We start from the raw sequence: 72,089 nt of genomic DNA on the forward strand, positions 1-72,089 counted from the left end.
ATAGTCCAAGTACTTGGTTTATTATTAATATACAAACTAAACATATTAGAAATATGTTTTTTATACTAGTATAATTAATGCAATGTTTTACTATATACTTACTATATTTACTTTATAATGCAATACTTTAGACAATACTATTTTATACTCATCTAATCCATAATATATATACTATTACATATATATATACTAGACACTTACAATATATATAAGTAACTAGTATAAAACTCTATACTATCGATATATAGTTATCTAATATATATTATTATATATACTAGTGAGAAAGTTTTTATTAGTACTAGTATACTCTGTATTATATACTATTATTACTAATACTTCTCAATTGTTTTACCTCTTGTACTTATATATATATATATATATATATATTTTTATGAAGTATTATATAATTCATTCGAACTTATACCCTTCTAGTTCGAACTTATACCCTTTGTGATGACCCGCTTTTGAGTGTATTTTCGCTGAAATAATTGTTTTTATTTTAATTAATATATTAGTTATTTATTTTAATTTATTTGCGTTTTAAAATTGGTTTTTAATTTAATTGATGTTGTGTTTTATTTCTTTTAGTTGTTTTTGTGGTTTTTAATCTTTTTCGGCGGTTTGTTTCGTTTTCCCGGAGTGAGGATTGGACCTCATTTCTTTTCACATCTTTTTCCTTTTTCTCTTTTTCCCTTTTTCTTTTTCCCTTCTTTTCTTTTTCCTTTCTTTTTCTTTTTTCTTCTTTTTCTTTTTTTTCTTTCTCTTTCCCGTGTCCGAACCCCCCCGAGCTCTCTCTCTCTCTTCCCTCTCCCTCACGCCGGACGTTTCTTCAGCCCAACCCAATGCCGTCCGGCCACCGTGTGGCCCACCACCGGTCCCATTCTCTTCCCCTCCCTCCGACGCACCACCCCGACGAAGGCCACCCCCAACTGGCCGGCCGTTTGGCCGGAAAAGCTCCAAGAAGGGCCACCACTTCTTCATCACCGACTCCTTGCCGTCCTAACCCACCCATTTCCGGCCTCCAACGACCACCGGAACAGCTCCTACGAGCTTAGTTTCCGATTTGGGTTTTTTGGCCATTTTCCGGCGATTCCGCCACCACCCACGGCCGTTCATCACTTCCAATAGCTTCACAACCATCCCTAGACCATTCCCTATCAATTTCGTGTCCTAGTTTGTCCCCGTTCAAAAGTGAGTTTTTCACAACCCACGGCACAGTGAATTTTCACTATGACGTTGCTTTTCCGGCGCCGTTTGCAACGCCGCGTGTTTTCTAAAATTGCCATATAGCGTTGTAAGTATTTTCCAAACCCTATTTTCAGATTTTAATATATATTGCTCATTCATTTATTTAATTGTTGTTGGATGTTGATTCCGGACTGACTCCGAGGAGTTTCGGGGGTCGGATGGATTGAGGACGGAGTGTTTTGTTTGGTTGATTGTGTTTGGTTGATTTGGTTGTGCCGTGAGGCGTGCATTGTATTTTATTTGCGTACGTTGCATATTGCATACATGTGCATTTTGTTTTATTTGAGTAAATCATGTTTATCGGCGTTTTTGGTTGTTGGGTGCGTGTGTCTCACGAGCCCAAGCTGGGATGAGTTATTATCACGGTGGAGCTCCTCTGGTCACTCGGGAGCAGATAATACTGAGTGACATCCCCTGGGTTGTCGCAGGGCGACGACCGGATCGCACGATATGGTAACGATATCATGTCGACTCCGTGGTCCTTCTAGTGGCGAGGACTAGAGGATGGCCCGGCCCGGTACGCGCTGGGCGCGAGTCTGGGCATCTCTCGTGTAGGTGCCACATGCGCAGTTGTTACCTGCGCTGTGGTACAGAGCCATGTATACGGATGATCCCTAGGGGAGATCATGGTGTATGCGTAATCGGAACTCCTCTGGTCACTCGGGAGTGGTTAATACTGAGTGACGTCCCCTGAGTTGTCGCTGGGCGATGACAGGAGCGGAATTAGAGGATGGGTCTAGCCCGGTACGCGCAGGGCGCGAGTCTAGGCATCGCTCTATTCACCAGCTCCGTGGCCCTTCGCTGGCGAGGGCTAGAGGATGGCCTGGCCCGGTACGCGCTGGGCACGAGTCTGGGCATCGCTCGTTTAGGTGTCACACGCGTAGCCGTTCTCTACGGTGTGGCACTGAGCCAGGGTGTGCGGGTGATCCCTAGGGGAGATCATGGTGCATACGGAGCGGGTTGTGTTATGGTTTTTCGGATATGGGCCATTTTCTGGGAAAATGGTGGTTTGGGCCATTATCTGGGATAATGGCGAGGTTTTGTTTTGTGGATATGTTCTTGTGGGCCAAATGGGTTTTGGCGTGCGTGGTAAAAATGTGTTTTTCGGGGCATGTGTTTTGGTTGTTCTTGCATTCATGTTGTTTGGATTATATGTGTTTTTATCTGGTAGTGTTTGCGTTATACTTACCTGCGGAACCATTTTTGGTTCCGTAGCTTTTGGTGCAGAGTTCGAGGACGAGGAGGAGGAGGCTGAGCCCGAGGATGCGGCTCCGCCGGGTTGCTGATGCTGTGTTTTATATTTGTTTTAAATCTGTATTTGTGGTTTTTGTAATATTTTATTTATGTATGTTTTAAACAGCTTGTATTACATTAAGAAAAATTCTGGTACTTAGTTATTGACTTTCTTTCGCTGCGTTATTCTTGTGCACTTTGTTGTCTTTGCACACACTTGGCACACGTCGTTAGGGTGGTGACCCGTGATGTCACCATCCGGACGTCTCGATTTCTCCGTGTCCGTGCGTGGGGATTTAGGGGCGTCACAGGTGGTATCAGAGCGGTTTGGCGCTGGGTAAAACCACATGTCCCGTAGGTAGTACCAGAATGTTTTTAATGTTGTGTTTTAAAATTTATGTTAAGTAAAGTTGTTATTTGATTTGTTTTATTTGTTTATCTGTTTGGGCTTATTTGCTTGTTTTTATTTATTTAGTTATGTTTTGGCATGTTGGTTTCTTTTATCTCTTGCTGTGTAGTGTTGTTTTCGTTTATGTTGGTTTTATGATGGTTTTATTTGTTTTCTTAAAGGAGAGTCAAGAGTGGTGTTGTGACCGGAAAATGGGGAGACCAGGGAGACCAAGGAAATCTACTCAGGAACCACAGGACAATACCTCCAGGGATGACTCCATAGCCGAAGCAATACGGCAGATGACGGAGTTTATGCAGCAGAACGTTAGGCCACAACAGACAGGGCCTTGGCCACCACAAGGACCTTGGCCACAACAAGGGGGTCCTTGGCCACCACAAGGAGGGCCTTGTCCACCACCAGGAGGGCCTTGTTCGCCACAAGGAGTGTATTGGCCACAACCAGGAGGTCCTTGGCCATATCAGGGAGGGCCTTGGATGTATCCAGGAGGGTCCAGTAGCATGGTGCAAGCCGGATGCACCTATGAGCGCTTCCTGGCGCATAGGACTCCACACTTCACTGGAAATGAGGATCCGCTTCAGGCTGAAAAATGGATCAAAGATCTGGAGAAAACTTTTGAGGTGTGTGGATGCACTGAGGCGCAGCAAGTACTCTACGCCAGCTATCCCTTGCAAGGTACCGCTTCTGATTGGTGGGATACCAAGAGGGTGTTGTTGGAATCTGAATTGGGATCTTTCGCTGCGGTGACCTGGCAGCGTTTCAAGAAGGAGTTCAATGACCGCTTCTTTCCCGCAACGGTAAGGAAGCAAAAGGCAAGAGAGTTCTCCAATCTGGTCCAAGGGGGCGCGACAGTGGAACTATACGCTCGGAGGTTCATAGAACTTGACCGGTTTGCTCCTCACCTTGTCGCCTCTGAGGAGATGCGAGCAGATCATTTCCAGGAGGGACTACGCCCTGATATACGCCGTATGGTGGTCAGCCATCGGATATCCACTTTTCAGGAGTTAGTGGATGTGGCCACCCTTATAGAGCGGGAAAGTAATCTGAGTATGGGCTCCCCTCCAAGGCAAAAGAGGCAGAGTTTTTCTAGTGAAGGAAGCAGCTCGGGTTCGCCTCAGAAGTTTGTTCAGCGGACCGGGACTCGACCGCAAGCATCCTCAAGTGTTCGCATGGGAGGACGTGTACCTGTTTGCGGAGTTTGTAATAGAGCCCATGTGGGTGAGTGCTCTTCTGGTGGGGCTCGATGTTATAATTGTGGCCAGCAGGGTCACTTTTCCCGAGAATGTCCAAGAGCAGCTCAAGGAAGCCGTGGAAGTGGGCGCGGTGGAAGGACAAACCCGAGACAAACAGTGCAAGCCCGGGTTTATGCTGTCACACCCGGAGAGGTGGATGACGAGGCACCAGCGACCCATGATGCTGGAGTAATCACAGGTATGGATTAATATAACTTTAAGTTGGATTTATTTCTTTTGGTGTTTTTGGTTTATTCTTTGCTTTTTGGATTTCATGGGTTGTGTGTTTGGTTCAGGAAGAGTCCGTTTGTATGAGTTTTATGCTTGTACTTTGTTTGATTCCGGTGCTTCACGATCGTTTGTGTCTTCCATGTTTGCACGGGTGTGTGATTTGGTCACGGAGCCGTTGCCGAAGTCTATGGTAGTGGCTCTACCCGATGGTGAGATGGTGTGGTGTTCCAAGGTTGCTTTGGGATGCCCGTTAAATTTTGAGGGAAGATTCCTGGATGCTGATTTGGTGGTGTTCAAGCTGTTGGGTTTTGATATCATCCTCGGGATGGATTGGCTATACCGATATTCTGCGAGTATTAATTGCAGAAGTCGGATAATTAGCTTTCAGCTTCCAGATGGTGATTGTCTGGAATTTGTGGGGAGTAAATTAAAAGAAAAGCCGATGATCATATCGGCGATTCAGGCAAAAAGAGAGATTGCATGGGGAGCAGATGCATTCTTGGTTCAGATGGTGTCCATGTCGTCTGAGAAGAAGTCTGTGGCAGCCATTCCAGTTGTAGAAGAATTTCCCGATGTATTTGTGGATGACTTGCCCGGACTACCCCCTGTACGGGAGATGGAGTTTGCTATAGACTTGGAACCTGGAGCGGCACCTGTGCATAAAGCTCCTTATCGCATGGCACCGGCTGAATTGAAAGAGTTGAAGACTCAGTTGCAAGAGTTGGTAGAGAATGGATTTATTCAGCCTAGTACGTCACCGTGGGGTGCACCAATTTTATTTGTTAAGAAGAAAGATGGAACCCTCCGTATGTGCATTGATTATCGTGAATTGAACAAGGTAACCATCAAAAATAAATATCCTCTCCCGCGGATAGATGATTTATTTGACCAGCTTCAAGGAGCAGCCGTGTTCTTTAAGATTGATCTGAGGTCGGGATACTACCAACTGAGAATCAGAGACCAGGATGTGCCTAAAACTGCTTTCAGGTCGAGGTATGGGCATTATGAATTTAAGGTGATGCCGTTTGGGTTAGCTAATGCCCCTGCAGCTTTCATGGATTTGATGAATCGAGTGTTTCGAGCTTATCTGGATTCCTTTGTGGTAGTATTTATTGATGATATACTGATTTATTCCCGAGATGTCGAAGAGCATGTGTATCATGTTCGTCTGGTACTTGGGAAATTGAGAGAACACCAACTGTACGCCAAGCTCAGTAAGTGTGAATTCTGGTTGGAAGAAGTTAAATTTCTTGGGCATGTAATTTCCCGAGACGGAGTGGCTGTTGATCCCAGTAAGGTAGAAGCCATTTTGTCATGGCCGCGCCCAACTACAGTGCGCGAGATCCGGAGTTTCTTGGGGCTCGCCGGATACTATCGAAGATTTGTAGAGGGTTTTGCTCACCTATCCGGACCTCTCACAGCCTTGACTCGGAAGAATACAGAATTTGTATGGTCAGATAAATGTGAGAGAAGCTTCCAGGAATTAAAGAACAAGTTGACGATGGCACCAGTGTTAGCACTCCCAGAACCGCATAAGCCTTTCGTAGTCTTCAGCGATGCGTCTAAGTTTGGTTTGGGTTGTGTCCTTATGCAGGAAGGACGGGTTGTAGCCTATGCATCTCGTCAGCTAAAGGACCACGAGAAGAATTATCCGACGCACGATCTAGAATTGGTTGCGATTGTTTTTGCCCTCAAGATCTGGCGGCATTTCTTGTATGGGGAAGCTTGCGAGGTATTTACTGATCACAAGAGTTTGAAGCATTTGTTTTCCCAGAAAAATCTGAATATGAGGCAGAGGCGATGGCTGGAGCTAATCAGTGACTATCAGTGTGAGATCAAGTACCATCCGGGGAAGGCTAATATAGTTGCTGATGCTTTGAGCCGGAAGTCTCATTTGGAAGATGAAGCCGAACCGTCAGAAATGGATTCGTTGCTTTATGGGATGAGAAGGCTCCTTATAGAGAGTTCACAGCAAGTGGAGATTTTATCTTCAATTCTTGATATTCGGGTAACTGATTTTGAAGAATTGAAGACTCTCCAAAGGAAGGATCCGAAGCTGCTGATCATCAGAAAAAGAGTCAGAAAATCTCGAGGGCCGTTGCATTATAGCATGGATAATGATGGGATACTTCAGTTCCGAGATCGCAGAGTGGTCCCTAAAGACTCAGAATTCAAAGAGCGGATCATGGCGGAAGCTCATGCGGCCCCTTATTCAGTTCATCCCGGCAGTACAAAGATGTATCGGGACTTGAAGAAAAATTACTGGTGGGATGGAATGAAGAAGGACATTGCCCTATATGTTGAGAAATGCCACACATGCCGTCAGGTAAAGGCCGAGCATCAGAGACCTGCAGGTATGCTCCAACCCCTCCCAATTCCTGAGTGGAAATGGGATGACATCACGATGGACTTTGTTGTGGGTTTGTCGAGAACGCCTAGTGGGAAGAATTCTGTTTGGGTGATTGTGGACCGGTTAACGAAGAGTGCTCATTTTCTACCTGTTAATAACACCGACTCCTTGGGTAAGTTGACCCGTTTGTATGTCAAGGAGATAGTGCGGCTACACGGCATACCAAAGAGTATAGTGTCGGATCGAGACCCGAGGTTCACATCGCAGTTTTGGAAGAGTTTGCAGGCAGCTTTGGGTACTAAGTTGAAGTTCAGTACTGCTTATCACCCGCAGACCAGACGGCCAGTCAGAGCGCACCATACAGACCCTGGAAGACATGCTGCGAGCATGTGTCATGGAATTCCAAGGGAGTTGGGAAAACCATCTGCCGCTCATTGAGTTTGCCTACAATAACAGCTTCCATGCGACCATTCAGATGGCTCCTTATGAAGCTCTCTATGGGAGAAAGTGCAGGTCTCCCTTGTGTTGGGATGAAGTTGGGGAGAGTAGGATAATTGGACCCGAAATAATTCAAGAAATGCAAAGCCAAGTCCGGATCATCAGAGACAAAATGACGGCAGCTCAGAGTCGCCAGAAAAGCTACGCTGACACCAGGAGGAGAGAGTTGTCTTTTGAAGTTGGTGATTGGGTTTACCTTAAAGTCTCTCCCATGAGAGGTGTTAAGCGTTTTGGTAAGAAGAGGAAGTTGGATCCGAGGTACGTCGGCCCTTTTCAGATTCTGGAGAGAGTAGGGTCCGTCGCCTACAGAGTTGCTTTGCCAGATTATTTTGGAGATGTTCATGATGTCTTCCACGTATCATCTCTGAAGAAGAGCTTTGGGCAGCAAGAGCCACGTTTCGTCGACCCAACGGGTATTCAGCTGCAACCGGATCTCACTTATGAAGTTGTTCCGTCGCAGATTTTGGATTGGAAGGAGCAACGGTTGAGGTCCAAGACGATACCGTTGGTTAAAGTGGCTTGGGGAGATCCGTTAGCACAAGACTTCTCTTGGGAACGAGCAGCGGACATGAGGGAGCAGTACCCGTACTTGTTCGAATAAGGAAGGTATGTGTCTTAATCTTGATCACAGATGGTTTATGTGCTTTCTTGTGGCTTGCTTTAAGTTGGTGGTTGATTTGCAATTTCGAGGACGAAATTGTTTTTAAGGAGGGGAGGATGTGATGACCCGCTTTTGAGTGTATTTTCGCTGAAATAATTATTTTTATTTTAATTAATATATTAGTTATTTATTTTAATTTATTTGCGTTTTAAAATTGGTTTTTAATTTAATTGATGTTGTGTTTTATTTCTTTTAGTTGTTTTTGTGGTTTTTAATCTTTTTCGGCGGTTTGTTTCGTTTTCCCGGAGTGAGGATTGGACCTCATTTATTTTCACATCTTTTTCCTTTTTCTCTTTTTCCCCTTTTCTTTTTCCCTTCTTTTCTTTTTCCTTTCTTTTTCTTTTTTCTTGTTTTTCTTTTTTTTCTTTCTCTTTCCCGCGTCCGAACCCCCCCGAGCTCTCTCTCTCTCTTCCCTCTCCCTCACGCCGGACGTTTCTTCAGCCTAACCCAGTGCCGTCCGGCCACCGTGTGGCCCACCACCGGTCCCATTCTCTTCCCCTCCCTCCGGCGCACCACCCCTCCGAAGGCCACCCCCAACCGGCCGGCCGTTTGGCCGGAAAAGCTCCAAGAAGGGCGCACGGATTTTGCTCCGATCCGCCGCCGTCGCTCCACCTCCGGCCACCACTTCATCACCGACTCCTTGCCGTCCTAACCCACCCATTTCCGGCCTCCAACGACCACCGGAACAGCTCCTACGAGCTTAGTTTCTGATTTGGGTTTTTTGGCCATTTTCCGGCGATTCCGCCGCCACCCGCGGCCGTTCATCACTTCCAATAGCTTCACAACCATCCCTAGACCATTCCCTATCAATTTCGTGTCCTATTTTGTCCCCGTTCAAAAGTGGGTTTTTCACAACCCACGGCCACAGTGAATTTTCACTGTGACATTGCTTTTCCGGTGCCGTTTGCAACGCCGCGTGTTTTCTAAAATTGCCATATAGCACTGTAAGTATTTTCCAAACCCTATTTCAGACTTTAATATATATTCCTCATTCATTTATTTAATTGTTGTTGGTTGTTGATTCCGGACTGAGTCCGAAGAGTTTCGGGGGTCGGATGGATTGAGGACGGAGTGTTTTGTTTGGTTGATTGTGTTTGGTTGATTTGGTTGTGCCGTGAGGCGTGCGTTGTATTTTATTTGCGTACATTGCATATTGCATACATATGCATTTTGTTTTATTTGAGTAAATCATGTTTATCGGCGTTTTTGGTTGTTGGGTGCGTGTGTCTCACGAGCCCAAGCCGGGATGGGTTATTATCACGGTGGAGCTCCTCTGGTCACTCGGGAGCGGATAATACTGAGTGACATCCCCTGCGACAACCGGATCGCACGATATGGTAACGATATCGTGTCGACTCCGTGGTCCTTCTAGTGGCGGGGACTAGAGGATGGCCCGGCCCGGTACGCGCTGGGCGCGAGTCTGGGCATCTCTCGTGTAGGTGCCACATGCGCAGTCGTTACCTGCGCTGTGGTACAGAGCCATGTATACGGATGATCCCTAGGGGAGATCATGGTGTATGCGTAATCGGAACTCCTCTGGTCACTCGGGAGTGGTTAATACTGAGTGACATCCCCTGAGTTGTCGCTGGGCGATGACAGGAGCGGAATTAGAGGATGGGTCTAGCCCGGTACGCGCAGGGCGCGAGTCTAGGCATCGCTCTATTCACAGGCTCCGTGGCCCTTCGCTGGCGAGGGCTAGAGGATGGCCCGGCCCGGTACGCGCTGGGCGCGAGTCTGGGCATCGCTCGTTTAGGTGTCACACGCGTAGCCGTTCTCTACGGTGTGGCACTGAGCCAGAGTGTGCGGGTGATCCCTAGGGGAGATCATGGTGCATACGGAGCGGGTTGTGTTATGGTTTTTCAGATATGGGCCATTTTCTGGGAAAATGGTGGTTTGGGCCATTATCTGGGATAATGGCGAGGTTTTGTTTTGTGGATATGTTCTTGTGGGCCAAATGGGTTTTGGCGTGCGTGGTAAAAATGTGTTTTTCGGGGCATGTGTTTTGGTTGTTCTTGCATTCATGTTGTTTGGATTATATGTGTTTTTATCTGGTAGTGTTTGGGTTATACTTACCTGCGGAACCATTTTTGGTTCCGTAGCTTTTGGTGCAGAGTTCGAGGACGAGGAGGAGGAGGCTGAGCCCGAGGATGCGGCTCCGCCGGGTTGCTGATGCTGTGTTTTATATTTGTTTTAAATCTGTATTTGTGGTTTTTGTAATATTTTATTTATGTATGTTTTAAACAGCTTGTATTACATTAAGAAAAATTCTGGTACTTAGTTATTGACTTTCTTTCGCTGCGTTATTCTTGTGCACTTTGTTGTCTTTGCACACACTTGGCACACGTCGTTAGGGTGGTGACCCGTGATGTCACCATCCGGACGTCTCGATTTCCCCGTGTCCGTGCGTGGGCATTTGGGGGCGTCACACCCTTTTAGTTCGAACTAATTATACTTCCGTTCGAACGAAATCACATTATTTAAGCCGTGAACCAGTTTCTTCTCCATTCATTTCGTGCCTCCTCTCATTCGAACTCTTCGATTTCCTCCGCCGTTAGCAGCCACAACGCCGCCACCAACTCCGACCAACTCCTCAAATCTCCTAGAACAAGAGGTATGGGTTAAATGTGCTTTATTTTTATAATTTTTTTAGTTAGTTTTGGGGGGGGTCGGATTTTGAATCAATCCGGCCCCATTTTGTTGTTTTGGGGGCAAATGACACAATTATAATCGGTAGAAATGATAGGGATTTACTCCTAAATCATTTCTACCGATTAAAATAATGGATTCCTTCATAAAAATGAATGTGTCGGTTCGGTTCTGAGTCGACTCAGCCATGTCTGTTTGGCTCAGGTCCGTTCGAATGAATACAAATTTCATTCGAATTGAAGTCAAGTCCATTCGAATTAAATTTATGTTCATTCGAATGGAATATAATTTTATTCGAATGGATTTTATGTGATGACCCGCTTTTGCGTGTATTTTCACTGAAGGGTTGTTTTTAATTTAACTAATATATTGGTTTATTTATTTTAAATTATTGTGTTTTAAATTGGTTTTTAATTTATTGGATGTTGTGTTTAATTTATTTAGTTTTACGATTTTAATCTAGTTTTCGGCGAATCTGTTTTGGTTTCTAGAGTGAGGACTGTACCTCATTTATTTTCCTACATCTTTTCTTTTCTCTTTTCCCTTTTCTCTTTTCCTCTTTTCTCTCTTTTTCTTTTTCTTTCTTTTTTTTCCTCCCTTTTCTTCCCGTGCGTCGACCCCCCCCCCGTGCGTCTTCTCTCTTTTATCCATTCCGTCGCCTCCCCTTTGACCGGCCAGTTTTCCGCCGTCCGGCCACCGTTTGATGCACCGTCACCACCATTCTCTTCCCCTTCCACCATAGATCATCCCCACCAATTTTCAGAGCCATCGGACCAGCCGTTAGCTTTCGAGAGCCGCCGGAAGTCGCTGCACCTGCTCTGTTTTTGCCCCTGTCGCCGGAATCTTCTTCAGCCCAGACCGCCGCCGTCCGGCCACCGTTTGGCTCGCCGCTGGTCTCGTTCGAACCCCCTCCCTCCGGCGCACCACCCCACCAAATATCTCCCCCATCCGGCCATTTCTTTCCCCACGGATTTTACTCCAATCCGCCGCCGTCGCTCCACCTCCGGCCACCATTTCTTCACCACTTCATCACCGGTCCCTTGCCGTCCTAACCCACCTATTTCCAGCCTCCAACGACCACCGGAACAGCTCCTACGAGCTTGCTTTCCGATTTGAGTTTTCCGGCCTGTTTCCGGCATTTTCGCCGCCACCCACGGCCAACCACCACTTCCAATAGCTTCATAATCATCCTTAGACCATTCTCTATCGATCCCAAGCCCTGGTTTGTCCCCATTCAAAAATGGGTAATTTATTACCCACGGCCACAGTGAATTTTCACTGTTACGTTGCTTTTTCTCCGCCGTTTGCAACGCTGCAAGCTTTCTAAAAATACCGTATAGCACTGTAAGTATTTTCCAAACCCTATTTTCAGATTTTAATATATATTGTTCATTCAATTATTTACTGTTGTTGGTTGTTGATTCCGGACTGAGTCCGAGGAGTTTCGGGGGTCGGATGGATGGAGGACGGAGTTGCCTATTTATTTGATTTATAATTGTTGGATTATTTTATTATGCATTGTTATGGCATTACATGGTGCATGCACGTGTGTTTGTGGATTTATGTGAAAAGCCTGTGTATTGGCGTAAGTGTATTGCGGGTGCGTGTGTATCACGAGCCCAAGCCGGGATGGGTTATTATCTCGGTGGAGCTCCTCTGGTCACTCAGGAGCGGAATAAACTGAGTGTTGTCCCCTGAGTTGTCGAGAGCGATGACGGGAGCGGGGCTAGGGGATGCTTGGCTACGAACGCGCCGGGCGCAGAACCGGGCATCGCCCTACTCACCGACTCCGTGGCCCTTCGCTGGCGAGGGCTAGAGGATGCTTGGCTACGAACGAGCGGGGCGCGGAACTGGGCATCGCTCGTTAGGTGTCACATGCGTGGTGGTACTTTACGGTGTGACATTGGAGCCAGGGTGTGCGGATGACCCCTATGGGAGGTCATGGTGCATACGATTAAAATTGGATAATGGTTTGTGAGGCCAAATGGGACTTTTGGCGTGGGTCAGATGGACTTCTGGCGAGATATTGGGCCAGATGGACTTCTGGCGAGATATTGGGCCAAATGGACTTTTGGCGGCCAAATGTGACTTTTGGCGTGTTTTTCGGAAAGGATATGTTTTTGGGTCAAATGGGATTTTTGGCGTGTGTGGAAAAAATTATGTTTTATGGGCTTTGTGCATTGGGCATGTTTCATGCATACTGTTTGAGTCCTATGTGTTTTTATCTGGGAGTGTTTGGGTTTTACTTACCTGCGGTACCATTTTTGGTGCCGTAGCTTCTGGTGCAGGTTTTGAGCATGAAGAGGAGGAGGCTGAGCCCGAGGATGCGGCTCCGCCGGGTTGCTGATGTTATGCTTTATATTTCGTTTTAAAACTGAATTTGTGTTTTTAATATTTTATTATGTATGCTTTAAACAGCTTGTATTACGTTAAGAAAAATTCTGGTACTTAGTTATTGACTTTCGTTATCCGCTGCATTTTTCTCGTGCACATTTGTTGCTTTTACACACACTTGGCACCCGTCGATAGGATGGTGACCCGGGTTGTCACCATCCAGACGTCTCGATTTCCCCGTGTTCGGGCATGGGGATTTGGGGGCGTCACATTTTAGGCTAATTCGAATGGAGTTATCTGAGGTCATTCGAATTAAAATTATGTTCATTCGAATGAATTTAAATTTCATTCGAATGAATATAATTTAATTCGAATGGAATTAAAGGCCATTCGAATAAGCAGTTGTCAACCATGATAGCACAATATCATCATTCCTCTAATTCACTTTAATTAGATCACATATATCTTTTATACATCAACAGTATACTAATGGCAAGCAGCAGCGGAAGAAAACGTTCCAGACCCCAGACAGTAGAAAGTACCTCCGCATCTCCTTCTCAGCCGGCCGTCAGGCCTATACTAGTTGAGCGGGAGATCATTTTAGGTGACTTCCGTGACCTCACTTGGGAGGGGCGGAGCATACATGACATCATCACCGATCGTGGATGGACCCCGATCTGTCAACAGAGGGGCACAACATATCCTGAGATGGTCGGTGAGTTTTACTGTGCCATGGGTGAGCAGCCTGGTGATGCTCTATGCTATAACTTAGTAGTCCGGGGAGTGAGTATTATATTCTCTCCCCGCGTTATTGCTGAGTTCCTAGATTTGCGGCGAGAGCCCGGTGCCTATCCTGCAGCAGCAGCAGCGAGAGCATCAGCGAGATCAGCGACTGCACCATCTGGAGAGGACACTACAGTTCCATCCTCATCGCCAGTGCCAGATAGACAGACCGCAGAGCTGGATGCTAGCTCGAATGATAGCGAGAGCGGTGATGAGGTACCTGATGATGGTCTCACAGACGATCAGGTTCGTGACCTAGTGCGAGACCCTGAGGCTCCTCCATATGATGGCGGTAAAGTGATCCGACAGGCCGACTGTATAGCATTTTTCAGAATGCTTAATTTGATTGTTGGGTATAACATTGATCCGAAAAAACACAAGACTGATTTCGGGATCGAGCGGCCCAGATTTTTGTTACAGTTAGCACAGGGGGAGTCGATTGATCTGGCATTATATTTCTTCCTCCGCATTCGCACAGAGTCACGCTATTCGGGTGGAGGTAGTCTACCATTTGCACTTTTGATATCTAACCTCTTACTCCATTCAGGGGTTGCAGTGACTTTGACTGAGCGGAGGTCGCCACAGATGGGGCCCGTTAACAAGATCACATTCAGTAAGAGCAAGGGTCACTTGTTGAAGACTCGTCCAGTCCTACAGGATCAGCCTCCGCCTACTGATCCAGCTTCTACTGCTGCTGCCTCTATTGAGAGACACCCTGCTGGGGCTACTCCAGATGAGGTACGAGCTATATTGGCGGACCACCGCGACATTTTATTGAGGGACTTCATTCAGCCCATGATGGAGAAGCTTAAGGACCTAGAAGGACGGTTGCAAACTTTACAGGAGGATTTTGATTTATATAATAAATAAATATTGTTAGTAATTTTTTTACTTTTTTATGTTGTATAGAACGTCTAACTCATTTTGGAATGTAATTAATGCAGTATAGTTTTTATTTTTAGTGTTTGCTAGCCTCTTTATTGTTAATAACACATTTCTTCTCATTATACTTAGTGTTCACGATAATTGAAAAAATGACACTATTTTTAAATTAATATTTAGTTAACTAAAATATTTTTAAATTAATTACATAAAATTAATTATTTATGAATTTGTAAATATTTTAATTCATTGTAAATCATAATATATAATATATAGAACTTTTTATTTACTTTGGAAATGATAAAAAATTAATAGAAAAAATATGTATTCTTACAATTTTAACAATATATCCTTTCAATTAAATAATACCGTTCGAACACGTTAATACTAATTCGAACAAATAATATTGCATTCGAATTAATTAATTTTCTGTTCGAATTAAATTTAATTAGTTCGAACAGTATAGATTTTTGGAGACGACCTAATTCGTCTCAGAATCTCAAGTTCAAACTAATTTTTTTTAGTTCGAACGGATTTATAACGTTTTCCATGTTTTGAGACGAAATAAAATTTCGTCTCAGAAAAGTACTTTTAGGGACGAAATTAATTTCGTCCCTAAGAAATTTCGTCCCTAAAAATTAAATTTCTTGTAGTGAGCATTCAAGCGGCAAGTTATATCGTTCAAACGTTAATTACTAAATGCTTAATTTTAGTTTTTTTTTACACTATACATTTTAATTTATTTAATAATATATTAATCTTTTTGATATATTTGGGGAGGGGGGTTCAAACCTAAGACCTCCATTTTGAAGACTTGGGGGTTATGCCAATCAGGCCACAGGACTTTGGCATATATTATGTTTTTTTAAAAACTATATAATTATTAGTTAATATAGTAAAAGTATACCATAATATATAATATAATAGTATTAAGGAATATATAGTATCATATATATATATATAGTAATATATAGTATCAAATATGTAGTATCATATATATAGTATTATATATATTATAGTATAGTAAAGTATAAAGGATATCATGTTTTACTTTAGAAAGTGATATTTATGAGCATAAACCTTATAAAAAGAAATTATAAAATGATTAGTTTGATTTGATGCAATATATTTATTTTATAATAAAAAGCGTTTTAGAATTTGATTTATCATATTAATTTATTGCGGTTTGTAAGTTTTGTTTTATAAGATCTCTATGTAGATTCATTATTTCTCTTTTATTTTTGTTAGTATTGGGTATTTGGAAATAAAATTTTGACCTATTTTGAAAATGCATAGATCTTATATAAGATATTTTTCCTAAATATACATATTCGCTTATTCAGGGACAAACTCCCCCGTCAATAGCCTCGAGTGTGAGTGCTATATTAGTGCTACAAAGAATAGGGGTGGAAAAATAAAACTGGTGAACTAGACTGAAATGGACTAAACCAGTGAGTTTGGTTCGGTTCTAAACCGGTACCTATTTCATTTTTTATATAAAAATAATATATATAATTATATATAAAATTATTTTATATTAAATGCTAAATTACTAATTAATATAATGTTAAATTTTAAAATCCTTTATAAATAACTATATATTATCCTTGTAGTCTATAATATTAGTAGTTATATTAATACTATATCACATAAGATTAGAATCACATACCCAAAACAAATATTAAAATCATATAATTAAAATATTAAAATCACATAATATTAACTAAAATCACAACATATGGCCAGGGGAGGCTTTCGAATGGTAAACAACGTTCGAATGGTCCTGTACATATAAGTTATTGGGAAAGACTTTTGAATGCCGTTGTCTCCATCACAAAAACATCTCTTCAACCGTGGAAGTATTTCGAACATCATCGCCGCCACTGTAATCACTACCAACGTCGAAGCCTCTTCCTTTCAAGTACTTGTACAGTCCCCATATACTTTTTATCATTTATTTTATGTATTTGTTGTATTATTCCTACAAATTAAAAAACTGTATTTTTCCGTCGATAGGCACCATAGGTGGCTTGAACCCCCCCCCCCCCCCCAATAGGTTATTTAGAAATGACTATTTATATATGATTTGTTGAAGAAAGAAAGGAATCCACTGATACCTTTCGTTTTCATGGCCACTGAGTTGACTCAACCATAGTTGAGTTTGATTTGGTTACCGTTTGAATGTTAATGTATCCGTGCGAATGGTAATGGATACGTTCGAACACTATTGTATCAGTTCGAACAGTATTGGATCCATTCAAACACGATTGTATCCGTTCAAATGGTATGAACCCAAACACAAATGTTTGATCGGTTCATTGATGATATATAATGCACATATAATATCAATGCACATTATATTCTATTTAAATTAATATTCATAATAAATATATTATAATTAAATTAATATTAATATTTACCACATTTATTAAATATTAAATGAATATTAAATTACTAATATAATTTCTAATTGATGTTAACTAATTAATTTATTTATATCACATTTTGTAGTTGTATCAATTAAATGTTAATAATAATTATATTCTAGTTAAATTAATAGTAATTTTTAACACATTTATTAAATATTAAATTATTATTAATAGTACTAATAATAATTTATCACATTTTGTAGTTCTATCAATTCAATGTTGATAATAATTATATTCTAATTAAATTAAAAATTTATATAGACATGCCTAATTCAATATGGGGTGTTTTAAGTGTCTTGTTAGCTAAATTTGGTTAAAGTTATATTTTAGCCATGCCAATGCGAGTGCTATTAGTGTATAATTTTGTGAATATTTATTTATTATATTTTATAACTAATGTTGCATATATATTTTATTCTTTTAATTTTAGGTTGATAATGTCTTATACGGGACGTAAGCATGGCAGACTAGGCGAACCTTCCATCCAAATAATTCGAGAGAGGACTACTTTATTATAGCATCAGTTGAAGATTTCTGACTTGCTAACTCTTGTCTAGGAGGGTCATTCCTTGCCATCAGTCTTCAACGATCGTGGTTAGGCACCATTTCTAGATCATAAGGACGAAGGATGGGAGCTTGTGTTTTATATTGACTTTGTCTCTAAGTTCTATAAAGAGCTTGGTGGTGCCAGCCTAGATGACAGAGGGACATACACGATCTTTGCTCGAGGAGCTTCAGTTATATTTTCAGCAGACGAACTTGCTGAATTTCTTCATATTCCTAGACTGTGCAATGCATATCCGAACATGGTGCCTAGAGAGTCTCTAGCTTTGGGTGATGTGGAGATGACTGAGGATAAGGGATTAGTTTATATAGATGAGCTCGATGACCTCGCTGATCATGAGGTGAGGGACATGGTTATTGGTCCAGATGCTCCTCTGTATGATGGGATGGAGAGCATTAGCAAGCAGATCTATTTACTTTCTTCAAGATCCTGAATTTGATCATTGCCAACAATATTGACCCTCAGCAGCACAGGACATAGGTTGGCATGGATTTAGCAAAGTTTATGATACATGTCACTCATGGCATTCCAACAGCCTAGTAAGGTATATAGTCGATAGGATTCGATCAAAGGCCTACAACATTATGATGGATATACTACAATTCGGGATCATGATCGCCCGATTTCTGCTATATGCCGAGGTCATGCCATATGTTGCTGAGCGTAAATAGGAGCCAATGGGATTGATCAACAATACCACCCTATCATGAAGCATAGGATACTTGAAACTTCATCTTCGTGGACCTGTTCCAAACCCAGTTTATACTCAGAGAGATGTACAGTTGGGAGATCGTGGAGTATCGGTTGGTGAGACATCCACGCATGCCAAGGTATCACGCACAACTACTCATGAGGAGATAGCCGATGTAGTGCGTGCAGAGATTAGCAAACAAATGTCAGTGGTAATCGATGCAATGCATACAAAGGTATGTACTGCCATGCCTAGTTACATACATCGATTAATGCTAGTATCTCAAACTTACATACAGAGATCAATGCTAGCATCTCTGACTTACGTACATAGATTAGTGCTAGCATCTCTGACTTACGTACGTAGATTGATGCCATGTATGTGGCTCAGGTCACGATCAATACTCGACTGACACAGATAGAGACATGCTTAGCTGTAATTAAGGTTGTGTGCAAAGAGTTGGGATATTAGTAGTTTCTATCTTTTATTTATATATATATTTTTTGTTTGTGGTATGGACAATATTTGGTGTTTTGTCAATTTGATTTAATTATGAATTAAAGTTTTTTGGTCATTTCTAAATTAATTATTGATTTATATTATTCCTACTATTTAATTGATAACTTTTATATAAATTAAATATTTATCCATAAGTATGTGGTGTATGGATGATAAGTAGAATTATTCAATTAGTTTAACAAGAATAAAATAAAATTAGAATTTAAACTAATAAAAAAAATTTTAAATATGTAAAGTATCATTCCTCTAATCACCGTTCGAACACTTTTTGTACATTCGAACATTAATTGACATACCATTCTCACGGTATAGTAAAATATTGAAATGGTAACTCAATTTCCCGCTAAATTTATTAACTTAACCCACCAATTTTCCGTTCAATCATAAATAATATATGTTCGAGCATTGTTTAGCCTTAGCATTCGAATGTTAATGCAATGTCTCGCTAAATTTTTTCACTTAACATGCCAAATTGTCATTCGACCATATATAATTTTTGTTCAAATTTTTATTTTATTTTTTCAAATGTTTTTTGTGGATGTTCGAATGGTTATCTTATTAGGGACAAAATCTTTCGTCCCTAAATAAACTTTCGTAAACACCTTCTGTCATTTTTTAGGAACAAAATTTAAAATTCGTTCCTACATCTCATTTTTTTGGACGATTTTCATTTTGTCCCAAACAAAAATCATCCCAATAACTATTTTTTGTTGTAGTGAGATAAAGTGGGCTTGCTAGCTACTTCAATGGCTCCTTTATAAATTTCTCATATATTGGTCTTCTGAGATGATCAACAGGTCCTTGAAGCCAATTAATTGAAGTTTTTAATCATATGGGCTCTCATGACTATTAAATCTATCGCTACCAATTAATTGATGCAAATTATGCATCAGCTGAAGCCAACGTGGGAGAACTAATTGATTGCAACACAAAGTGATGGGATGTAAGGAAAATGAAAGCTCTATTCAATCCAAATATAGGAGCTGATCAAATCTTCAAGATTAGTCCAAGTCCAAGTGATGTTGAAGATAAATGGATTTGGGACTAGGAAAAGGGTTCCAAATTTAGTTTCAAAGGTGCCTATCGATGTTTTAGGGCTAACAAAGGTGAGAGCATAGGGGAAACCTCGAAGGCTAGAATCCAAAACTCATATTGGTCTGCCCTATTGAAGTTCAAGATTCCCAACAAAGTTAAAGTATTTGCCTGGAGATCATGCAAGGATGGTCTTCCAACTTTTGATAATCTTAGAAGAAGATAGATTGATGTGGATGATAAATGTATTTTCTGCAAAGACAAATTAATAGAGGATCTACCGCATGCCCTTTGCACTATCCAAGTATTTATGATCATTGGGTTAGATATGTTCCTCTTATAAAAAATGTGGATCAGAATATGTCATTAAGGGAAGTGGCTCTGCGCATTAAGGAAGAAGGGACACTTGATGAGCTGACAAGTTTTGTACTGTTTGCATGGGGCTATTGGTTCATAAGAAATATATTGGTACATGAAAAAGCATGCATGGAACCACATCAGGTGATAGAGTTTGCTTTCTTAATGAAAATGCTCCTAATATCACGAGGCAAGTCCCAATTTCTCAGCAAAAGACAAGCTATAGATGGCAACCCCTACTAGCAAACTTTCTAAAATTGAATGTAGATGGTTTCGAATGTTTTATGATCAAAACAAGGGTGTAGTGGGTATTATTCTCAGAGATACAAAAGGGGATGTTGTGAGAGCAGTTAGTAAAGTGGAAGAGGAGGTTTCAGATCCTACTACTTTTGAAATTCTTGACATGTTTTTAGGCCTGCAGTTATGTGCAAATATGGGTATAGGAAAGTTTATACTTGAAAATGATTGCTTGATGATGATTTTTGAGCTTTAGGATGTTAGTGTTTCATATGCCCCACAAAGAGCTTTAGTGCAGGAAACAAAAAGACTCCTACAACTGTTTAAGGAGTGCAACGTTCAATATGTTAATGACTAGGAAATGAGGTAGCTCACAGGCTTGCTAGACATGCTTGAAATGTTGAAGATATAGAAATGTGGTGGGATGGTGTTCCTATTCATGTATCCCAAGTAATATGGTTGGACAAACATTCTCTGTAATGTCTCTTTTTGGTGAATATGAAGTTTTCCTATATATATATATATATATATTCAAAAAGTATTGATGCAGATTGCATCATAGAATATCTATCAGAAATGGAGTTTTGAAGTTTATTTTTTGGCAAGGTAAGGTGATGTTGGTGACTTAAAATTTTAGTTCATATCCTTTCAATTCTCTTCACAAAATCACAAGCCTTGTTGATGTGGTCTACAGCAATAATTCTATCCTGCCTCGAGCCCTTAGAGGGTTACTCCATTTGGAATTAATTGGTCTTCCCTCCATAAGACGTCGTTAGTTTTGTTATTGGTTTTGGTTTTGATTTTCGATTATGTTCATATATAGGCTTGTCTAGGGTCTTTTCTGGGTTTGGTCTATTTGAGGCTATTTCTCAAGGGCTTTGCTTGTTTCCACGATTTTTTTTTTTTTTTTTTTTGGCCATAAGTGAAGGCTTTATTAATAAATTCAGGAAGCATCACTACTGGACAGGTGACTGCTCTCTCTTTCTGTTAAAAAAAAAAAAAAAGCCTTGTATGAATTCATGCTAAATTTTACAAATAGAGTTTTTTATTTTTCTGAGGTTGCATATAATTTAGTCTTTATCCTTTAAGTAGTTCTACCAATGTACCATGCTTGGGTTTTGGGATCAAGTTAGGCAATTCCCAAGTTTTTTTTATTAGTAACAAATGGTGTTATTGCCCAAATTACTTTAATAAAATTGGCTTGCCGTCTTCTTTATAAAAGAAACAGAAAGAAAATTATTGGTAGCAAATTACCAGCGTAATCAAGGTGCCCTTTTATTGCAAATATTGCGTATCAAACCTCGAAATAAGTAAGATTGGCGACATTGTTACAAATTATTAAAGATTGATGACAATAATTAATCATATCATTAAGTAATGGGTCCCAGAACTCTAAGAACAGGAATGGAAAATAGATGGAGATTTTCAGGAATGGATAAAGTCATATATCCATAAGCTTCAGGAATTGATTCAAGGTAATTCCCAGACCTCTAAGGAAAGTTGCAACTTCCAGATACAAGCATTCCGAATAATTACCCTTCATCCCTTCCCACCCCTTTATCTGAAATTACAAGGAAAATAACACGTGAATAAGTCTACGTAACCATTTATCATAAAACGCAACACTTCACTAACACTAATACTAAACGGCACCGTACAAAAAATCCCTTAAACGACACCGTATGAGTAGATGATAGTTCATAGCTAAACGGCACCGTGTGGATACTCCAGGAGCGACACCGTCTCAGTTCAGATTCATAACACATTATAATTTGGTAGTGCCTCTACGAGACAAGGACAACCAAACAGTTGATCTGTTGCGTACTCCGACCTGTCCAAAATCACACAAAACAATATTTAAGTGGTTTAGCAAATTGCCTATGTCCACTGGAGCCTCTTTTACTGAATCTGTATGAGATTTACAAAAACTCTAAAAATTTCTATCTCTCTCTCATGTACACTCTTTTCTCTCTTATTTTCCCCACTCCCACTGCCTTTTTTTCACAACTGAGCTCTCTCCTATTTATAGGAGAGAGCAGTCTACAATTTATTTTAGTGCAGAAATCTCGTGGGTTGTATGGGTGCCTAATAATCCAAGAGAGCAAATGGTGGATGGGTGCCTAATAAGCCAAGGAAGAGAACTGTGCTTCTCTTGTTTTCACACTCTAGGTGGAGTTCAACAATCACCCCTTCCAACCAAGTATGCTATACCAGACTGTTTGCAAACTGATTCATTTTTCAAATGAATGCACCTCTTTCTTTGACATCAGAGATTTCTGCTATCGAATACGCTCCAATGCACCTGAGGGTGCTCAGCAGTGTACAATACTAATCAAGTCCAAACAATGTTGGAACTTGATCCCTGTGACGACTTTCGTCAACAAATTTGCTGGATTTTCTTCAGTGCCAATCTTCTGAAGTTTGATTTCCTCTTCTTCTAATATTTCACTTACAAAGTAAAATCAGACATCTATGTGTTTTGTTCGAGAGTGATATACTTCATTCTTGGCCAAATGAATTGCACTTTGACTGTCACAATAAACGGTAACCTTTTGCTGCTTAAAGCCCAAATCTGTTACCAATCCCTGTAACCAAATAGCTTCTTTCACGGCTTCTGTTACAGCCATGTATTCAGCCTTAGTTGATGATAGTGCAATTTTCGATTGCAAAGTTGATTGCCAACTAACTGGTCCTCCAGCCAAAGTGAACACATATCCAGTTGTCGATCGGCGTTTGTCAAGATCACCTGCATAGTCTGAGTCAACATATCTAGTTACTAGACTATCTTCATTTTTCTCAAACTTCAAACCAATATCTACGGTCCCTAAAATATACCGTAGAATCCACTTAGCCGCATGTTAATGAACCTTTCCAGGATTATGCATATAGCGACTAACTAAGCTAACGGCCTGGGAGATATCAGGTCGTGTACACACCATGGCATACATTAAGCTTCCAACAATACTTGCATATGAGACATTCCTCATGTAGTCTCGCTCTCCATTAGTTTTAGAAGACTGCAATGCACTAAGCTTGAAATATAGGGCCATAGGAGTACTCACTGGCTTCGTCTTCGAGTCGATGTTGAAGCGTTGCAGTATTCTCTTCAGATACTGCTTCTGAGTAAGGTGAACTGTACCTTTCACCCTATCTCTGCTGATCTCCATCCCCAATATTCTTCGTGCTTCTCCCAGATCTTTCATTTCAAACTCATGACTTAACTGAGTTTTTAAGCAATTTATCTCCCCCTTGCTTTTACATGCAATTAATATATCATCTACATATAAAAGCAAATAAATAAAGATTCATTTGCAAGTTTTCTGAAATATACACAATGATCGTATTGGAAACGAGTGTATTTCAGATTCATCATAAAGTGGTCAAACTGTTTGTGCCATTGCCGAGGTGACTGCTTCAAGCCAAAGAGAGACTTCTTCAGATTGCATACCCAATTTTCTTTTCCAGCTTCTTTGAAACCTTCTAGTTGAGACAGATAAATCTCCTTTTCCAGATCACCATGTAAAAAAGCTATCTTTACATCAAGCTGTGCTAACTCAAGATCATATTGTACAACCAAAGCTAACAATATCTGAATGGATGAATGCTTCACAACAGGAGAGAATACTTCACTGTAGTCAATTTCCTTTGTCTGAGCGTAGCCCTTGGCTACTAACCTAGCTTTGTATCACACTCTACTTTTAGCAGCTTGATCATCTTTCTGATTAAAGATCCACTTACAGCCAATTGTCTTTTTTCCTTTTGGAAGCGGCACAAGCTCCCAAGTCTGGTTCTGGTGAAGAGACTGCATCTCTTCATTCATCGCCTTTGTCCATTCAACTTGTTCACTGGATTGTATGGCTTCTCTGTAAGTGATTGGGATCTCACCCCCTTTAGCTAGTAATGCATATGTCACATAGTCTGCAAAATGTGTCTGTACATGTTTCTCTCGTCTCGGTCTATTGGTTGCTATTAATTCAGGTTGTATTGGAGGTAATGTGACTAGACTATCAACCTCATCTTGTCCATGCTCTCCATTTGTTTCTCCTGAATCATTTTGAGTGGAAAACTCCACCTTTTGTGAATCACCAGGTGTTTCGCTATCATGGCTGCCTTCATCGGAATCTTTATGCTTATATGACTTAAGCATCTCAGATTCGTTAAATGTAACATCTCTACTGATGATCACCTTTTTAGACTCTATACACCAGAGCCTATACCCTTTTACACCAGTACTAAAGCCCAAGAATTTTGCTTTCTTGGCTCTAGGATCAAGCTTACTTTGTTTAGCATGATAGTAAGTAGGACATCCGAAAATGTATAAAGAGTTATAATCAGTAGCATGTGTATCTCTCCACATTTCAGTGGATGTCTTCCAGTCATTGGTAGCTGCAGGTAGTCAGTTGATGAGGTGGCAGGCATATGTCACAGCTTCAGCCCAAAATTTCTTACTGAATCCAGCATCCAGTAACATACAACGGACTTTCTCTAGTAAACTACGATTCATTCGTTCTGCCACACCGTTTTGCTGCGGTGTACCTCGTACCGTGAAGTGTCTAACAATCTCCTCTCTTCAGCATGCTTCCATGAAGGGGTCTGAAGTGTACTCACCTCGATTATCAAATCTGAGCAGCTTGATCTTACTGCCGGTCTGAGTCTCAACCATTTTCTTCCAATCAAGGAAGATTTTCAGCACTTCATCTTTATTCTTCATCGTATACACCCACACACGACGAGAATAATCATCCACAAAAGTTACCAACCAATGCTTACCTCCCAAGGATGCATTTTGGGTAGGTCCCCAAACATCGGAGTGTACATAGTCAAGTATTCCCTGTGTATTGTGTACTGCGGTTCCAAACTTGATCCCCCTCTGCTTCCCCAATACACAATGCTCACAGAAAGACAGTTTACCTGTCTTGGCACCTTTGAGTAAGCCTTGCTTCACCAGTGTTTACAAAGATTTTTCTCCAGCGTGTCCCAAATTCATATGCCAAAGACTGGTGGTGTTGGTATCAGTCTCATCTAGCTTCTCACAGCATGTGGAAACTCTTCCATCAACAGTACTTCATTGCAAGAAGTACAAGTTTCCTCGCCTCAAACCCTTCATTGCCACCTGAACTCCCATTAGTACTTTAAGAGTTCCGTCTTCAATGGTGATTCTGAATCCCTTTGAATCCAAAGATCCCATTGAGATGAGATTCTTTCGTAAGTCTGGAACATACCGAACTTCTGTCAGAGTCTTGATGCTGCCATTGTGTAGCTTTAATCGAATGCTACCTATTCCCTGAGTCTTACAGGCACTGTCATTGCCCATAACTACTGCTCCACTCTCAATCCTTGTGAAGTTAGTAATCCAGTCCCGATTGGGACACATGTGATAGGTACATTTGGAATCCATAATCCATTCATCAAAATGACAAATGGATGATGAACTTATCAAGGAAAAATCTGAATCATCATCTCTGTCCACAACATTGGCTGTGGTGGGTTGATTCTGCTGTTGTTGCTTCAGCTTGGGACAGTCATTCTTCCAGTGTCCTTTGTTGTGACAAAAGGAACAGTCGTCTCTCGCAAGCTTTCTGCAGACTGATGAACCATGTGATGTGGCCTGAGTTTTCGATTGAAAACCGTTATTCTTTCTGGGATACCTCGATTGAAAACTATGGTCTCCCTCTTGTTGTTAGAGCTTCACTTGATGTATCTTGTTGTACCTGCTTATCCTTTTTGTGGTACTCATTGCTAATTAAAGAACTAGATACATCTTCAAAACTAATCTTTTCATTCACATACAGTAGAGTAGTAATTAAATGCTTATATGTATCAGGCAAGGAATTTAACAAAAGTAAAGCTTTATCTTCATCTTTGATTTCAACATCCAAGTTTAACAAATCAGCAAGAATTTGGTTATAACTATTCAGATGTTCAGACATAGAAATACCTTCACGAAATTGGAATCTGAAGAGCCTTTTCTTCAAGTGCAAACGGCTCTCAATGCTCTTCTTCATGAACTTATCCTCCAATTTCTGCTAAAGTTTTTTAGCATTTGTCTCTCTCATGAAAAAATACTTCTGTTTTTTGGTAAGGCATAATCGGATTGTACTATAAGCTTGGGTATTAAGCTTCCTCCAATCCAATCTTGATCAGTCATATCATCTGATCTATCGCCCAACGCAATATCCAACTCTTGTTGGATCAAAACGTCCATCACTTCACACTGCCATATATCAAAGTTACTTGTTCCATCGAACTTCTCAACTTCAAACTTGGCATTTGACACTGTGGACTGACGTCCAAAGCTACTGGCATTTTCAGAGCTCCTATATCTTCCAGATCTTTCCATTTGAATTTAGAAAATTTAGACACAAAATTTCAAAATTCTAACCATACGGATGAGTCCAGAATGATCCAAATAGTTGGAAAGCACTATTTGATCGTTGAAATTGGACTCCAAATGGCTTAGATCAAGCCTGACAAGAATCTGAAAAAACGGACGGTCCTAATCATCTGGCGCATGAGATGCGCGCGCAGCAGTGGCATCTGTGGTGCGTGTGGTACACGACCTGCTGCTGCTGGGCGCGTGGGTGCACGTCTAGCGCGTGTCTACCTGTAGGGCTCGTGGGAGAGCATGAGGTACGTGAGAGACACATGTCTTCAACCTCCGGGCACGTGGCGGTGCTTGTGTGCGCGTGGTGGTGCGTGGCACATGATTGGCACTCGTCTTCAACCTCCAGATGTGTGTGGAGTGCGTGGATTCACACTCCTATCTCCTACCGGTGCACGCGACTTCTTCCGACCTCCATTTTCGATTCCGTTTGTGGCAACTGATTTGTCTCGAAGCGAGGAACACCCTAGAGTTGTCAAAAGTTGATTTAGAACAACTTGATTTCTGGATAGCGCGAGTGAAAGCTCTGATACCAATTGTTGCGCACTCTGTCTTGTCTAAAATCACAAAAGACGATATTTAAGTGGTTCAACAAATTGCCTACGTCCACTGGAGCCTCTTTTACTGAATTAGTACGAGATTTTCAAAACTCTACAAAGTTCTATCTCTCTCTCATGTACACTCTTTTCTCTCTGATTTTCCCCACTCCCACTGCCTTTTTTCACAACTGAGCTCTCTCCTATTTATAGGAGAGAGCAACCTACAATTTATTTTGGTGCAGCAATTTGCTGCAGAAATTGTGTGGGTTGTGTGGGTGCCTAATAATCCAAGAGAGCAAATGGTGCGTGGGTGCCTAATAAGCCAAGGAAGAGAACAGTGCTTCTTTTGTTTTCACACTACAGGTGGAGTTCAACATGATCATGATACAGACTATAGAAATCTTTCCATGCAACAATATTGTGTAAGGTTAATTCTTTTTAAAATTTCCATCATAGTAATCTTTGAAATGATCACCAAAACCAAACTGATTCAAGGACCCTTTCCAGTCATCAAATTTCTCCAAGACCTTAACAATTGTCGTCCCGTAATCACCTACTATGATTCGAGCATCTTTGCGGAGCTCAACATAACCAAGATCACTTTTGAAGAGAGACTGCAACGCTTCAGCATGAATGGCCTTCAGCTTCCCCCTGCTTAATTTCAATGCATCTTGTGTTCTGATGCTTATTTTTGGGTGGTTTATGGACAAATCGCAAATGATATTAGTTACTTGAGCAAGAAATTGTTCCTTCCATCCGTTGTTGGTGGATCCATATAAGAAAGTGTAATCCTCATCCACTTTCTATATGTACAAGATATATATGTCAGACATAATCAGATTTTATTTGAATAATACAGTATATGAATGTTATTGCTTCAAAATGCAACATTATGCATGAATATTAGAATCATGATGTGTGTGTATATCAATTCATCTGCCAATGCCCCTCAAAATATATTCCTTTTGATTTATTTATCTATATAGATGCAGTACTCAGAGATCCAAAAATAAATAAATAAATAAAGTTACCACGCCTGGTCCTGTAGCTTTGACCGTGAAAATCCTTTTTTGTATCTGCGTCATACAAAGTTTTGGTGCTTGTTCAGCTGTGATTGTGGAAGGGAATGATCAGCACGCTTTAAGTTGTAAAAATGGCAGCGCCAGTTCCGATATATATATGCATTGACCCGATCATAACGAATTGCGAAATTCACACGCAAAACTACGTTATAAGAAACTCAAATTAATTTCGATCGCATAAAATGTACGTAATACAGTAACTACTTTACTCGTACTGCAATCGTTTAGATTCTCCTTTAGTAAGTGGAGGTTGATGCTCATCTTCTTGATCAAGGGAGATAGATCCAGTGTCTTGACCCTGGAATCAAGCAACTAATTAACCATGGTCATTTGTATTATTATATTGAAAACCAAAAGAAAAATCATATTTTCCCTCTCTGTATGGAGATTGATCAAATTTATGAGCCTAATTTGATAGGTCCCAACTCAGAAAAGAGTAAAAGTAAATAAACAAGTATCTCTTCGGTTGAGAAAGTACCAAGGTTTGAATAACAAATGATTTCTTGGATCTTCATTGAGGATTGTAGGCTGCTTAAATAAGCAAAACCTCATACAACGTAAACCAAAATAATAGGACTAACCACAAGACACAAACATACGCAAACAATTCAAGAAAAACAGAACACAACTACATGAATTAAACGGAACGTAAATCATGCAACAATAACTACTGAAGATCCATTTGCAACTGAAGACCGACTCATTCGCATGTCTCTCTACTGGACAACGACCCAGTCTTGCCCTGCACTTTCCACGTGCCTTATTGGTTCCATCGACTGCCCACTACTTTCACGTATAGTTTCATCCCAAATATCTGGGATTTGGCTTATGGGCCCTCCTAGGTCGCCGTGGCTTATCATAATTCATTTTATAATATCAGTTTATAAAGAGAGATTTATTCCAACTTTATAAATATGCCCAAGACCTTATCCACAAACAATGTGAGATTCATTCTTCAAAACTCTCTATCACGTGTAGACCAATATTTTTGCTGGTTCTTGTCACGGGGTAAATAGTGTGGATCCAGATTCGTCCTGTGGCAGATCTAATACCATGATGAAATTCATGGGCCTAAATCATCTTATAAAATCCGTTCAAAGAAAGATGTTTGCTCCAACTTTATAAACATGTTCTAAACCTTGTCCACAAGCAACATAAGATTTATTCATCAATAGACATCATTGAAAAAATTACATAGCTTATAAGTACTGTAACGTGCATCATGACAGTAGTGATTAAATATTCCTAGCTACTATATATCAAAAGGATTTGAGAAAATACATGAGAACAAGCGATGAATTAGGACAAGAACTTACGTATCGTTACCGAGATAAAAACATTTGAGTCGTGCAGGTAACAACAATTACGATTACCCAGTAGACATGCAATGGGATACTGTCCTTGACAGTGGTGGACAATGCAACTTTGTTTCCATTGGTATCAGCCCAGTTAGATAGCCTTTCGAAGTCAATAATGCATTTGATTGCTTCCAACTTGTCCTTGATCAAATAACTAACATCACCAATCTCTTTCACACATTTTTTAAGGTCTGGGCAGTTTATAGTCGTAGGTTCACGTTTTGTGACTCCCATTGATTCCACAAGTCTGTTGAACAACTGTAACTTTACAAGGGCCCAAAATTCTCCATAGTCCACAACAAAAGCAGTAAGTATCAGCACTGCTTTTTCAGTCCATGAATAGCTTGAGAGATTATTACGAAGTATGAACATTGACGTGTTTCTTAGTTCAGTTTCCCTACACAGAGCCCTGCGTCTCAGCTGACATTACATTTTTCTTATTATGGAAAAATGTTTGTTGAGGGAAAAATGAGCGTATTGGTATATTCTTGTGAAAACCTGTGTAAAACAGTGTTGTAACAACTGTTGTTGTGGAAAGGCTTGAAGATTGGTCAAAGAAGGCGACTTCGCTCGACCCTCACTTGACGGAGCGCTCGAGCGAACTTGGGCAGATTGCACCGCTCGACCTTCGCTCGACATACAGCTCGAGCGAACTCAGGCAGATTCAACTTCTCGACCCTTGCTCGATACTGAGCTCGAGCGAACCCAGGCAGAGTGTGTCGCTCGACCCTCGCTCGACACTGAGCTCGAGCGAACCCAGGCAGAGTGTGTCGCTCGACCCTCGCTTGACACTGAGCTCGAGCAAACTCAGGCAGAGTCGACCGCTCGATACTCGCTCGACAGGTCGCTCGAGCGAACTTTGGCAGATTGTTTCGCTCGACACTTTGCTCGAGCCAATGTTCCAGATCACTTACAATGTAGGGTTTTGAACGCCTCATTTGATGGGAACTATAAATAGAACAGGTTAACTTCTGTTCTATGTGTGGAGAATCAGAGCAAAAACCCTAAGGGCCTCCAAGAACTTCTTACCCCCATTTGTTTGATTCTCTCTTGGATAAACATTTCTCCACCACAACACATTCAAAATCAACTTTTACTTGAGTCCATTGAAGTGGACATTTTTGTTGGCCGGAAGAGTCCGGAGCTGCCGTTGATGCAGAGATCGAGAGGTTCTCGTGGGAAGCTATAGGAAGGTCGGAGTTCCGACACTACATGCGTGTAGAGATCGAGTGGGTCACTCGTGGTGTTGCAAGCCAAGTTTAGTTACTACAAAGGTTTTGTGAGTGTCTCTAAATTGGTTGTAACAAACTAAAATTTCTATAGTGGATTTGAGGTGGTGCCTTACACCCAAAGTGGTTTTAGATTTTGAAGATGTTCTTCAAATGAGTTTCCACTCCGTGATCAAAATCATGTGTTGATTATTTTTGTTATTTGATTCATTTATTAACTACTTGTTTGTCTAATTTTCAAAAAGCCATAAAAATTAGATTATATCTATTCAACCCCCCTCTAGGTGTAGTGTTGGGTAGAACCACTGCTTTTTCAATTGGTATCAGAGCGGGTTCACTCCGCTAGGATTTAGTTCCTGAGTGCGATCCTGCTGTAGTGGTTTAAATGGATAGGTCTCAATCACTCACTTCTCCACCATTTTTTGATGGAAGCAACTATGCGCATTGGAAAGTTCGAATGAGAGCATTCCTTAAGTCTGTTGATGAACGAGTGTGGGCTTCCGTAACAAAGGGATGGAAAGAACCGGTTGTAGCCATTGAAGGAGTCCAAACCCCCAAGAGTGTGGAAAATTACTCTAGGGATGAAATCAATGAGTGTAGTTGGAATAGCAAAGGCTTGAATGCAATGTTCATGGCCGTGTCCAAGGAAGAGTTCAAGAGAATCTCCATGTGTGAAAATTGCAAAGAGGCATGGGACATTCTTGAGGTTACCCATGAAGGTACCAAGGCTGTAAAGAATTCTAAACTTCAAATGCTGACCACCAACTTTGAAGAACTTAGGATGAAGGATGATGAAACTTTTGATGGCTTCTATAGCAAACTTAATGATATTGTCAATTCTCGTTTTAATTTAGGGGATAGAATTCCTGAGGACAGAATTGTGAGAAAAGTCCTTAGATCTCTTCCTGAGAGGTTTCGTCCCAAAGTCACTGCAGTAGAAGAAAGCAAAGACTTGGACAACATGAGAATTGAAGAGTTGGTGGGTTCCTTACAAACCTATGAACATACTCTTCCTATGGATAAGAAAAACAAGTCCATAACCCTCAATGCTATTAGAGAGAAGTCTGGTGAATCTTCTGACGAACTTGCCATGAGTGACAATGAGATAGTATTTTATGCTAAAAAATTCAGGAAGATGTTTGCCCAGAAAAACCCAAGACAGGAGAAGAGAAGGTTCAAGGGTTTCAATGGAGGTTCTAGTTTAGAAAACCGAGAAGGGAGGTATAAGCGAGAAACTAGAGCTATCAATGACAATATTTAGTGCCATGAATGTCATGGTTTTGGTTACATTCGACTTGAGTGTGCGAATTACAAAAGGGCCAAAGAGAAAGCTAATGCTGCTTCCTTGACTGATAGTGAGTCTGAGTCAAGTGACTCACAAGAGAGTTCTCCCAGGAAGAAAAATCTCAACTGCATGGCTTTCACTTCCTCTGTTGTAGGGAAAAGTCATAGCCGTGAATCTGTGGTTGAAATTGAGAGTGTTTCTGAAAATGAATCCGGGGATGAAGATGATTTGCAGGAAATCTATGAAAAGTTGTATAAGGAATGTGTGAAATTGAGAAAACTCAATAAAGCACATATTGAGGAAATAGATTTATGCAAAAGAGAAAATGAAGGACTTCAAGGCAAACTAAGAAAAGCCATTGGTCTAACAGATGAGTTACAAAAGAGGAATGTGACTTTGGAGGATAAAGTGACAACTCATGAAAATGAGCTAACTTTGTTAAATACTAAGTTGCAGAAATTCTCCATTGGGACAAACCAGCTTGACAAACTCCTAAGTTTAGGAAAGTCCTCTAGTGATAAGAGTGGTTTAGGCTATTTTGAAGAGAATCCTGATGCTCCTTCAAGCTCAAAAGCCTTTTGTAAAAATGTGAGAACCACAGTGTTTGTTCCTGAAATGACTGAGAAAAGGAAGGCTCATCCATCTGAAAAGGGTAAGAAGTCTATGCAAGCGCAAAAGTCTGTTCCTCCTCCCAAAAGACAAGGCGCTCGCAACATGAGCCCCATATGTCATCACTGTGGGAAGTTAGGGCATATTAGACCAAATTGTTTTAAATTAATGAGTCATTTTGTGCATGCTCCTGCATTCATTAACAGTAGAACTGCTTATCCTTCTGGAAGGGGTAAGAATTACATGAACGACCCCAAGAATGTCTCAACTTTCTTGAGACAAAGGGTTCACAAAGCAAGCCTTGTGTGTCATCATTGTGGTAAGATTGGTCACATCCGACCAAACTGCTTTGAGCTTAGGAGGCACATCAAGAGAACTGAAAAGCCATTCTCAAGAAAATGGATACCAAGGTGGATCATCCAAAAGGGGAAGACGCAAGCCACACATGATCTTGGTGCTGTAAACTGACAGGTATGCATTACATACATTACACGCATTTTTGTTTTATTTTGTTGTTGATTTTTTTTTCTAGTTTCTTTGTTCTTGTTTGCTGCCCCTACATGCACTCCATGATTGCGCTATATAATAGTGGGGTTGTTAATTCTAAAATCTAGGTGCATGTATCTTTTGAGATTTGTATCATATACCTATGTTTTACAAAGGTTTGGAACATGAGTATCTTGTGTAATCTGTGACTGGCATCACACACTTCACTCCAAACTCGGTCAATTGACATTTCACCACTTGTGAGTTTATTGGGGAGGCAATCAAAAGTGGTAGGAAGCTCTATCTTCATACAGAATTGACCACAGGCTAGATGACCTTATCATGGTTCGTTTGTGAAAACAAAAAAAAGGGGTGAAAAATAGAATAAGTTTTCTGTTTTCTTGAACATACTGAAACAAGTATTTAAACAGAAAGATTCAGGTCCTAGCAGCATTGGGTTTGACTTTCTGTATCTTGAATGAGCTTCCCAAGCACTTATGGTTTCATGTTTAGCCCAACCCCGCTCACGCCTTACGGTTGAAATTTCTTGATTGAGCAAGGACCGCTTTAAACACGCACATCTATATTACTTGTGATACTTTGTTTTTAATTGCATGTTTTATGGGAATATGATGCTCCTCTATATTTGATATGTACTCTTGGTGTGAAAATTGACATTCCCAGTATTTGTCCAAGTCATGTGAGCGTTGTGTACTTCAAAACTGGGCAAAATGTGATTTTCTGGTGGTCTCGCTCTCGGCGCTCGAGCAGAGTGGCCTCTTTCTCCCATTCTGTGCGATTTTCTTCCTACTTTTCTCAAATTTCTTCGTTTAATCTTGTACTTTACTTCCGAAATCATCTCCAAATCAAGGTAAAGCCCTTTCTCTTGTGTATTTTCATGTTTTGGTGCTTGTATTTTGGTTGTTTTCTGTGTGTTGTGCAAAGGGATTTCGGATTCAGTTTTTGAGATTTTTTTTTTCGATTTTTTTTCAATTTTTTTGGTTTATTGAGGCTATTGTGGAGCCATTGTTGGGTTTTTGAGTGTATTTAGGCAGTTTTTGGAACTCCCATGGGCTTATGCCCGAGTTTCCCACTTGGATGCACTCCAAGTGTTCGATAAAATGCCTAAATGAAATTTGTATTCTCTTTTTCATCATGCATTGGCATAGCATTGTCCCTATATCTATTTCATGTCTATCCTAGGTTTGGGACATCGTTTAACTAGGTTTGCATTGGGTTTGAAGGTGTTTTGGTTTAGAAGTGGCATTGGCTTGCATGTGGGTTGTCATTGCATATGTGTCATGCACATGGGTTGGCATTAGCATGCATGTTGGTCATTCACATGAGTTGGCATTGGCATGCATATGGGACACTTTAAACTAGGCATTTATCATTGTTTTGAAAAATGAAGAGCGGCATAGGGCATGCACCAAGTCCTACATTGTTGGTTGGCATTGTTGTGTCAGCATGCATGCATTCATCATGTCTTTGCATTGCCTTAGCCTTGTCTAACGTCTTTGACTCTGTCTACAGCCGAAACCATGTCTCAACGTGTTCGTCCTCGCCAAAACCCCCCTGCACCCGCTCAAGCTCACTTCCATAGTGCCAGAGCCTAGGAGTTATATTCTCAGAACTTCTCGCATCGTACTCCCATAGTCGAGCATGAAGTGGCCTTAGGTGAGCTTACCGAGACTATCATTTCCCAGATTTTTGAGTCTCGTCAGTGGCAGGCATTGACCACTGGTCATCCCACTCCTTCTGTGGAGTTAGTTAGGGAGTTTTACTCCAATATTCATGACGTATCTGTTGATGACTTGTTTGAAGTCAGTTTCAGGAACGTTGTTTTTCGACTAACTCTGGGCATGATAGCGACTCTGCTAAATGCCCCTCGTGTGTCCTATCCCGAGTTTCCCTACTCACGAACATCTCCTCCCAGTCCACAAGTCATTGCTAGTTGTCTTTGTGGTCGATCTAGTAGTTGGGAAGGGACAACCCCTATTTCAACTGCTCGTTTTACCCCTGATCACCTCATTCTCAGTAGGATTGTTCTTACGAACTTAGATCCTACTGGTCATAATAGTGATGTGGGTCTTGACCGTGCCCTTCTGCTGTATGCCTTAATCAATGGTGTCTCCATTGATCTAGAAAGTCTTTTGTGTCGGGTTATTGTTGAGGCATATCGGTCCTCCAAAACACGGACTGGTTTGCCTTTACCGTGTTTAATCACCCGACTAGCTCTCTCCCAATCTGTTGCTTTCCATCCTCAGGAGCCTAGAATTGCACTTAAGGCTCCTATTGGTCGTAGAACGGTCCAGCTGAGTCGTGCTCACACAACTCCACACCCTCTCCGTGTTGAGCATCCTCCCGCTCCCTCCTCTCAGCCTTCGAGCTCCCGACCATTTAGTTCTTAGCCGTCTACCTCGGCCCCATCCAGCTCTCAGCCATCTTCCTCAGCCCCCGGTTCGTCGGAGCCCAGTCTTCAGCAGGTACTTGAGTATCTAGCTCGCCTTGACGCCCGGTTCGACAGCCTTGAGGTGAAAGTTGATAACCTGCAGCAACTTGTGACTCAACACTTCAACGACATCGAGAGGCAGCTCAATGAGGATGATGAGGATGCCGATGGTGATGATTGAGACCCTTGGCCTCTTGTGACAAAAAGGGGGAGATATTGTTGAGGGGGAGTAGTATAGTAGTATTAACTCAGGGGGAGTGTTACTTGTACTAACATTTTTTTTGGGGGAACAGCAGCTTTTGGTTATGTCTATTGAATTATATCTCTTGTTAGCTGCTATTGTTTGACTAATGTTTCTTGAACTCAATCTCTGATTTGTTGCTTAATGAAATATTTCTTTTCTAAAACCTGTACTTGACATGACTATTCATGAATTATGATTTGAGAATTGCAAATATGTTTTTGTGCATATGTGAATGGGTATGTTTAACCGTTTGCTAAGCGTGTGCAGAAATATTTCAACATGTTCAGGAATATGGATCTAGTTGGGTGTGCTAGGATTAAGTCATATGTATAGGATAAAGGTTTTGTCACAGAAATGCCAAAGGGGGAGATTGTTGAGGGAAAAATGAGCGTATTGGCATATTCTTGTGAAAACCTGTGTAAAACAGTGTTGTAACAAGTGTTGTTGCGGAAAGGCTTGAAGATTGGTCAAAGAAGGCGACTTCGCTCGACTTCGCTCGACGGAGCGCTCGAGCGAACTTGGGCAGATTGCACCGCTCGACATATAGCTCGAGCGAACTCAGGCAGATTCAACCGCTCGACCCTCGCTCGATACTGAGCTCGAGCGAACTCAGGCAGAGTGTGTCGCTCAACCCTTGCTCGACACTGAGCTCGAGCGAACTCAGGCAGAGTCGACCGCTCGATACTCGCTCAACAGGTCGCTCGAGCGAACTTTGGCAGATTGTTTCGCTCGAGCTTCTCTCGACACTTCGCTCGAGCCAATGTTCTAGATCACTTACAATGTAGGGTTTTGAACACCTCATTTGATGGGAACTATAAATAGAACAGGTTAACTTCTGTTCTATGTGTGCAAAATCAGAGCAAAAACCCTAAGGGCCTCCAAGAACTTCTTACCCCCATTTGTTTGATTCTCTCTTGGATAAACATTTCTCCACCACAACACATTCAAAATCAACTTTTACTTGAGTCCATTGAAGTGGACACTTTTGTTGGCATGAAGAGTCCGGAGCTGTTGTTGATGCAGAGATCGAGAGGTTCTCGTGGGAAGCTATAGGATGGTCGGAGTTCCAACACTACATGCGTGTAGAGATCGAGTGGGTCACTCGTGGTGTTGCAAGCCAAGTTTAGTTACTACAAAGGTTTTGTGAGTGTCTCTAAATTGGTTGTAACAAACTAAAATTTCTATAGTGGATTTGAGGTGGTGCCTTACACCCAGAGTGGTTTTAGATTTTGAAGATGTTCTTCAAATGAGTTTCCACTCCGTGATCAAAATCATGTGTTGATTATTTGTGTTATTTGATTCATTTATTAACTGCTTGTTTGTCTACTTTTCAAAAAGTCATAAAAATTAGATTACACCTATTCACCCCCCCTCTAAGTGTAGTGTTGGGTAGAACCACTGCTTTTTCAATGTTAATACTACTATAATTATATATACGATGATGCATTAGTATTGATCAAAGATTTTTTATGATAGTTTTTGTAGTTACCACAGTGGACAGTTGGTCGAGTATGCCCGGAAGTAGGCTGAGGTCACCGCTGGTCAAGACAGTCGGTAGCTCCAGGTTCTCCTGTCCTCCAGTACCCTATTGTAAGTCAATTAGTAATTATTAGATATATAGAAAATAACAGAAAGCGATAAAGTCGCTACTTGTATCCCCTAATTCGTTCATGTATCTTAAATCTTAGTGGTCATCTCTTTACCAATATAGCATGTGAACGGATCCTATCTTTGGAGTAGAAGACAGAATGGAATTTAAAGGAAAAAAAGAATCGAAGACAAAAATCTTAGAAATGACATGAACAGTACCGTTCATATGATTTCTAAGAAGCTATAGCCTAGTACTAGTATGTAGGATTAACATATATATATATAGCTATAGCCTATGTATGTACACACATGACACTCATGATATACATACCGGCAAAGCGTTGTCAACAATATGGGTTGCAAGGTAAAGAAAACTTTCAATGGCACCTTTGATCAAAGCTAGGAATGTTTTGGTTAGGAACAGGGTTTCAATGGCACCGAAAACATGGGTTTCACGAATTTGATTCAGGATCAAGTCGTCGAACATGGACAACTCGTTTAGGAGCACACCACAATTGGATTGCTCTACACGATCTATTTCCAACTCAACTACGGACATGGTATTCTCCCTTTTCTTTTATTACCAACAAGGTTACGATGGAGAAACAGGTCTGGGGAAGAAGCTAAGAGAAGTAATTGGCTAGCTTTTGTAATTTGTGCAAGAGCATGGCCTATTTATAGCTATGAGAATCGGAATTATAAAGTGACAAAAAAAGTGTACTAGGTACAGCTTACAGCTAGCAAGGGTGAAGCTTTTCAAAAATTTTCCTGAAGCGTTATTTAATTAAACTAGTAGGCCTTGCATGCCGCGCACTTGTCGACAACCAATACAGCAGCTAAACCACGTGACTTTTTACAAGACATAAATCATTTGAATAAATACAGCTATACAAAAAGATCAAAGTCCGGCCAGGATCATCTTCTTCATGAGTCGTCCAATCTTTATATTAAGTACTGCCTCCAATGATCTCCAAAATATTCACTACAACATAAACCCTCTTTTGGGCTGAAAATTTTCGTCCAAAAAGAGTAGGATTTCGTCCAACATAAACCCTCGTTTGGGATGAAAATTCCTCTCAAGAGGTCTATTGCGAAAGACAATTTGGGGCTAGAAAAAAATTAGGATGAAATTTTCCTGAACCGTTCGAAGTTTGTTTAACAGAAAAAAATTTCGGGATGAAGTAATTTTGTCCCTAAAAAACATTCAAACAACTAACTTTTATTCGAATATAAAATATTGTTCGAACTGTTATGATATGAGGCTGGTATTCAAACACTTTAGTCGAGCTCGAATGGGTCGAAGGGGATGCGAGGTTGTTCGAATATTGAAGACATGTTTGCTCAAATAAGATTGACTTCTATTTGAATATCAAGACGATATGTAACAACCCGCTAGAAATTCAATGGTGAAATTTTTATAGGTTTTAGAAATCTCGTAAAAACCTCATAAGTTTTAACGAATCGACCGATCACATAGGTTTTTGTCTGTCAGTGTAGTCAATGTTATCACTCACTATGGTGCCAAAAGTTCAATTTTAATTATTTAAGCTAGTTAGAATTGTCAGAATGTGTTATGGTTTGCGCTATTAGACTCAATTGATTATTTAAGATTTTACGACGCAATAAATCAATTTTCATATTTTCAGACGAAACGCGTATTTGAAACTATGTTTTTATTTTTAGGGGCATTATGGGCTTGAAATTCAGTAAACAATTTCAGTGTTAGCTTTGTGTGAATATTTATGATTTTTCAGTACTAAGTTTATTGTTCACTTTTTCAGAGTGAATAGTAATCTCGATAAGGGCACCAAGTGCATTGTTTTCAAAATCACATTGTGGAATGTCCAAATTAAGTTAGAGAAGTTTTATTAGTACACTTACCAAGATCTTAGCCACACATGGTAAATAGTATTAGAAACTTAGCACCATGAGGAAGTATTTGATAGATTTTGTAGGAGTCAAGGTGTGAGATCGTGCCACCTAAACAAAACCATATTCTATTCAACCAATCAAACTGTGTCAAATCAAAAACGATTTCCACCCTAGTAAAAACCTATATGGTTGGATTCTAAAAAGAACCTAAAAGTAAGGTTGAAACTGAAATCCTATATGGTTTTATCTAAACCCTGATTGAAACAGTTTCTAATATTGTATTTAATCATTTGATTAAATCAATTTCACATGCTATTAATCCTTCAAATTTATGTTATGAAGATATTATCCAATCTTTTTAACCTTGAATATTTGATTGGGTGAAGAGAAATTGAATTTGGGCTTGATAGTAACCCAATCCCTCTTCAAAATTGAAATTGAGGTCCATTCAATTAAGGCACATTATAAGGCATACAAATTTGGTCACCTTAGCATTTCTTCTTGCTTAAGTTTTACAACCCTACATGGCTAACCAGGTCTTCCCAAAAAAGCCTAAAGTGTACTTGAAGTGAAGGGCTAGAAGCCACCTCACTCTTTTTCTTCTACAAGGCATCTTAGGGAGAAATATCTTGGGATAGTTTTGTCTACCTATTTGGATTGTTAAGACCAACACTCAAGCTTCCTCTCAGCCTTATCCTCTCCCCTCACTTGTGTAAGAAGACCTCTAGCCCGCTTCACATGCAACTCATCTCTTCTTTCCACTCTTTGTTGAAAGAACACAAAAGACTCTCTCATACAGCTTTTTCGAGTTTTTTTGCACACATTTTTTGAAGCTTTTGTAAGTTTTTTTCTTCAACAATGTTTCCTTGAGTCTAGTTTATGTGGAGACATTATTTGTTCCATTTGAAGATCATTTGATCGATTAAAAGTTATTTAAACCCCAGAAAGATCATTCTGGGCGATAAATAAGAGTGCTATATTTTGAAATTTTTGAACAAGCTAATAGATAAATAAAAGTGTTATATTCTGGATGATAAAGTGAAGGGATGGTTCTATAGTTTGTGAAATAGTCAGATGCGATGTGAAGTGTTGGGAATGTTGCTGGTGTATATATGAAGCTTGAAAGACCATTTGCATTTTGGTATTTGTGGTTGGATAAATTTGTGTAAATTGAATGTATTGTATGAATGAAGTTTGCACAATTTACTAATTTTGTTTGAGTTGGTGTATGAATGATAGCGAATGGTTCTGTATATTGAACCTATTGATTTCAATAAACTATGAGGAAGTGATATATTGACTAGGAACTTGTTATGGATTGTGTGTTTGTATTAGTTAGTAATTTAGGAATGTGTATGTGTTACAAAGAGGCTTCTAAATTGAGTCAAGTGTTTGTAAAGGTTGGGTGGATTGATTTCATGTATGTTGAATGTAATGTGAAGTTTATATAACTATTTGGTTATGTGATGGATTTGTGTTGAGCTCAAGTGATAGATGGATGGAGTATGTGTATCTTTGTGTCGATTGAATGTATGGACAAATTTAATATTTAACATTTGGGCTCACTTGCATTGGATGTTGAGTATGGGAGTGGTTTGTAATTGTATGGTTATGATTGATTGTGGATTATGCTACCTAAATGCATTGTATTGAGATGTTTGTTGTTAATATATGAAGTTGGAATGACATGGCGTGTCTTGAAGTGTTGGGATTAAATGATGAAGTTGTAGTGAATTTTAGAAAGAATGATGATGATGTTTTTTTTTAATTTTTTATAGGAAAACTTTCGTTAATGATTAAACCAAATTACAAATGCAAATCAGTCCATAGGACTTGTTGAATGCAACTTGAACTTGAGTCCCACCATACATTTGTATGTTCTACACTTCTAGCAAATCCAGCTAGTATGTGTGCAGCTTGGTTGCCTTCCTTGTTAATGTGAGAGAGTAAACAAGTTGGTATCCTTCCCATGAGCTACTTGATATCAGATACTATGTTGCCAAGAACCAAGCTTGAGGCTTCCAAATTCGTAATAGCTTTGACTAAGAGAAGAGAGTCAATTTCAATACTTAGTGCTTGAAGACTAGGAATACATAATTGTAATCCTCTCAGGATTTGGCTCCTGTCAAAAGACACCCTTATTTTGTTCACAGGCCTTTATATCTTCTTCAAGGTTTGTTTGAATGCTTCTCTATTGCAATGCTTGTCAATGAGTGAGTAAAGACACAAACAAACAACATTTGTGATGCCCTCAACTCTCACATACAGACACGTGGAAATTGAGGTGTTGAGATGATAACAACACGGGTCACACACCCCAACGACAAGAGCAAAATGTATGCACATGGAACACGTGTAAGACAAAAGACGCAGTAGATAAGTTATAGTCAATCAACTAAGTACTAGAATTGTTAAATACAAATTTACTTAAATACAAGGGTTTTAAAAAGTAATACAGTTATCCAATAAAAATATAAATAAACTAAAATACAATAACCAAAAGTGGGAAACAAATCCCGATACATGAGAAAGTGATCCCGGATCACTCCTTCGGCAGAGCCGCATCCTCAGGCTCTACCTCATCATCTGCATCAACATCTACAATACCATGAAACAGTTCCACAGCGTGTCGAATACCATCAAATTGTGAATCTTAGTAAGTAACAGCCCAAACAACCCAAGAGATATAAATGCATTAATGCAACAAATAAATATGCGTGCATGTGATGAAATATGCATGATACCCAAAACATCATTTTTCCCGAAAATGATTATTTTCCAACACATGCCAAAATCCCATTTGGCCCAAGAATCAAGTCCATTAAAATAACATTCGCCATTTTCCCAGAATATGGCCCAGTATAAAATCCACCACTTTCCCAGAAAATGGTCCACATATATCCATTTATCGAAATCGCCATTTTTCCAGAAAATGACCCATTATCCATTTTTACAATATGCACCATGATCTCTCCTAGGGATCATCTGCACACTCTGGCTCCTTTTGCCACACTACGGAGCCAACTTAAGCCAACTCAAAATCTGTCAAGTGTTGGTAAGGACTCTCAGAATCCATCCCGTGGAACTGAGGTATCACTGACATCATGCCATGCTTGATAGAGAAATTAGGTGCATTTTCTAGTAAAACAATGCATGAAGGTGTAGTGGTACGAGTGGGTTGCAAATAGTCCTTAAGAGTGCGTGGTGCAGGTGCAACCATGTTTTCTTATTCGATTTCAATTTTGTCACCTGGCTCACTCGAAGAAAAGACAGACGAGCTATCTATCTCCAAGCTGTGTATACTACTCTCAACACTTGGTGTGACTCTAAGCAACCTATTTGAACTGTCTCTCACCAATGACATGAAACATCAATTTAATATGGTAGAAATGAGTGGTTGATGCAGATGAGATGAGTAACCAGAGACAATATGGTAGAGAAAAATAAAATAAAATAACAAGTTTAAATTTAAGTTAAACTACTTTCCCCGGCAACGGCGCCAAAAACTTGACTCACTCAAAAATGAGTAGCACTAATGCTATCCCAAGTGCAGGAGAATGTCGTGTAATAATTAGGAATAAATTCCTAGATCGTCTCCTCAGGGAAAGTTACTTAAAATTAAACTCGTTGAAAAATGTGAAAAACTTCACAAAGAGAAAACAGGAGGATGATATGTGCAATGGATGGAAGAGGTTACTAGTCATGGACTAGATTCATATTTTTAGATTTTTGATTGTCGGATTGGAATGTAAATGACTAATAGATTAAATTCAAAGATTAATAAAACTAAATTAAGAATTAAACTAGATTAGAAAGTAATTGACAAAACATGCATTGAAAATTGAAAAGCCTCAAAATCAATATTCTAGGGTTTATCATTGTATCTAAATCACAAATTCTCAAATTAAACCATAACAATTGTAATCACTATTAAAATGAAAGCTTAATGAAACAATAAAAATAAATAACATGAAATAAGTAAACAACAATTAAATTACCCAACTAAAACAAAAACAAAAGCTCTCTACCAAACCCTTCTTGCAATAAATTAAACTAGTACACTTAATTAAAAACTTCTAAAACAATTCCTTTATTTCATGAAACAAACTAACACACTTGAAAGAAATTAAGGTATTACAATTAATGAGATAAAATTCTAAAACAATTCTTAATACTTAATAAAAATTCTTAAAACAACAAAGCATTGTAGGCAAAAATAAAAACTGCCGAAAACCAATCTATATTAGGAAAGAAAAGTCAAAGAAAATGAAATGAAAATTCTGCTACTTAAACGGAAGAGAAAGAAAATAAACTCAAGGTTGCCCTACTGCTATATACGGAAAGAAAAACTCAAACGGGAAAAAGTGCAACTTCAAGAACTCAGTTGCTCAACTGTAGCCGAATGAAAAAAACCAAAAAAAACAATAACTCTCTCTAGCTTCTAAACGGAAAGAAGTAAGTGAAAAAACTCCCCATGTGTTGCTACCTTCAGCTAATTAAATACTCTGTCCAGCTTAAACGAAAGAAGGAAAGAAATAAAATCTGCTGCTGCTGCTTTCCGTCCAGCTGTCTTCCATGATCCCATGTGTTCTCCTACTGCCCCAGATGCTATTGATCTCCTGCTGCACATCCAGCTACTCGGAAAAGAGAGAACAAATCTGCTGCTGCATGTGTGTTGCATGTGTGAGTTGGTTGCTGTGTGCTGTCCGAATGAGTGTTCTGCTTGTTTGAGCTAGTGTGGTTTCTTGCATGTGAGCTGTTGTGGTCCATGTGATGCTATTGATCTTTTGCTGGACGTCCAGCTACTCAGAAAAGAAGGAATAAATAACTCAGAAGCTTGCTACTGCTGCACGTCCAGCTACTTGGAAAAGAAGGAATAAATAACTCAGAAGCTTGCTGCTGCTGCACGTTCAGGTTGCTGTCCATGTGGTCTGAATGGTGCTTGCACTTTTCTGCATGTGTGCATGTGTGAGTCCACTGCGTGTCTGCATGTGTGCTGTCCATGTGATGTTCTTTCTTTTGCTGTAGTAGCTGCTGTCCGAGTGCTTTCTGTTCTGCATGTGCATCGTCCATTTCTTCTCCTGCTGCATGTGTGAGTTTGTCCAGCGTGTGTGAGTGTTTTTGCTGCATGAAGATTTTTCTGCAAGCGCTATGAGTGTTCTGCTGGTGCTGTCCGAGTGTGTGCATGTGCATTGTGAGTCCACTGCATATGTGTATTGCCGAGTGAGTTTGTTTGTTGTCCATGTGATTTGTTCTGCTGCATGGTTGCATTGTGTGAGTCACTTTTCTACCATGAAGTTTCATGCCATCGAGCTTTTCAATGGAAAAACCTCATCACCCAACGTCCCCAAACAGGTTTTCCAACTAGCCCTTACCTTGATTTTCCTCAGCATAATCTCTCTTTGCTTGAACAGAAACACGCACTCATCATTTTCCTTTCCTAAGTTAAATTTCCAAGGTTTGAGAAGCATAGGATTTCACAAGGAATGTGATATATTTATTGGAAAATGGGTTGGCAAGAAGTGCTTCTATCTTTTGAAGATGGAAAGATAGCTCAAGAAACCTTATGAACATGAAGAACAAGGAGAACAATGGTACAAACACAAATGATAATAGAAAGCAAGAAAAATTATGGACTAGAATGCACAGTAATCAATAGTTGGTAGAATTCAAGTAGAAATTCATGCTTTTAATCAATTAAAATCACAACTTTCATTTATTCACTTTAACCATTTTTCCATTTAAAACCAATAATAATGTCATGATGAATTTAAAATACATTGGTTTTAAATAGCTAAAATATCCAATATTTCAGCTCAATCATGCAGATGACCCCTAGGGGAGGTCATGGTGCATACACATTAATTGGATAATGGTTTGAGATGGATATGGGCCAAATGTGACTTTTGGCGTGATATTTGGAAAGGGTTTGTTTTTAGGCCAAATGGGATTTTTGGCGTGTGTGGAAAAATATGATTTTATGGGTTTTGCGCATTGGCATCACTTCATGCATATTGTTTGAGTTCTATATGATTTTATCTGGTGGTGTTTGGATTTTACTTACCTACGGCACCATTTTGGTTCCGTAGATTTTGGTGCAGAGATCGAGGATGAGGAGGAGGAGGAGGAGGCTGAGCCCGAGGACGCAGCTCCGCCGGGGTGCTGAATTTTATGCTTTGTATTTAGTTTAAAATTATGTTTGTGTCTTGTAATATTTTAATATATATGTTTTGAACAGGTTTGTGTTAAATTAAGAAAAATTCTGGTACTTAGTTATATGACTTTGCTATCCGATGCGTGTCCCTTCGTGCACATTTGTTGCTTTTGCACACATTTAGCACACGTCGTTAGGGTGGTGACCCGTGATGTCATCATCCGGACGTCTCGATTTCCTCGTGTCCGTGCGTGGGGATTTGGGGGCGTCACAGGTGGTATCAGAGCGGTTCGGCTTTGGGTAAAACCATATGTCCCATAGGTGGAGTACCAGAAAGTTATAAAAGCTGGTGTTAAAATTATTTTAATTTATTTAAGTTGAATTGTTTTTCTTTAACTTGATTCGATTTTATTTGATTTGAATTTATTTTATTTAATTCCATTTGATTTGGTTTGGTTTGGTTTTATTTTATTTGAATTGCAAGTATGTTGTTTATTTGTTTTATTTATTTTGTTTTAAGTTGTTTTGTTTTGTTTTGTCCGGAGTTAAAAAAAAAAAAAAAAGGTGGGGTTGAGGATTGTGCTATGGCAGGAGGACGGTACTATCGAGAATGTCGTTGATAGGAAAAAATACTTAGTGAAGTAGGGTTGAATTTTATAGAGGTGGGTTACTTTTATAATATTGTGGCTAGAAGGGAACGACATGGATTAGGCAATTTCTTGGGAGTAGGAATGTAAGTTGCAACTAAGAAGGGGAGTTAGCTTTAAGTCGCTTAAGATGGTTGAGGTCTTAGGTTTTGTAGAATTTATGTAATGAGGCTATAGAATAGGTGAGTGTAGGTTCAACGAACTTTAAGGATTGGTTTAAGATAATTTTATCTAAGGTTTAAGGCCTTATAGATTTTAGGAAATAAGATTTTGGTAATTAAGGTTTTAGGTTCGACAAGCTTTGGGGGAAATAATTATATTTCAAGTTTTAAATTTCGCTGATTCGGATGAACAATTTGGTGGCAATTGGGGTTTTAAAATTTACAAGTTTTAAGGTGAATGTTTTGGATTAAAGCCATCAATCTCGAGGATTTCAGAAAATGATTTATTATCCGTTAATGTATTAGATTTTAAAAGCTTTGGGAGCCGATTGTTCTATTATGGGGTGTAAGCTCATTGATCTTAGAAATTCTAGAAATTATTCTTATTTGATTTAAGGATTTAGAATTGCAGAGTTGAAGGACCAATTTATAATAAGAGTTGAGTTCTTAGTTTTACAGACTTGGGGTGCTAGCTTGATCCACTCTGGAGAGTGATTAGTTTGCAACTATTAAAATGGGGTTGATCAGAGTTTAGTTAATAATATGAAATTTTTCTGGGGTACATTTCTTTGAGAATGGAAGGTAATGATTTAGCTCATATACTTCTTTGAGGATTGTAGATATTGACTTAGTTCAGAAAATGACTATTGTTAACTCGAGGTTGTAGTAATCGATTTTAGGAAATGATTTTTGTCGGTTCGGAAGAAATAGATCCATTGAGGTTTTGGAAGCAATAGTTTAATTGTTGGTATTGAATTCGATTGAAGTTGAGACCTTATGTTCTAGAGACTTTTGGGAAGGGATTATTAGCAGGTTTAAGGTCATTTTCAGTACAAAGCTTTAAGCGATAACTATCTGCTGATATTAAGGGTATAAGTTAAGCAGATATAGGAATGATTCATGTTGATTTGCGGATATAAGTCCAGATGATGGAAATAGTAGTAATGGATTACTTGTACGTTGAAATGACTATTTGTTTCGGCTAAGGACGTATGAGATTGACACGTGATAGTGGTGAATCGATTGGAGCGTTTAGTCGAAGCGTGTTACTCAATGGAATGTGGGTTGGCAATAATTGTTATAGCTCGAGATTATAGTGACAAGTTTTAGGATTGATTCATACCGAGTTGAGGATAATAGATGATGCAGGTTTTGGGAAATGAAATTTTGTTTATTTTGAGGATAAGGTATGGATGTTGGAAATGGAAGTGATGGATCACTTATACGTTAGAATGATTATTGATCTTAGCTAAGGGTACATGAGATCCATTTATAGTGGTGTTGAGGGTGTATGGATTTCGGAGAGTACAAATCCTAGTCTCTTTTTGGCTTGAGAGAAGTGGCTTTGGTGAGTACTGAAGTGGATTAGATGTGATAGTATTAAATTCAATAGATTTTAACTTCGAGTTCTTAGTGAGTTGATCGGAGTGTACAGTTGAAGTGGGTTACCAATTGGAGTGATGGTTGGCATTTATTGTTGAGACTATCTTCAAGAATTAATTGTGACTTGAGGTCACACAGGAATTTAAATTTTGAGGCTATACTTTCCTTTGGAGTTTGAGTGTCCAGTTGGGAGAATTATATACATTTTATTTAACTTGAAGAGAGATTGTTGAGTCGCCATGTGTAGTGGATAATAAAATCTTGAAAGTGGAAGTTTGGGAATCAACGGTGATTAGCCTAAACAGGTACGTAAGGTAATAAGCAGTAGAAGTCAGGAGGGTAGTGCCATAGTTTTGATGGATTGGAGGTTTGAATAGCATGGCCTATCTTGAGATTTAATTTTGTATGCAATTGAAGGAAATAGTCGTGCTAATATTAGGGTTATGAGAATAGAAGTAGGTAAGTGAGTTTATAAGAAGGGTTTATTAAGGTTATCGTGAATTTAATCGTGGTTCGTAGTGAATTTAGTTATCTCTAAATTAGACGATATTCAGAATTTAGGTGATGATCTTGAAAGTGTAAGTTGTTAGGTAGGAGTTATAGGTGCTTTATTAGTTGGTCGGGACGGATTCGAGCCCTATGTTCTTTATCTTAGATGAGATTGGCGTATTTTGAGATAATGATACTTGTTTTCAATTTGGAAGGTTGCAATTGATTGATATCATCTTCTTTGTTGATGATCATGGGTGTCGTTGCAGAATTTTGATTTAGTTAAGGTAGCTAGAGATAATTGAGGAAATAGGAGTGATAGTTCATGATTAGGTGTGCTGATTTTGAATAATTAGTGATGACTTAAAATTTCGAGAAGGTGCTTGTAATTGGAGAGTAATAATTTGTTTGGGCAAATTTTGTTTATTGATGGTTTATTTTGGAAGTGACTATTAGGTTACCAAGATATAGTATACAATGAAAGTTTCGATGATATAGCATGAAGTTTGATTGAGGTTAATACAATTCATTCTAAGAAGTAATAATTTTTAGAATTTTCTTGGGTGTGGTTTTGAAGTTCTTGACGATATGGTGATTTCAGTTTACGTGGCTGCTTTAGGAGTTCTAGATGTGATGCGTCGCTGGGAGACTAGTACGAATATGATGGAATTGCTTTAGGAGTATAATTGGAGAGATCTTTAATCATACTTGTGTGGAAATGGCTGATGGTATGATTTTCTCAAGTATACTCTGAGTTGCGTAGTGTATCCTACTTGGCGCTGATATTGATCTCACAAATTTCGAGGACGAAATTTATTTTAAGGGGGGAGAATGTGACACTCCGTTTTTATGTGTATTTTTACTGAAGGAATATTTTAATTTAATTAATATAATAGTTCTTTTATTTTAAATTATCGAATTTTAATTAGATTTTAATTGCTGTTGAATTTAAATTGTTGTTTAATTTATTTTAGCTTGTCTTTAGATTTAAAATTAAATAGTTTGTTTTTACTAGTTAATTATTATATTTTAGCTTTACGTTGTGTTTAAAATATTTTCTTAGTTTTATTGCTTTTAAACTTATTTTCGTTGGATCAGTTGTTGGACTCCAGAGGTGAGGATTGGACCTCATTTCTTTTCTTTTCTTTTTCTTTTTCCCTTTTTCCTTTTCTTTTCTTCTTTTCTTTCTTTTCTTCTTTTTTCTTCTTCTTTTTCTTCCCGTTTTCGCCCTCTCCCCGTGTGCAGCTCTTCTCTCTTTTCTCCTTCCCGTCGCCGCCACTTTGACTGCCCAGTTCTCCGCTGTCCGGCCACCGTTTAGTGCACCGCCACCACTATTCTCTTCCCCTTCCACCAGAGATCATCCTCACCAATTTTCAGAGCCATCGGACCAGCCGTTAGCCTTCGAGAGCCGCCCGAAGTCGCTGCACCTGCTTTGTTTTTGCCCCTGTCACCGGTTGCTTTCGAAGCCAGAACCGCCGCTCGCCCGCGGCGTGGCCTACACCACCCACCCAGTTTTCTTCCCCTCTCACAGGTGAACATCCCCACCAAGTTTCACCTCCATCCGAGCCACCATTAGCCACCACGAGCTCCTCCAAGCCATATGGTTTTTCACCGTTTCCAGCGCCGTTGCACCACCTCCGGCCACCATCTCTTCACAGCTTCTTCCCCTACCTCTTGCCGACCTAAACCACCAATTTTCGGCCTCGATCCGTTGCCGGAGCAGCTCCCACGAGCTCAACTCCGTTCAGCCCCTTTTTGGCCTTCGACTGCCATTTCCACCACCACCCACGGCCAAAACTCATTTCCCTTAGCTTCATAAATATCTCAAGGCCATTCCCTATCAATCCCGTGCCTTGGTTTGTCCCCGTTCAAAAGTGGATATTTTACAACCCACGGCCACAGTGTAAATTACACTGTTACGTTACTTTTCCTCCGCCGTTTGCAACGCCGCGAGCTTTCAAAAAATACCATATAGTGCTGTAAGTATTTTTCAAACTCTAATTTTAGATTTAAATATATTTTGCTCATTCAATAAATATTTATCTATTGGTTGGCTGATTCCGGACTGAGTCCGAGGAGTTCGTGGGTCGGATGGGTTGTGGACGGAGTGCTTGCTTTTGTTGATTTTTGGATGGTTGATTATTTTGTGCATTAATATCGCATTTACATGGTGCATGCACATGCATTTTATTTAGTTTGAGAAAAATCTGTTTTATTGGCGTAAGTGGATTTTCGGGTGCGTGTGTATCACGACCCCAAGCCGGGATGGGGTATTATCTTGGTGGAGCTCCTCTGGTCACTCGGGAGCGGAATAAATTGAGTGACGTCCCCTGAGTTGTCGCTGGGCGACGACGGGAGCGGGGGCTAGGGGATGCTTGGCTACGAAAGCGCCGAGCGCGGAACCGGGCATCGCTCTACGCACCGACTCCGTGGCCCTTCGCTGGCGAGGGTTAGAGGATGCTTGGCTACGAACGCGCGGGGCGCGGAACTGGGCATCGCTCGTTAGGTGTCACATGCGTGGTCGTAACCTGCAGTGTGGCACTGGAGCCAGGGTGTGCAGATGACCCCTAGGGGAGGTCATGGTGCATACACATTAATTGGATAATGGTTTGAGATGGATATGGGCCAAATGTGACTTTTGGCGTGATATTTGGAAAGGATTTGTTTTTAGGCCAAATGGGATTTTTGGCGTGTGTGGAAAAATATGATTTTATGGGTTTTGCGCATTGGCATCACTTCATGCATATTGTTTGAGTTCTATATGTTTTTATCTGGTGGTGTTTGAATTTTACTTACCTGCGGCACCATTTTGGTTCCGTAGATTTTGGTGCAGAGATCGAGGATGAGGAGGAGGAGGCTGAGCCCGAGGACGCAGCTCCGCCGGGGTGCTGAAGTTTATGCTTTGTATTTAGTTTAAAATTATGTTTGTGTCCTGTAATATTTTAATATATATGTTTTGAACAGGTTTGTGTTAAATTAAGAAAAATTCTGGTACTTAGTTATATGACTTTGCTATCCGCTGCGTGTCCCTTCGTGCACATTTGTTGCTTTTGCACACATTAGCACACGTCGTTAGGGTGGTGACCCGTGATGTCATCATCCGGACGTCTCGATTTCCCCGTGTCCGTGCGTGGGGATTTGGGGGCGTCACATTATTAACTAATTAGAACTGCGAGGTTATGTTTGAGGCTATATGATCAATTTTTTGGAAAAATAGTGGTTTCTTGATTTGGGCTATTATCTGGGATAATGGCGAGATTTTGTTTAAAGGTTATGTTTTTGGGCCAAATGGGATTTTGGCGTGTATGGAAAAATGTGTTTTTTGGGACATAGGCATATGGCATCATGTTTATGTATATTGTTGTGGCATGGATATGTTTTTATCTAGTGGTGTTTGGATCTTACTTACCTGCGGCACCATTTTAATACCATAGATTTTGATGCAGAGATCGAGGAAGAGGAGGAGGCTGAGCCTAAGGAGGCGGCTCCGCCGGAGTATTGAGTTGGAGTTTATGCCGTGTAGATGGTTTTGAAACAATATTTGTAGCTTGTAATATTTTATTATGTATGTTTTGAACGGCTTTATATTAAACAAAGAAAAATTCTGGTACTTAGTTATATGACTTTGTTTATCTGCTGCGTGTTTTCTCTTGCACACTTGTTGCATGTACACACACTTGGCACTTGGCGATAGGGTAGTGACCCGTGTTGTCATCATTCCGACGTCTCGATTTTCCCGTGTCCGTACGTGGGATTTGGGGGGTGGCAGACGTTGGATCAGTTTATGGACACCTTAGGTGAGGACTGTACCTCATTTCTTTTCCTCCATCTTTTCTTTTTTCTTTTTCTTTCTTCTTCCTTTTTATTTTCTTTTTATTTTCTCTTTCTTTTTCCCCATTTTTCCTCCCCAGTTTCTCTCCCCAACACACTTTTTCCTTCCTCTCTATCGCTGTTCGTTTCATTCGCCCAGAACCGCCACCCGCCACAGCTGTGCATCTCACCACCCCTCCCATTTTCTTCCCCTCTAGCTGGTGAACATCCCCACCAAATTTCAGCCCCCTCTGAGCTGCCGTTTGCCCCAACGAACTCCACCAAGCCTCACGATTTTCACCACTTCCCGCAGCCATTGTTCCACCTCCGGCCACAGCTTCTTCACCACTTCATCACCGACCCCTTGCCAACCTAAACTACTCATTTTTAGCTCCAATCCATCGCCGGAGCAGCCCCCACGAGTTCAACTCTTTTTTGGCCATTTTTCACTTCCACCGCCATTTTTGCCACCACCCACGGCCAACCATCACTTCCACTAGCTTCATAAACACCTCTAAGCTATTCTCTATCAATATCAAGCCTTGGTTTGTCCCGATTCAAAAGTGGGTATTTTACAACCCACTACCACAGTGTTTTTACATTGTTATGTTGCTTTTCCTTCGCCTTTTGCAGCCCCTTGATCCTTCAAAAATTATTATATAGCGCTGTAAGTATTTTCCAAACTTCTTTTTAGATTTAAATATATTTTTGCTTTAACAATAAATTGTGACTGGTTGGTTATGTCGGACTGAATCTGAAGAGTTGGGGGTCGGATAGATTAGAGGACGGAGTTATTTCTATGTTGGTTGATGAAGAGAATTGTTGGATATATTTATGTCTTATCATTTGCATTGCATAGTACATGCATATACATGTATTGAAAAAAGAAAACTGGGTTTTCGTGTAATTGCATGCATGTTCATGTGTTGGAACTTGAAAATTGGGTGTTCAAGCGATAAATGATTTTTGGGTATATTTGAATGATTGGATTGATTGGTTTGAGTTAAAGGTACTGTAGGGATGGTGGTAGAGTCCTGCCGGCGATTCCTGCCTACAGATGGATTTGTAGGGATGGTGATAAGCAGGGATAGTGGTAGAGTCCCGCCTGTGATTTCCGCCTACAGTACTCTGATGGTTTAGTTAATGGGTCATTTTTTGAAAAAATGGCGATATTGGATTTTGGGCCATTATCTGGGATAATGGTGAGGAAATATTTTAAAGCAAATGTTTTGAGCCAAAAATGAGATTTTTGGCTTGCATGAAAAAAAGTAGATTTTTGGGACATATGTATATGGTATCATGTTCATGCATTTGGTTATTGCATAAATGTATTTTGTTATTTTGTGGATATTTGGATTATTACTTACCAGCGGTACCGTCTTTGGTATCATATGAGTAGCAGCAATGGAGACCTTTACTTCCACTTATGATAAAATGCCATTCATTTCAATATGAGTAGCAGCAATGAATGAATTCTGAAAAACCCCCGCCATCAAATCATCCATTTGGTCACCTCTCCTCCAATTACCATACTCATCTTGCAACTGTAGAATATGATTTTTCCTCCTTCTGGCATTCACTTTATGATGAAAAAACTGCGAGTTACTGTCACCTTCCTATAGCCATACCACCTTTGACCGTTGTTTCCACATTACTTCATCCCTCTCCAACCATTTATGTACGTCCTCACGAGCACTCTTATGGAGAGAACTTTGTTGATAAGACAGATCCAATTCTTGAATTCTTTCAATTTCATTATAGCCGAAGCTAATTCTTTTTTAACATTTCCGAAACAGTTTTTATTCCACCTCTTCAACTTAGTTGCGCAAGTAGATATTCTGCCCATAATGTGACTTAAAGAAACCACTCCAGCACCCCCATTCCAAGCACTCTCAACAATACCTGAACACTCCTTATCCCCCACCCACATGGTTTTGAACCTAAATGGTCTTTCTCCCCTTCTTCTAATCAGCCCACCATTGAAATCCAACCATAATGGAATATGATCAGAATATGCCATAACTCCATATTGAACTTTTAGAAAAGGAAAAGCCACACACCAAGAAGAATTTGCAAGAAAACGATCCAATCTCTCACTTACACCCTCAACCCCCCCCCCCCCCCCCCCCCCGGGCCCCCCCGGGTCCCTCCTATTACACCAAGTATAAGGAACAACAAGAATAGCCTAAATCACAAAGTCCCCCCTTCATCTAACACAAATCTAAAACCTGCCATTTGTCACTCACTTCTAAAATTACTCCCACATTTTTCTGATTGATAGAGAATTTCATTGAAGTCCTCAAAAACCGACCAATGACAAGTCACTCCCATATCCAAAGTTTTAACTATATTCCAAACCTCATCCCGCCTATCAGATTGTAAATGACCATACACACCAATAATTAGCCCCTCCCCTCCTTCGAAACTAGAATCATTAACAGAAGCATGAATATGATTCATAGAATAATTAAGCACATTCAAATCACAATCATCTTTCCACAATAATGCCAAACCTCCACTACGACCAAACCTCCAGTACGTGACTTAAAACTAATTTAAACATTAGAAAGAAACATTAACCGAAATGTATATATATAGATATATATTATTGTCAAAATATTATAATATTGAAGTAAAAAACCCAAAAACTAGCCAACACAAAATATCTTAATTACTTTGAATAATCAATCACAAATATATTCTTTATAAATAACAAATAAATTGAAAAACTAAGGTCTTGAACCATTTAATTTTATATTTCTTCTTATATCTAAGTGTGTATATATATATATATATTCTTACATTCCTCTTTATTATAATTATTTGTAGCACTCAAAATAAAATAATCTTTTAACTTATGAATAAAACCTAAAACATTACATTTACCCCCATTCAATTCCTCTCTCTATCTTTCTCTCTCATAATTCTCTTTTGTAACAGCAACTAATACGTACTTGTTCTTATTCCTTTTTTAATAGCAATTGCACATGTGACTCTTAAAGAATATTTATTAAATTCAATCCCTAATTGATTGACTTGTCGTGGTCATCGGTATTCGAGATACAGTGTCAGTGATGTCCCTCCCTCATCTTTGAGTTTCCTTTTAAGTTTGAAATGCAAAAGAAAAAAAAAAAAAAAAGACATCAGACGGCTTTTCTCCTTCGCTCCATCGTGAACCACGCATACGGTTTTCTCCTCCGCAATATTGCAACATCTTTTCTCCTCCACTCCTCTTTCACCATGGAAACAACGTTCTCCTTTGCTCCCTCTATCACAAAACAACCAAGCTGATACCCAGAGCCCACCTCCTCTCCCGTCGTGGGAACAATGTTGTCCTCCGCTCCATTGCGAACCAAGCAGGCCAAACGATACCCCTAGTCGAGCCTCCTCTCCTGCCGTGGGAACAACGGCACCGTCGAATGTGAGATACCCATCCCCCATACCCATTTAGGTTAGTCCTAAAGGAGTTAAATGCCAGAGAATATGCCCGCATCTCCTTGATTATGTAGTTTTTGAATTAATGTGGTAAAGCACATTATATCGCTTTTTGTACGCTGTTGACAATGATCTTTATTCTCTATGCACCTACTTTATTTTGTTAACTTAGCTGGTTTCTACTTTCTTGCAAGATTCATAACTTTTTAGTCTTACAAAATAACGAGAGCCTCTCTTTTTATGTCAGATGATGCATATAGAAAGACAATGTAATCTCTACGAAGCTAAGTTTCGAAAGATGGAGTTTGGTTCAAGTGAGTTCAAGATATAAAATGGATGTCTCAATTTTACATTATCATCCAGAGCCACAAGCCCCAATTCCTATTTCTTTAAAATAATGGTAGAATTGTTTATTAAATTGGGAGTTAATCTAAATATCATTTTCAAATATATAGAATAGTTATGCCGTGTTGGTTGTCAAGGAGAGAGGGGAAGAAACCTTTGTTGTAATTGGCACGTATGGAAACTATTAAGTCTACTTAATTTTTACTTTTCAAAGCTCATTCTCAAGGTGTGGGAATCTCTGTCAAACATATCATGTTGCAAGACACTAGTTGTTGTTTACGATAGACATTGTATCCTTCAAGTTGGTTTCACAGCTAAATCTTTTATTGGTGATGATGAGGTTGTGGTTGTGGATACCAACAAACTAATGCAAGGATAACTCTAGCATAATCTTATGAGATCTGGAGCTTGTAAGTTATTTGAAGGAACTTCCTATTGGAGGTTTCAAGTATTTGACTATGTCATAAACTTTGGAAGTTATCTACCAAAACAAATCATCTTGAAACCATCTATTTTACCTGATTTTACAGAGTGCTACCTAGCCAACCTATCTCTTTATCCTGGGAAGTCTAAACTGCCATTTCTGCCTTCAAATGCATAGGTATCATGCATGAACTAAAGTTGAATTTTCTTGGCAAGTGCAAGGTTTTAAAAATGCAACTTTCAAAGAGAAACTTACACCAGCCTCACTTTGTTGGCGATAATTCTACAGCCACTTGGAAAGAAAGGAATTGCACTTGGTTCTGGGAACACAATTAGGAGTTCTACAACTTCTGGTCAAGTGCTTCTCTCTTAGATTACTAATTTTAAACTCTGGTAATTCATCATTGGTTGAGGAGAGTGAAACTGTGTAGCAGCTTTCTTCCTTTTATTTTTCATTCCCTTCTCTCGAATTGTTAATTCTAGCTATCAGAGGATGCTTGGCATGATAGATGTTGCAATAATGCTACAGGTAGTCAAATTCGGGCACCCCTTGTGCACTCCCGCTGACTTGGCAAGTAGTTTTGTAAATTACCATATATTTCTGTGCTGAAGTAAGGATGGCTCTTGTTTCCCTCTCAATGCAAGAACAAAGAAGCAACGCAGAATGCAACCCAGCCCCTTTGATCTCCGCCATCAGCACGTCTCCACCACTAGCACTTCTGGGCATGGCTCTCTCACCACCGAGACGTCTGGGCAAGGCTCTGTCGCCACCAGCATGTCTGGACATCGGATTCGGGTTTCACATTCTGCAAAACGAGGCCTTCAACGATCTCTTGTGCACCCTCGGTAATGATCTCTGGCTTTTTCTCTTTTGTGGTCCCTTTCATGTGATTCCTTGAGTTTTGCTTACAAACAAAGAACAAGAAAGGTCAAACCTCGATTGTGCAAGGAACCAAATTTTTTTTATTTTTTATTTTTTGCTTTGACTAGTAAATTTTTACTCTTTTTGGCACATATTGATGCATTGTAGGAAATAGTTACTTTGTTTCGCACGCATTGATGCTTTTTTCTATCATTTTTACTCTTTTTTTGAAATGTCTTGGTGTTTTGATGCTATTAGTAGATAGAGAGTTCATTTTATTAGTACTGTTTTAGAGGAAATTCATAAATGGTGTGAAAGTTGAGCGCCTTGATCAGATAAGTATGGTTTTTGTTTCAATGTTGTGCATTGTCACTCATATGTTGAGAGAGATTGTGAGCAATATATGTCTAGTTCTAAGTCAGTCTAGCTTTGAACTAATTACTCTGCCATTGAAATTGAGCAGGAAACATTAGCATTTAAGTCTACATTCAATTTTACTTCATTTACTTCAAGTCTAAACCTTAATATAGGGACTGATATAATTTTCTTGAAATTAATGACAATAAGGACAATGGGGTTGTCATATCAAGAGGGGGTGTGAGAGGAGATCTGCGAGAGGGATGGATTTCTTTTTTGTTTCTGTTTGTGAAGAATTTTCAGTTACTTGTTGATTGAGTTTAAGCTTTATACCTAACTAAGAAAAGTACTCACAGGTGGAGACAACCTTGGAAAAGCTGATAAATCATCATCCAAGAAATTTGACCAAATAATTCATGGGTAGTGGTTAATGTTGAAGATATGGTCAAGGAGTTTCAAAGGTAAAACAAAATTATTTTGTTCAATTTAATTAAAATCCATCGAACCATCTTATAAACAGTTTTCAATTTGACTAAAAACCTTTTGATCTTTATTTTTACAGTAGCTTCATTGCACATTAACGAAATCCTATTTCTGAAATCAATCTATTTTTTTTTATACTATAATCATTAAAATTTTCCCATGCATATAGGATACTGAATGCCTCAAACTTGAACTTATTTTACACAATTCCCCAAACTTGAAATGGAACACCTTCCATCTTAAAAAGAGCTGTTGTAAGTATTGGTTCATTCTTCAACTTTTATTGCACTATTTGAGTGGGGGGCACCCATATTTCTTATTTCTTGGCCTTTGAATAACACTTTAGATTCTTGTCCAAAATAGTTAAGAGCACAGAATTGATTGAAGGTAAGATGGTTGTGAGGGAATTATTTGGTCCATAAGCCGCATAAAATAAATTACCACAAGGATTAAGGCACTAAAGTGTCTTTTCTTTCATAAGTATTGTCTAGATGGAGAAAGGTAAAGAGCACGCATCTCCATTAACACCTACCACAGATCCACTAACAAATCCATTAACCCAGGTATTCATAACTGTGCTTAAAATCCTGTATAACTATTTCACTAAATCTCTACATTTATTACATAAGTTTTGGTTGACTCTTCAACTAATAGTTGGTTTATATGTTAGGTGTTAGCAAGACCCTTTTGCCCACAATTCTCAACACCTCATACCACAAGTCCAACAATGCAGGTATAACATTAGAGGAGATGAAGTAGTGTTTAATGTTTAAGTCTTTAGCACATTATCATTATTCCTTTATGTTTTAGGTGATACCAAGACCATGGTATCCGAATTTACCAACACCTCCTACCACTCATCCATCAACCAATACAGTGTTGTAGGTATTTTGAATTTTAATTTTAAACTATTAAACTATTATTTTAATGACTATATTGATTTTTGTTTTTCTGCACATTATCACTACCACTTTATATGTTAGGTGATACCTGTTTTATGTGTTAGGTGATGCCAACACTATTTTATCCAGACATCCAAAACTATATGGATGGTTTACATGCACAAATGTCATATGCATGGTTACCATCATTTGTTTCTTGTCCGTAATGTGCTAGAGAAGTACGTATTGGATCAATGGAGGAAAGATATAAAAAAGAGATACACTGTTATGAAAAGTAATTATAACGTAGCTGATGCAAGGCCAAATGTGAGCAGATATGCACGTATAATCAAAAAGTGTTACAATGTGGCAACAAATGCAGCATCATGTGATGACCATGTTGAGGATATGGTTGCAAAGTTGTCTGCAATGACGAGATCTACCTTGCCAACAAGCTGTTGCAACAACCCAAATCCAGGCCAGAAGTTGCCACTGCCAATACAAGTACAATTAAGAGTTCAAAGAAAGTACTTAGCCCTTGTGTTGTGCTAGATAAAGGTAGGCCGCCATCTCTCTGGAAAAAATCAATGATTGAGAGAGTGCATAAACCCAATACGAAAAAGGCTGCTCGAAGGGAAAAACGTAAATAGGTAAACTCAGTGTACCTTTGTAGTCGATGTATTAGCCATTGAAGTTGTAATTATTTGTTAGATGTAATATGGTGTTTCCCCATGTCGTAGCCGCATGGAAGAGATAGCGAAGTTGTTGATGCAGGAATTTATTTGGCCAAACAATTGTTGGGAATGAAGGGAGTGCTCCTTTTCAGGTAACATACCTATTACTGACTTTAAATTTTATTGTTATTATATTTGGTCAAATTAGATGAATGTTTTGCTCTATAGTTTACTTTGATCTTTTTTTTTTCTTTTTCTTTTTTTAATCTATTGCTAGTCGCCCCAAAACACTGTCGAAGTGTTGGAGTCTACTGGAACTCAGTTTGGCGTTGTGTGATGGAGACTCAAGAAAGTGTAGTTAATCTTGATTTATTCCGTCACTCTCTCTACTCTATTTTTTTTTTCTATTATGTTCATTTTTAACTATTTACATTACATTCATAGATGCAACTTGGGATAGATAGAACCCAGCTAGATAGCTTGCCTAGCTCCCAAATGCAACTTTGAGTTTCAGAATTGTTGTATTGTGTTTAATGTAAAAGCTACTCAAACTTGAGTTCAATGTAAATACTTGCTGGGTAGAAGCAACAAAGTTGATTACCTGCAAGCTAGCCCAGACACCCACGGATATTAAAAAAGAAAAAGAAGAAGAGAAATAACGAAGTTGACATTTTTGTAAAGTGGTTGTTATATTATGTTCATTGTATATAACTTATGTATTTTGAGTTCCAGACCTATTGTATTTTGTTCAATGTATGTATTATATGTTAAGTGTTCAATGTATTAATTTCCAGGCTTGTTGCATTGTGTTCAATGATATTTGAGTTTCACACTTGTCGTTTGGAAAAAGTTGTCTTTTTGGAACAATCCTTGTTAGTGCACGAGATTTTTATTGTTTGTTAAATGTGTAAAAGATGCTGATATGTTCTGCACAAGAAATAGATTTCATTACAACATAGAGACCATGTTCATTACAAACAGATTCTATGATAAACAAATCCTGCATATTAATATGCTACACATAGAGACCATGTCCATTACAACAAGGTGAGCAATAATTCGCTCGAGATTGTACAAAGCTCCTATTACTGTGATTGTATCAAATACAACCAAAATAAATATAGACAACACGCAATAGATACGAAGAAGTGTGTGTTCATGCTAGACTCCCAACTCCTTCACAATCTCCTCTCTTTTTGAAGCTCTTTCTTCTTCCTTAGCAATTCAATTTTTATCTACAAAAGTTCTTTTTCCCATAAGTGCACATTGGATTGTTCCTTGAAGTACAAATAACAAGAGAAGATGAAGCAACTGATGATGACATTCTCTCACAAGAGAAACTGATATGTTAGGAGCTTCATGAAAATAGCAACCCCTATCACAAAAGAAGTTATGATTAATTAAAACAATTAATTGCATTACAAGTAATAATAGAGCAAGTAAATGAAAATCTATTACTATATTTATGCCTTTTGATTGATAGCCATATCATTTATAATCAACACAGGTTTTGTTGGATGAAGTAGAATTTTAGCTTCCTACTTCAATGCACCTTCATTGGCTTTTAGCCATTCTCCTATGATGGAAACTCTCAATATGTCCATAGTAGTAGCACACTAGCTTCAGGCAATTGCACGAGTGACTAGAAAATATGTTCTTAGAATTTCGATTGCCAATCTTGCTTAGCTTCATGTATTGTTTTTTTGTTTTCTCCTATTGTGTAGCACATGATAAATAGATTTGTTATAGTAAATGGTTTTTCTATAAACCCAGCTAATGTTCTAGAAAACAGAAAAGAAGGGAAGAGGATTGACTAAGAACAATCCAGAACCATGCTATGTATTTGTAGTCCCCAATCCTGAAATATGAACTTCGGTGTCTCTTTTTCCTCTAGTGTAACTAATGGCTTGAAAACTACCTCTCCCTCCTTTTTGAACTCTGAATAGCCTTATGTCCTATGTGTTGACAAAACATAGATAGAGTGACAGAAAGCATACGAGGATCAGGCCAATTGAACTAACTTCCAACTTCTTCAAGCGTCATGTGCCATTTATACTGTCGAATTATTAATCTATTGCATCAGATAAATCCAAAATAAAAGAATAGCAACCCCTATCACAAAAGAACTTATGATTAATTAAAACAAACCTGAAAGTATTGAATCAATTAGACAATTCTATATTGGAGCGTTGGGATGTGATGGATAAGAAAAAATTAATTTAAATAATCTTTTCCTAAGCATATAATTCATGACTTTCTCAACAATAGAAAACCAAACAGGTGCATGACTTGGATCATCTCAATCAACTTTAGCAAGTACACTGGCCATTGAAGTTACCATGTGAATTGGTGCTAAAAGACTTAAATTGTTTGAGGAAGACATACTGGCAACTATAAAAATTATACCATTAAATAGGCATGAGAGAGAGAGGTCTAGTTACAAAGGAGGCTCATCTACAAGACCTTTTGCATCTTTCAGCCAATAGTTAACGAAATCATAATCATGAAAATGATAGAAGCACCAGCAATGAAACTAGAAGTTAATACAAAACAATTAATTACATTACTTATTATCTAACACTTGCACAGATCAACAAGGGTTGTGTGACGCCCCCAAATCCACACGCACGGACACGGGGAAATCGAGACGTTCGGATGATGACATCACGGGTCACCACCCTATCGACGTGCCAAGTGTGTGTAAAATCGACGAATATGCACGAGAAATACTTAGCCAAAAGCAAAGTCAATAACTACGTACCAGAATTTTTCTTAATTCAATACAAAGCTGTTCAAAACATACATAATAAAACATTACAAAACACAAATATAGTTTTAAACCAAATAACAAAACTTTAACTTTAACTTCAGCACCCCAGCGGAGCCGCATCCTCGGGCTCAGCCTCCTCCTCCTCATCCTTGATCTTTGCACCAAAATCTACAGTACCAAAAATGGTGCCGCAGGTAAGTAAAATCCAAACACCACCAGATAAAAACATATAAAACTCAAACAATATGCATCAAAGGATGCCAATGCACAAAACCCATAAAATCATATTTTTCCCACGCATGCCAAAAATCCCATTTGGCCCAAAATATATCCTTTAATCAAATCCTCGCCATTATCCCAGATAATGGCCCAAAAATCAGTCTCATCATTTTTCCAAAAAATGGCCCATTAACCAAACCATCAGAGCACTATAGGCGGGAATCGCAGGCGGGACTCTACCACCATCCCTGCTCACCATCATCCCTACGCGTGCATTGTAGGCGGGACTCTACCACCATCCCTACACCGCGTGCACCATAGGCAGGAATCACAGGCGGGACTCTACCACCATCCCTGCTTACCACCATCCCTACACGTGCCTCTGAATCAAACCAATCAATCCATATGCAAACCAATCAATCCATACGTTCATATATACCAATAAAACATTTCTCGCTTGAAAACCCAATTTTCAAGATTTAACACATGCATATGCGTGCACAATGCAATGCAAATGATACGACACCAAATAACCAACAATTTCCAAACATCCATAACAACCAAACAAGCAACTCCGTCCTCAATCCATCCGATCCCCGAACTCCTCGGACTCAGTCCGGAATCAGCCAACCAACAACAAATAATTATTGTAGGAGCAAAATATATTTAAATCTAAAATTAGGGTTTGGAAAATACTTACAGCGCTATATGGTATTTTCTGAAAGCTCGCGGCATTGAAAACGGCGGAAGAAAAGCAACGTAACAGTGTAATTTACACTGTGGTCGTGAGTAATAAATTACCCATTTTTGAACGGGGACAAACCAAGGCTTGGGATTGATAGGGAATGGTCTAGGGATGTTTATGAAGTTAAAGGAAACGAGTTTTGGTCGTGGGTGGTGGTGGAAATGGCGGTCGAAGGCCAAAAAGGGGCTGAACGGAGTTGAGCTTCGGGGAGCTGCTCTAGCAACGGATCGAGGCCGAAAATAGGTGGTTTAGGTTGGCAAGAGGTAGGGGAAGAAGCTGTGAAGAGATGGTGGCACGAGGTGGTGCGACAACACCGAAATCGATGAAAAACTATATGGCTTGGAGGAGCTCGTGGTGGCTAACGGTGGCTCGGATGGAAGTGAAACTTGGTGGAGATGTTCACCGGTGAGAGGGGAAGAAAACTGCGTGGGTGGTGTAGGCCACACCATCGGCGAGCGGCGGTTCTAGGCTACGAAAGCAACCAGCGACAGGGGAGAAAAACAGGTAGGTGCCGTGACTTCCAGGGGCTCGTGGCGGCTAACGGCTGGTCCAATGGCTCTGAAAATCGGTGGGGATGATCTCTGGTGGGAGGGAAAGAGAATCGTGGGGGTGGTGTACAACACAGCCGCCGGACGGCGGCGCACCGGGCGGTCAAAGGGGCGGCGATGAAATGGAAAGGAGGGCTGCTGCTGCGCACGGGGAGAGAGACAACGGGAAGAAAAAGAAGAAGAAAAAGAAAGGAAAGAAAGAAAAGAAGAAAAATAAAAGGAAAAAGAGAAAAAGAAAAAGAAAAGAAAAGAAATGAGATTTAATTCTCACCTCTGGAGTCCAACAACTGATCCAACGAAAATAAGTTTAAAAGCAATAAAATTAAGAAAATATTTTAAATACAACGTAAAGCTAAAATATAATAATTAACTAGTAAAAACAAACTATTTAATTTTAAATCCAAAGACAAGCTAAAATAAATTAAACAGCAATTTAAATTCAACAGCAATTAAAATCCAATTAAAATTCGATAATTTAAAATAAAGGAACTATTATATTAATTAAATTAAAATATTCCTTCAGTGAAAATACACGTAAAAATGGGGTATCACAGGTTGCAAACACATGCAAAGCGCGTTACCAGTTTGCTCGTGTGCTTGTTGACTTAATACTTTTCACCATTTCCTACATATTTTTCATGATCCTCATGTGTACATAGTACTATCCCCTAGGTAGCTACAAATGAGCAACTTGTTTAAACTACAACAAAATTAGTTTTTTGAGACAAAAAATTTTGTCTCAAAAAATCCAAACTTCGTCCCTACACTACAACAAAAATTGGATTTAGTGACAAATGAAACTGTCACAAGAAATGAAAAAAAGGTCACGAAATATATTAGGTGACGGTTATAAACCGTCACTACCACCATCACGAAATGTGCGTCACAGAATACATATGGTGACAATTTACTGTACAAGCGTCACTAAAAATATTTTTAGTGACGGTTGTGATGTGTCATTTCAAATAATGTTCGAACGTTTACTTTTCTATGACGGTTAGAATCTGTCACAGAATATTACGTTTGAATGAAAAATATAACATTCGAACGTAAACTAGACAAATTGACATCCAAATGAGAGCTGGTAACATTTGTTGATTATAGTTTGAACGTATCATATTTATGTTCGAATGTTTATAAGTTCGAACGTTATGTTCGAATTTAGATTTCAACGTAAAGGAAACAATGTCCAAACGTGTGAATCATAACGTTCGGACATTCATACCAATGTTAAGAAACTAGAGTTCGAACGCAAGAAGTACGTTCGGAGGTTTGGAACGTTAAACGTTTAAACATTCGAACGTAATGTTCATTTGTCGGTGTAAATGTTCGAACGTTATGTTATAATTTTGTGTGGTTAAGTTCGAACGTGTGTTCGAATGTGGAATACTCTTCAAACGTATTTTATTTACATTCGAACATGCATATCAAAAATACTAAACTCATCCAATTAATAAACATACCAATTATACCAATTGTATCATATTACATAAAATATTTCACAACCAACAATATTTGTAACTGTTTTCTAGGTAGATATTAAAAATTTAATACACTAATATAATTCATTTCTTTTTCTTTCCTCGCCCACCACGATTCTATTGTAATGACATAATACGCTCCATTTGTAGCATCATCTCCCGCTGTACTTGCTCTTGGACCTTACTACATATTCTTTCCTTCTGTTCTCTTTGTTGGTCCTGCAAACACGTCTCTAAATGAGATTGTCGCTCTAAGAGGGACTCCAACTCTTGCTATCTGGACCTCATATACTCATTCTCACATCGTGCAGCTTCTAACTCTTTGCTAAGATTATTAATTTGTGAAGTCGATAAGGTAGAGGAGGATGAACCGGAATGCTTGAAAGATCATTCCAAACCTCTTGCCATACTAGAGTTGGGCCCGAGCACTTATGTGAAAATGTCTATGTCACTAATAGAGGATTCCCCAGAAGCTGACTGCATCTCCATCATTTTTCCTTGCAGTTTGAAAGATCAAAACACACAATAGGTAACGTATTAAAAGAAATACAAAAACAAGAAAAGAATTTAACTATATGTTGCATAATTTATTTAACAAAAGGAACACCGCTTACATAATTAATTGCAGCGGCAGGATCCATCCACTCACTATGCTCATTATTATGAGCAGCAGCATAAACATGAACGAGGGAAAAGTTTTCAGGATCATCATATTTCTAAAAAAATGACATTAGTAAATTTAAAAAGATAGTGTTATTACTTATATAACAGAATAATAGGAAAATAAATGAATTATATAATTTATTAATTACCATTTTTTCAGTAAGACGATGGAATGATCTTGAACCAACACGATGGTGAATAGTCAGAGCGGATCTATTATGTGCATTTGTAGAACTTAAGTGCTACAAATGCACATTAAGAATGTTAATTGTAATATATATATATATATATATACATAAAAGATAAAAAAAAATATTAATGTAAATAATTAATGGAAATAAATCTAGAATACCTGATATTCTAGAGATGCAAAAAGATCACAACACTTTATCCAGTCTTCTAACTTCATCTGCTCAAAAGGCGACTGTGCAGCCTCTTCATCCGACTCAAACTTCTTGAAGTGGTCGTGACATTGTCCCTTGTGATGTCAGAATAGTGTAGCTATTAATTCATTCACAGTTCTCAAATCCTCGCTACGACCAAAGTCGAGGTCAAATTTATCCTAATTATAAATTAATTACGTAAAAAATATGATATACTAATCTAGGTGAAAAAATGAACTGTCAAAGTAAACTCATTAGGACACGACTCTGAATGTGTTCCTTAATCTCATTGGGCACATCTCACCAGGAGCGCACATAAAATGGAGCATAAGCTCGGACTACTGTACCACTATAGGAGGAAAGTGCTGCTGCACTATCATCTACTCCTCCAGTAGAATTATTAGGAATTGTGACTTTCAGTTTGCCGTGCCTTTAATTTTTCTCAAGTGAGATGTCGCGTGTATAGCCACGACCGCGACGAGCGGATGCATCAACTAATATAGATAATAGTATAATTTTTATAGTCATATAGTTATTGAGACAAAAGTATTAATTATATAATTAATTATCAATGAAATTTCCTAACTAGTAGGTGTCGACTGGGCATCGTTCTCTGTAGTGTTAACTTCATCTTAAGGAACAGACTCCTCAGGTATGGAGTCCTCAATGGGTTCGGGACTTGGACTTGGTGGAGGAGGCACATTTCTTCTTTGTCTTTTTGGCGGCATACTTGAAATTGATTATATATACCAAAAAAATTTAGTTAGATGAAATTAATTATTATTATAAAATTCTATACTCATATATGAATAAAGTTTTTAGTACTTTTAGTCTTCATCTTCGGATGTATTTTCCATGCTTGTTTCAGAATCTCTCTTTATAACATCTTCGTCATCATCATCAACCTCTTCTTTGTCCTCCTTATCCACTTCCCCTCTGGATTCTTCTTCATCTTCTTCTTCTGACTCTTCTTCTTCTTTCTTACTTTCTTGAATTGAATGATCATTTAATACAGACAAATCGAGATGGACGAGTGGGACGTCATCTCTACATAAGGGGAGCAACTCGAGTGCACCAAGGTCAACAGATAAGTTAATACCCCTTCCATCTTCCTGGTAGGCCTCTAAATTCGAAGTGTCATCTTCATCTCCACTAGTATTGTAATCTACACTTGTTCCTACTTCATATATATTTCGAGGGACAATTTTTTGTACGACTTGCCAAGCTATCTCTCCCCTATCTTCATCAGCACTTTTCATTGGATCAATCAAGTAATAGATTTGAGTAGCTTGACAAGCCAATATGAATGGATCATCTTCGTACCATTTATATGCAGTATTGACACTCGTAAAATGATTATCCCTATATATCGAAACCCGACCACCGCCTAGATCCCACCAATCACATTTAAAGACATATGTTATAGACCCACCCAGATATTTTAATCCGATAATATCACGAATGACACCATAATAATCAATATCATCTGTTCCATGACTCCCCTTGACCAACACACCACAGTTTTGAGTCTTTCTATTACGTTCATGGTCTAGAGTATGGAATCTATAACCTTGAACTGTGCATGCAGTGTATCAAAGTGCTCTATTTGAGGGACCACGGGTCAATGTATACAATTCAAAAGAGATAGATCCGGGATCACGAGCACGTTGTTCCAAAATCTAAAAATTGAAATAATGTTATTTATTAAATATTACCTAGAGTTAAAACTTTCATAATCTAACATATTATATAGAGTTTAATTCATACACATTGTTCAAACCATCTAGAAAATTCTTCCTCGTGTCTTGCCACTATATTCTCTAAGCCTTCCGTCTTAAGTTTGTCCATGTGCTCATTGTATATATATACAAAATCCTATTATTTTATGTCACAAAAGTTATAGTTAACCTCATTAAATCTAGAAATATTTAAACTTTTTACAATAACATACCTGAGATAGTGATCAATCTCCCGACAATTATTTAGCACATACCACCGAACTTTACCCAACTCTGTATCAAGTAAATCGTAACCCGTTTGTACACTCAAGGGTCGTACATTAAATCGTAACCCGTTTGTGCACCCAAGAGAAAACACTGATAACTCACGAGGAGCTAAGGCAGAGCAGCAAGATCAGCATTTCGCTCTTGACGATTAAATCGTGTCTCAACACCACGAAAATATAAACAGCAAAATGTTAACCATTCATCGTGTATATAGGCCTCTGCTATTGACCCCTTAGCTCTGGCTTTATTCCCAACAGTGCGTTTCAGTCGACCCAAATATCTTTCAACTGGATACATCCAATGGAACTGCACCGGTCCACCCAACATTATCTCCCGAGGTAAATGTATTGCTAAATGGACCATGACATCAAAGAATGATAGTGGAAAGATGATTGAGCTGAAATATTGCACATTTTAGCTATTTAAAACCAATGTATTTTAAATTCATCATGACATTATTATTGGTTTTAAATAGAAAAATGGTTAAAATGAATACATCAAAGTTGTGATTTTAATTGATTAAAAGCATGAATTTCTGCTTGAATTCTACCAACTATTGATTACTGTGCATTCTGATCTGTTCCTCTAGAATTAAGAAACAAAATAAACTGAACTAGGTCCATATTGGAATGGCTCCACATGTCTTCATTTTCGTGATCACAGTTCATTGGACACATATTTTTGCTCTTTGTGCATGAGTTATGAGTTCACATACTTCAAATATATGTATATTTTGTTTACCTTGCATGTTTGGTTATGTCTTTCTCTTCTATTGATTCTCTACTTTTCATTTCCATTTGTTCATGCAATGCCTATTCCAGGCCTTTGTTCTACAACAAAAAGGTGATTTAATGAAGATATCATGGATCCAAGCATATATGGTGATGAATATAGGCTTAGAGCTTCAAGAGACCAAGTTTAATCAAATCCAACAAGAAGTTTTTGTGTCCACCGAAAGTATATGAAGAAAAAGGCTGCTACTCTCCACCAAATTAAACATTAAAAAAGTCATAAAAGGCTGCTTCCTTTCCATTGAATTAGACAATCGAAATGAAGGAAGAAAGAAAAGAAAACATGTGACAAATTGAAGAGAAGCCGGCTTTGTTGAAGGGTGAAGAACATGTGATGAATTTCGGCTGAAATTGATTGGAAGAATGAGTTTGCAACTTGGGGCAGCTATTTATATATATATATATATATATATATTGCTGGATGAAGAAAAGAAAGGAGAGATGCCTTGCTTGACTCTTGAAGAGAAGTCGGCTGCTTGAGTTTGCAATCAAAGGAAGAAGCCGTGCTTGAGTTTGCAATCAAAGGAAGGAGCCGTGTAAATCAATGGAGACATGTGCTAGAATGAATTGTGAGGGAATTTGGACCGGTCAAAGCAGTAGGTGAATGAAGGAACATGTGCTGAAATTGAAATAACAAATTGAAGAAACAAATTGAAGAAACCATGCAAGAGTTAGGCAAGAGTTAGGCAAGAAGTTAGGCATGTTGGACTTGGTTGTTTGGTTTGAATTACTAAACCAATTGAATAAAATAAAGAAAGAGGAATGCAATGGAAGACACGGCAATTGAAGAGGAATGCAATGCAAGACACAAAATAAAGAAAAAGGAATGCAAGTGGCCGAAAATGAGTGTGAAAGCAAGATTGAAGACTTGGTTGTTGGGTGTGAATGCAAAACCAATTGAATGAGAGATGAAGTAGCCAAGATGTTTGGCTATAAAATGAGGTGCACACCGAAGCTTTAGAAGAGAACAATTAGAGAAGGAATTGAGGACAACTCAATCTTAGAAAAACACTTGTCAACACACACAATTTTCTGCTATGTACTTGAAAGAATTAGCTCCTTTTTGTCTTAAGAAATTTTGTTTCTCCTTTTAAGTTTCAAAGCTTTGTTGTTTTAGCATTTTTTTAGTGTATTAATATTTGTTCTAGAATTGTATTTCATTGAGTGTAAAACCTTATTTTCCATTAAGTTACTAGTTTGTTTCATTTCTAGTTTGTTTCATTTCTAGTTTGTTTCATTTCTAGTTTGTTTCATTACTAGTTTGTTTCATTATTAGTTTGTTTCATTACTAGTTTGTTTCATTATTAGTTTGTTTTATACAATAAAAGAAATTGTTTTAGAAGTTTTTAATCAAGTGTGCTATTTTGTTTCATAAAGAATTGTTTTAGAAGTTCTAAATTAATTGTGTTACCTTAATTTATTGCAAGAAAGGTTTGGTTTTAAGCTTTTGTTTTTATTTTTGATTTTTCTGAACATCATACGTAGAGAGCAGAGGAATTGTTCTAGAGTTTTTATACGTAAGAAATTGTTCCTTTTCGTTTCAAATTTCAATTGAATTGTGAAAGGACATTTTCGTTTAGACTTTTCGTTCCCTATTTTATTTAACTTCAGTTTAAAGTTTATAGAATACTTTTGAGTTTCTGTTTACTTATTTCGTGTTATTTATTTGTCTTACTTCTTTAAGTTTTCATTTAATAGTGATTACAACTATTATGTGTTATTTTAAGAATTCGTGATTTAATTACAAAAATGAATTCTAGAATCTTGGTTTTGGGTATTTTAAATTTTCCGTTCATGTTTTGTCGATTACTTTCTAATTTAGTTTAATGCTTAATTTAGTTTTATTAAATTCTGAGTTTAATTTATAAGTCCTTTACATTCCAATCCAACAAACAAAAAAATTCAAAAGACATGAATCTAGTCCATGACTAGTACCCTTTTCCATCCATTGCATATACCATCATTTTATTTTCTCTTTGTGAAGATTTTCACATTTTTTCAACAAGTTTAATTTTAAGCAACTTTCCCTGAGGAGACGATCTAGGAATTTATTCCTAATTATTACACGACATCCTCCTGCACTTGGGATAGCATTAGTGCTACTCATTTTTGAGTGAGTCAAGTTTTTGGCGCCGTTGCCGGGGATAAGTTGTCTAACTTAAATTTAAACTTGTTATTTTATTTTATTTTTCTTTACCATATTTTCTCTGGTTACTCATCTCATCTGCATCAACCACTCATCTCTACCATATTAGATTGATGTTTTATGTCATGGGTAAGAGACACTTCAAATAGGTTGCTTAGAGTCACATCGAGTGTTGAGAGTAGTATACACAGCTTGGAGATCGATAGCTCGTCTGTCTTTTCTTTGAGTGAGCCAGGTGATGAAATTGAAATTGAATCAGAAAACATGGCTGCACCTGCACCACGCACTCTTAAGGACTATTGCAACCCACTCGTACCACTACACCTTCATGCATAATTTTACCTGAAAATGCACCTAATTTCTCTATCAAGCATGGCATGATGTCGGTGATACCTCAGTTCCACAGGATGGATTCTGAGAGTCCTTACCAGCACTTGACGGATTTTGAGCTGGCTTGTGCTACTTTTATCACTAGGGCTGTTACTGATGAATTTATTAGACTTCGTTTATTTCCTTTTTCTTTAAAGGATAAAGCGAAGATATGGTTTAACTCTTTGAGACCTAATTCCATTTCTAGTTGGTCTGACATGCAACGTGAATTCTTACAGAAATTTTTTCCTTTTCAGAGAACTCAATTTTTGCAGGAGCAGATCAGCCAGTTCAATAAGAGACCTGATGAGACCTTTCAGGCCAGTTGGGAGAAATTTAAGGATTTGGTGAACATTTGTCCACATCATGGTTTTGAATCCTGGAGGCTAGTGAGCTACT

The 72,089-nt window shown here is 39.0% G+C and overlaps 1 protein-coding gene and 1 long non-coding RNA gene across 13 annotated transcripts; one reads left to right on the forward strand and one right to left on the reverse strand.

Moving 5' to 3' along the window:
• Positions 1 to 27,686: 27,686 nt before the first annotated feature.
• LOC122306436 (protein SIEVE ELEMENT OCCLUSION B-like) lies at positions 27,687 to 38,152 on the reverse strand. The gene is made up of 4 exons (XM_043118865.1): positions 37,925 to 38,152; positions 37,493 to 37,588; positions 29,714 to 30,118; positions 27,687 to 28,061 (listed from the first exon to the last, which is right to left on the reverse strand). The coding sequence occupies exons 1-4, from the start codon at positions 38,150 to 38,152 to the stop codon at positions 27,687 to 27,689; spliced, it is 1,104 nt and encodes a 367-aa protein (XP_042974799.1).
• Positions 38,153 to 55,240: 17,088 nt separating this feature from the next.
• LOC122306957 lies at positions 55,241 to 60,352 on the forward strand. Of its 12 annotated transcripts, XR_006241587.1 has the most exons (10): positions 55,241 to 55,560; positions 55,792 to 55,858; positions 56,420 to 56,705; positions 56,842 to 57,158; positions 57,888 to 57,992; positions 58,685 to 58,747; positions 58,825 to 58,899; positions 59,021 to 59,545; positions 59,636 to 59,721; positions 59,847 to 60,352. It is a non-coding gene; the product is annotated as an uncharacterized LOC122306957 (long non-coding RNA). The 12 variants fall into 12 exon arrangements; XR_006241585.1 differs by having other exon boundaries at positions 58,685 to 58,899; XR_006241586.1 differs by having other exon boundaries at positions 58,825 to 59,545.
• The last annotated feature ends 11,737 nt before the right edge of the window (positions 60,353 to 72,089 follow it).

This window comes from Carya illinoinensis, chromosome 4 (assembly GCF_018687715.1).
Source record: "Carya illinoinensis cultivar Pawnee chromosome 4, C.illinoinensisPawnee_v1, whole genome shotgun sequence".
In the NCBI taxonomy this organism is placed as follows: domain Eukaryota; kingdom Viridiplantae; phylum Streptophyta; class Magnoliopsida; order Fagales; family Juglandaceae; genus Carya; species Carya illinoinensis.

Coding starts and splice junctions, on each gene's coding strand:
- LOC122306436 (XM_043118865.1), bottom strand. CDS start 38,152: ATGTCCGTAGTTGAGTTGGAAATAGATCGTGTAGAGCAATCCAATTGT. Junction 37,589..37,924: donor TTGTTGACAACGCTTTGCCG/GTATGTATATCA, acceptor GACTTACAATAG/GGTACTGGAGGACAGGAGAA. Junction 30,119..37,492: donor TCGACCAACTGTCCACTGTG/GTAACTACAAAA, acceptor ATGTAATGTCAG/CTGAGACGCAGGGCTCTGTG.